The sequence below is a fragment of the Brachyistius frenatus genome, unplaced genomic scaffold (genome assembly GCF_029030835.1).
Source record: "Brachyistius frenatus isolate BFR_SWC_R1_liver_20210118 unplaced genomic scaffold, ASM2903083v1 Contig_61, whole genome shotgun sequence".
NCBI lineage: Eukaryota > Metazoa > Chordata > Actinopteri > Embiotocidae > Brachyistius > Brachyistius frenatus.
Window position 1 is genome coordinate 911,494 of NW_027210660.1, and position 56,610 is coordinate 968,103.

At 41.0% G+C, this 56,610-nt stretch overlaps 2 protein-coding genes across 5 annotated transcripts; one reads left to right on the forward strand and one right to left on the reverse strand.

Annotated features, from left to right (window-relative positions):
* Positions 1 to 14,430: 14,430 nt before the first annotated feature.
* On the reverse strand, positions 14,431 to 16,409 carry LOC138625383 (C-C motif chemokine 19-like). The gene is made up of 4 exons (XM_069706269.1): positions 16,315 to 16,409; positions 16,080 to 16,200; positions 15,107 to 15,184; positions 14,431 to 14,982 (listed from the first exon to the last, which is right to left on the reverse strand). Exons 1-4 carry the CDS (start codon positions 16,394 to 16,396, stop codon positions 14,835 to 14,837), a joined length of 429 nt encoding a protein of 142 aa, XP_069562370.1. The 5' UTR covers positions 16,397 to 16,409; the 3' UTR covers positions 14,431 to 14,834.
* Positions 16,410 to 23,689: 7,280 nt separating this feature from the next.
* LOC138625273 (ephrin type-A receptor 4-A-like) lies at positions 23,690 to 49,312 on the forward strand. Of its 4 annotated transcripts, none has more exons than XM_069706085.1 (20): positions 23,690 to 23,922; positions 24,639 to 24,706; positions 27,076 to 27,273; positions 27,493 to 27,603; positions 29,052 to 29,406; positions 37,393 to 37,548; positions 38,200 to 38,727; positions 40,236 to 40,360; positions 40,500 to 40,659; positions 40,764 to 40,875; positions 41,875 to 41,933; positions 42,128 to 42,241; positions 42,338 to 42,523; positions 42,618 to 42,679; positions 42,860 to 43,069; positions 43,421 to 43,597; positions 45,987 to 46,174; positions 46,381 to 46,566; positions 48,151 to 48,735; positions 48,802 to 49,312. In XM_069706085.1, the coding sequence occupies exons 1-19, from the start codon at positions 23,766 to 23,768 to the stop codon at positions 48,266 to 48,268; spliced, it is 3,270 nt and encodes a 1,089-aa protein (XP_069562186.1). In that variant the 5' UTR covers positions 23,690 to 23,765; the 3' UTR covers positions 48,269 to 48,735; positions 48,802 to 49,312. The 4 variants fall into 4 exon arrangements, with proteins under 4 accessions (XP_069562186.1, XP_069562187.1, XP_069562184.1 ...); XM_069706083.1 differs by having other exon boundaries at positions 23,691 to 23,922; positions 45,987 to 46,183; XM_069706084.1 differs by having other exon boundaries at positions 23,691 to 23,922; positions 45,987 to 46,183; positions 48,151 to 48,711.
* Positions 49,313 to 56,610: the final 7,298 nt, after the last annotated feature.

Sequence of the window (56,610 nt, forward strand, 5' to 3'; positions counted from 1 at the left end):
TAATAAATTTTCACAAATTTCTACATTTCTGTTTTTTTCTGTCAAGATGGGGTGCTGAGTGTACATTAATGAGAAATAAAATGAACTTTTTTGATTTGAGCAAATGGCTGCAATGAAACAAAGAGTGAAAAATTTAAAGAGGTCTGAATACTTTCCGTACCCACTGTACATAAAAGAAGCTTAGTCACCTGGTTTGGATGGAGATCAGCTGTATGAATAAGGGATACTAAACATGAGTAGCTCTCAGACACTTTTATTTTGTCAAAGGGAAAAAAAAGGTTGGAGACCCCTGGTGTAAAGCATTCAAGTGAGGGTAATTTGTGGAAATGAACACTAATTTGTTCAGTAATGTAATTTTGATTGTGATTAAAAGTGAGTACAACGTAAGTAAGTTAAAGGAAGTGAGTTATGTTCACTTCAGTACTGTACTCTGTACTCCTAAGAGAGGCGTTTTGTGGTTAACCCATCAGGAAGAAAGTACGATCTCACACCGCTTGTCTCAGCTCCAATATCAGACTGAATTTAAGTCACTGGGGGACAGGAAGATATTTATTGGCATCTTCCTACCATTTTCTCACACACACACACACACACACACACACACACACACACACACACACACACACACACACACACACACACACACACACACACACACACACACACACACATTACATGTGACAGTTCCCAGCACACAAATCTGATGTGAATGATAATCCATTACTGTTATGATTGCAGCCGCATGTGAAGTACTTGAAGAAACACAACTCAAGGTAGAGCTTCGGAAGACTCACCATACAAAAAGTGCTCATTACAAAAAAATGATTTACATATATCTTCAAAGAGTTTGTCTAAACCTTAAACTATAAGTGATTTAGGGTTTACAGGAGTAAAGATATGCCATAACAAAAGTCTAAGCACCCACAGTTTTATGTTTCTAGGTATAACACCACACTTACAGTATCTTCACTTTTCTGTTTAATAACAGTTTAAGTTGTAATTTATCTTTGCATTGTAACACTTAACAGCTCGGTCATGAAAATGGCAACAATAGTGGGCCACTAATTTAGGCAAGGGGTAGGGAAAACCCATTACAATCTCTCCAGTCTCAGCGCCTCTAACTTCCCCCAGCTACAACACATTGAGACCGAGTGGTACTTTCTCTTTCAACCCACTAAATGAAGGGGTTTTTTTTATATGTATTTTTTTTTTTTTTTTTTTTACCACACTTCCTTGCGTTGCTGCTATCAAACAATGGAAACTGAAAGCCCCTAAAGCTTCCACCTGGTCATCTTGAAGCCCACCATGTCACACTATTACAATGAAAGGAAGGGAAACATGGTGGTCGTTAATGAATAGATGAAAATTATTCAACTCACTTCTCTGCGAATGACACATGGTCACGAGAACAGGCTTAGAGAAGACTTGATTAAAGAAGAGTTTGTGTTGGGGCTGACATTTTATTTAGTGGTTGCAAGTAAATGTCATGAGAGTGGTATGAAAAGGTTGTCATAGGGTTAGAGAGCAGCTCTGAGTGACACTGTGTCTATGTCTATTATTATGAATACACTATATTATATATATTATATTTAAATGTTTAATTTCAAAATATTCCTTATAGAAATATAGAAGGTGATACAGAAAACGGAAGTTTCCATCCATCACCTGTAGACACTGCATGCTATTGGACAAAATCACACACTCACCTTGTAAAAAACGCCCTGTACTCTCAAACATTACAGTAAAGTTGAATAAACACTCATCTCACCACAATTTAACATAATACGGGTTATAAATGAAAACCGCAAATTATGTAAAATAAATATTTAGTAGTATATGCATTCTGAATACAGTATTTTATTCAGTTATGCTGCATATATATTGCCCACCCCTTTATTGTTGTGGGCAGTGGTAAAAAAGAAAAGTACATTTATTCAAATACTGCACTCAACTTTTACTCTACTGCAGTTACAGCCGTAGTTAAAGTTACTTTAAAATGTTACATAAAACAAGTCATTCCTTGACCTGAGTCCTTCGTACGTAAAGAGGTTAAAACTAACTCCAGTTTATCAATGGTAAAATTCTAATTGTTCATGGATGCATGGTCGCTGATGAGCTAATAATTTGATATACAGTTGTATGGAAAAAAGCACTTTTACTTTTCTTACATTATGTAAAAAAAAATTGATCATGCCTACTTTTTAAATTCAGGAATTTTAAGTAGATAGTACTACTTTAATCCTTCAGTCTAGGACTCCTACTTTTCCCCTCAGAATGTCAACCGTCTCTGAGAAGAGCGCTGCTCGTAGATTCATGTTCCAATTTAAGTTTTTGTGTTGTTTTTTTTACAGAGATGCGATAAAGAGATGAGCAGAGGTGCTTCTAGATGCTAAGTTTGTAGCTTCTTCTATACACGCACCGTAGACAGAAATCTATTTTGAAACTTGTAATCACCAAAATAAAGCTTTACATCACCATTTTTATTAGCCATTTTCAATAGTACACAATCAAAGTAACATGTCATTTACAAATTTACATTCATACAAAAGAACAGATAAACTTCATGCAACTGAAACTTATAAATACAATACAGTAGATGTCATCTACTTCATAACAGTAAGGTAGTAGATAAGAAAATATTCAAAGTCTGTATAACTCAAATGGTGGAAGAAAAATAGAAAACTATGGCCTTTTAGTCTTATTTTGTGTGGCGGATTTTGCGTCTGTGGGATGAAATATGCTGTTGTTGCCAATTTTTTCCATCCAGATAGGCCATGCTGGTCTGTGTCCACAGTCTTAAAGGGTCAGAGCAGATTCTTTTGCCTTTCCATGTAGTGAATCTATTGAAAATTACAACAAAGCAACACAGTCAGGAACACACTGCAGCATTTCTCAAAAGAAGATGATTATTAAAAACTTTACAAATTCTGAAATAAGAAAGATAGTACTTAATTCTGAACCACAAGACTTACAAATAAAATATTGGATAGTTTCTCTTCTACTTACACCACTGCAGATAAAGGACATGACGATTCCTTGTAGTAACTCGTCAGCAGTTCGCGATGGATTCGAGTGTCTAAAATCTTGGGACAGCAACTTGAAATCCCACCTTTTAATAAAGACACAATATTCTCAATATTATCCTCATTATCATAAACAGACATGAAATAAAACTTAAATAAACTAAATGCTCATCTATTAAAACATTTATATCCGTCTTACCTTGAGCCGAGGCTGTGGACACCAGCATAGTTACAAGCACAAGCGAGATGAAGGTGAGACTTGTCATTGTGTGTCTGTAGCTAAAACAGATGTGATGTGCAGCCTGCACTGCAATGCCTTTTTAAGACCACCAACACAGTCAACCTTAATTTATGCTCCTTGCAATTTGAACATGCTGCACCCACATATACGCACACAAAGGAAAGTAGAGTATACTTCCTCCCACAGTAACTCACCACTGCGGTCCTCGTCTCTCCACTTACTCATCGATGGTGGTCTGACGGTGTCAATACATTTTCCATTGCAGGAGGATGTGGTGTTTGTATATACAATTATAGCATTTGCAATTCAAACTATTATATGAAAATATGCACTTGTAAAACCACCACATGTAATCTTCATGGTCAGTGAAAGTGATACTATTACGGCTTTACTAAAGGAATCAATGCACATTTGTTGGCAATTTTCTACAAGGTCAGGTTTCTTGGGAGCTTTTAGATTTCTTATTATTATCATAATAATGTGACAAAGCAGCAAATAACATTTCTGAGTTGATGAGTAGAAACTATTTATTCAGGTTTGATACGAGACTAAATGAATCCACTGATAACTTTTAGGCCTCAATACAACCTGGAAAAAGTAATAGATCTTAAAACAAGGCTCACAATAGGAAAACCGTAACTGTCGATGTCATGGTGAATTCCTACGATACACAACTATTGTATGTCTCACTTTCTAACACAGAGGCTTGTAGGTTTTTGAGGTGAACGTTTGCCGATGCTACTGCCGGCTCTGCAACCAGTGTGGTTGCATGCAGAGACCAAACAAATGTCCGTGTGTTGATCTCGTAGCATTTGCAGGTATATGTGAGGTTAAATGCACATGCATACTGTTCTGTTCCACTAAAACTCACTTGGTTTGTAGCCAACTATTCTTTTGTGCAAGTCTAGAAGAGCGTGCAGTGGGGACATTTCAGATTTCAAGTCAGATAAGAGTCATCATGTGGTAAATACATTGCTTGCACCATCTTGAAAATCCCCTTTAGGCCACAACATTGGAAGTGACACCGATCTTCATTACTTTATCATAGAAAAAAGGCTGTAAGGAAGGCCATCATGGTAAACTTCCACAACAACCACTGCTTATACCAAAGTATGAAGATAGACATCATAAAATGTGGGTATGTAAACTCCAAATTTTGTACAAGGATTGGTTCTTTCATGTTTGATTGGTGCAGTTTTCCTGTACGTCCAACAGATGGTGGTAGCATATCCAAATGAAGAAGGAGGAAATGTCAAATGGTGGAAAGGAAATGAGCAGTGGTCAAGGTGGAGGCAAGTTTGCCAACATATTTAAAGTTTTACTCAAAGTTTCCTGGGTTCTATGATTATCTGCTTCATGAGAAGATATTTAGAGGATCGAAATGTGTCACAAAGAATTATATAGTGAGTGTCTTTTCTATGCTAATGTTAGCTTGACAAAATTTTAGCGAGCTCAGTAAAGTTAAGTCTAAAGGCAGGAGCTGAAATATGCCATCTGATGTGACAAAATCTTTTAAATTTTAAAAGATTGAAATGTGATTTTTTTTTTGGCAGAAAATAGTTTTTACTGGCCTGTTAGTTTAATAAAGGCCGCGGTTTACACTGGAGGAGTTGTGCTGCATTTAAACTAGAAATAAAAACAATAGAGCACGTTGCAATTTTGTACACCAAAAGTCAAATTGACGTTGGCTACTGTATATTGTGTAATAAAAAGGCTTATTTTTTTTCATGATCAAACTCTGTTAAAGTCCGACAGATGCCAACTAACACTGCATGATGGAGGAACCGAAGTATCATCCCAGGATTTGAATTTTACAGGTAAGCTTTTAAAAACTGGATGTGGTGCTGAAAATAACCGACAGTTTTATTTATCTTTTTATCTACAAAGCCATTTGCTCAAAGTTGCCATCTTATCATGCTGCTCTGACAGTCTGGCCCGTACTTAACATGCTCCAGTGACTATTTGATGCCTCGGGAACCCCGTGCCAGACCTGAGATAGGAAACAGTCTGCAATGTTGTGGATGTTTTTATTGGACTTTGATAGTTGTAACCCAGACAATCAACAAACGTGTACCTTGGTCCACCAGTATTTCACTACCCACAAACATGTGCCCTTATTTGTGTTGTGTAATGCATATCCACAGAAATACAGTGATTTGCAAATACACATAACTTATTCTGTAAATATTGACATTTGTTGATCCATTAGCACGAGTAAAACAAGTCATGCACATTTGTGGATTGCGTCTTGTCCGTTTGTGGGTCCACTGGACATTTGTGACTTCCCTCCAATTTATTTGGGTAATTTGTTAAATTTGTATCCCAGGCATCTGCAGATTGGGATCCTCAAAGGTGAGATGCAATTATTACCCACACAGGCAGGTTTTGACATATCCTCACACGAGCTGACGGAACCAGTGTGCTAAAAACAGTTGTCATTCTGGATCAGCTTCATCCCTGTCATCATCAGGTGAGTGTGCTGTGCTTGCATATTTGCTGGCATTAACTATAGTTTGCGAACTTTGTGTTATCTGTGGTAGTTGTGGTAGACGTTAGATTGGTTTGTGCAGGTGCAGACAGACTTTGTATGTACTTTCTGTTCCTGCATGAATAGCAGCAGCAGATGCTGACAACTGCACTGTTAATGTTAGCGTGCGCTGGGGGTGAGGGTATGAAGCAATGTGTCCAAATATGAATCGTTATGCTTCGGATATTATTAGGGGTGTCGCAGTTTAATAAAGTTTACTAATATTAACAATAACCGTGATACTTAAAAAATGTAATATTGATGTTGTGTGAATTAATCATTCAATCTGTCACCAGAATATATATCTAATATATCTAATTAACACTCAAGCAGAGAAGTTGGCAGTATTACTTCCTTATGTCGGTTGCCATGCAATGTGGTTCTAACATGGGAGGAGCCTCTATGAAACATAGCCCCCTGCGATCAACGATCCAATTAAATTGAGCTAAATAATCTTTATACAGAGTGTGGACTGGTGCCATGTTCATACCCAGATGAATCAGATGACATCTGCAGAGTTGCTCACGCCTGACATGATTAACATACATATATATCCTTCCTTCCTATCTTGGGCACCTATGTTTTTGTGTCTTAGCTTATTTTATTTATCTTTGTTTACCTTTAGTGAAATGTTCAAAAACTGCATATTTTATTTAAAAAAAATTATTTCTATCCATCACTGACACCTATTGAATGTAGTTGCTTTATCCTCAAAAGTTAAGTAGGAAGAAGGCATTCTAGGAAATTCACAAGGTGGGAAAGTGGTATATGGTTTTAGTAATAACAATCACCAAGAATTTGAATGCAGCCACAGATGGATTTGTTTAGGTTGATGACCTCAGGCTTAAAAATAATCAGGTTGATGACCTCAGGCTTAAAAATAATCATTCACCAGTTGAATATAAAATTTAATTAATCAGTGCAAGTAGTTAATTATTAATAGCAAATCTTAACCACTGCTTTATCATATTGGTCATAGAGTAATTGACTGTTTTGAGAGTCAAGAACAGGTAATGTGTTTTGAGAGAATTCAACAATTTGTTGGTTACATTTTTTTTTGTATTTTCAGTCATTTGTATTTTATTTTTTTTACAGTTTTATTGGCATACCAGAGAAAAAGAAATTATTAAATTAAAATAATTAAGTGCATCTCTAGTTCACATGTACAATAACAGCACATACAGAAAGTTGGTGGTTGACTTTTATACACGACTCAAACTATGGAAATTACTTTGAAACTGTTATATGATATTGCCATAATGCAAGGCAGGAGAAGAATTATTACTCAATAAAAACTAATTCTGGTTAAAATGAGATAAAGTGAGATCAAATATTTCCCCTCAGCTGTAATGTCCCTGTAAAAGTTCTCTTATAGTCAGTAAGGACTGATGAAGATTTCCTTCGGTCGCTTTTAAAATGACAATGTGAGTGGAAATTTTTAGATGGGTCCATTAGTTTTAATTGATTCTATCCTTTTCCCTCCTCACTGACCGTCTGTTACTGCATGACTCAGGAATAATAACTGACATTTTCCTTAGTTGTGCCACAAAGTGCTAAGGTCTGCAGTGCAATGACTCACTTTGAAATTGTTCCAAGTATTGTACTACATTGTCTGATCATTTTGGGGCAAGTTGGAGCCCATAAAGATAATGACACGAGAGAAGCCATGGTACAATGTATAGCTGTCTGGATTGTTGAATTTAATAAATCCTAACACACTTACACCTAGAATCAGGAAATGCTAACTGCAGTCATTTTGTGTGTTAAATTAAGGGACATCAAATAAAAAACTTGTGAATGAGATGCAAAAAAAGGAGAACTTTTCTTTTTTTACTCTCAAATCCGAAAGTGGAAAGCGTGTTTTGCAATAAGATCCTCATTTTAGTGAAGCGAATCACACTGTTCATGCTTCCATCCTTATTCTGAGTCATCATTTCTGCTTTTCTATTACGATTTTACTGTAAGGCTTCATTGAAAAACTCCACTAAATTCGTGTCTGTATAATTCAGTCTCATCAGACACTGCTGTCAACACATGCTGACTAGTTTTTCAGATTAGTAGAACATTGAACATTAGGTCATGAAATATGATGACTTTGTGGAAGCATATTTGTCTTCCTTTCACTGCAGATTTGATTCTGAGTCTGATTGCCTATAATGATCGTCCTTCATATCAGAAAGGACATTTATTGCAAACAAACAGCCTTAAAATAATACTCGTGTGACAATGCAACATCTGAAATGACAGCTTGGTGAGATTTAATAAAGTGCTATGAGGATGTGCAGAGTAGGAGCCGGTCCCAACTTTCTGTATATTTGAGGGGATCAGAGATTGTTGATTTTTTTTTTTGCAGTGACAATGGTTTCCTCAGCATTTGAGATTTATAGATGTAAAACAATTTTGCAGCATAATATATTACTCCCTAATTGTGCTTTTATGTTTCAGCAAATGTTTTCCCTCCACCATACTCATCTTTTCTGCAAAATGAACAAGATACAAATGATTTAACCTTTAGGCCTCATGGTAATGTCTGTTATGTGAGAAAACTAAAACCCTAGTGTACATGCTGAAACTATACACTATGCATATACTGTACAGTTTTTGTGTTCTTATATTTCTTACAATCCCTGCACACAGTGAGATTCTGGGCTGTCTGTGCATTTCATTGTTTTGTTGCATTCACTAAATATAAGAGCAGCACAGATGGATTACGTGACCTAATGGATTGCTTCTGCTCCCTCGCTGTTTCTTTTTACATTGTAATGCTACAATTCTCAAGGCATTCATTGCACAATGTGACATGTCTCGATGTCGTATCAATATTAAAAACAGGAATTTATCAGACCCATCTGGAACATGGTGACATACAGTAAACTCACACAATCAAAGTGCCTTTAGTTATCAGTGGATCGTATCAACCGGATCTTTTTTTTTTTACAGCAGACACTCTTATAACATCTGAAAGCTTCTGCAAAAGAAAGACAAAGACGATAATGCAGCCTTGTCTTTCTCGGGAAATGACACTGGAAATGCAATGACAAGTTCTGCTTTTTTGGTAAGCTATTTTTGAGTTGATTTCTCAGAGACATGATATCGTAACTCAGAAATGCAATCCATGCATTATTAACATTTTTGTGTAATTTATTTTTTGTGAATAAACTCAGTTGTTTCTTCAACATGCAGAAAAATATGACAGAAGCCATCGTCACAGTCTTTTATAATTCACTGAAAATATGAAATTATATGAGTGGAGGCCTGTGATCACTCTTGCATTTCAAATTTGTCTTCCAGTATAGGGGGATATTTGTTTAAATTTCTATTTCCATTTATGACACAACATCAACATGGGTTTATCACTGCAGCTTAACTCTGGTACACAACCAGATATTACCAATTATCATTCCTTGAACATAATGTTTATAATGATTGCATTTGCTTCAAAGTAGATGTATGTGTTAATGTTGCAAATTAAAATCAACACTACAGGCTTTTCAAAAGTCTTGGCCACTATCCCGGTGACTAGCGGATCTAAATGCAAACTCTTCAGTCCAACACCTGCTTAAATTTGCAGGTGTATTTGCAACCTCAAGTGGACCTTGCAGTCCACTTGAAGGCAGCTTGACAACGTCACGGCTTTGGCCATGTGATGACAAAAAACTTGTGCTTCAAGTGGACAAGGGTTAGGGTAAAATGAGCATATGGTCTGTGACTTATGTCTTCCACCACCCCTCCAGCCTCCCTATGAGGACTTGACAGCCTTGTTGCCTCATCTCAGTGGCTCCGTTGAGTGACGTTCCTCACGTTACCTTTTTTGCCGTGATATTGAGTTGGTAATTTTTTTTTTTTTTAGGTGTAAAACCATCCTGCACTGGCAATGGATGCCAGGTTGCGGTGACATTTGGGCTGAAATTGTATGTAGTGTGTGGTTTTTCCGTGTAGTTATTTTTGCATAGATGATCTGGCAACTTGGGTATCGCTAGACAAACATACCAAACTTGTAGATCTGTGTATGACGATTATTCAAAGTGTGAAGGCAATGCAAATTACCCCTGACAGAGACAACCAGCCAGTAGACAGCCTTAAAATTTGGGAGAAAACCCTAATAAAATAGGAGTGTTGACAGATATTCCATACCTCGAGCTTCAGCAATAAGACAGGTCATTTAAAAAAATATAGATCTTTAGTATGTTGCATTAAAGCAAAATACAAACAAAAATAAAAGCTAGGCAGAGCAAATTAATTTCTTCCTACAGCCAACTAATGTCTTGAGGACAAAACTGACAGCAAAGACCAGATTTATGCTTATTTATTAGCAGTTGTGTTGCATTTTTGTAATAAACTGTTAAAATGTAAGTGAAAACTAAACACTGTGCAGTAAATCAGACTCTCATTGAGGGTTATATTCCTACTTCTGTTTTTTTAACCTTTGGTGAAATCGTAAAGGCCTCATTGAACAAGTTAAGACTTGTAACTGCAGTGAAAAAGCATGCAAGGACAATTGACCATATTTGTGTGGAGAATGCTGAGAAATCTGTGGTTTGTGGTGGAAAGCCTTAGAATCTTCTTCCTTCCCCTTTGCCTCTCCTTGTAATGACCATGACCGTCATCACCCGGGAAAGAGGCGGGATAGAGAGTTAGATGACACATTGGGCAGAGTGATCAGCACATGATGTGCATTATTGCTGAAATCAGCAGGATTTATACCTAAATGCAATCACTTAATGTCAAACTATTAGATAGAGATTATATAGCTTGCTAGTCATGTTAAAAAAATTAAAAAAAATTACTGTCACAAGTCGTTCTCTGTTGTTACTTACTCTGTTGGAGGTAATGGAAGGCTGGAGTGTATTCCAGCAGCCACAACATACAGACAGATAAAACATTTACAGTCATTGACACACATAAGACTGCATGTCTTTTAACTACAGGCAAACATCACACTAAATACAATAATATGACTATAAGAATATTACAAATAGGCCACTAACTTGCTTTACTTGACTATCAGTAGATTACAGCAGGTGTGTTAGTTTGTTAGTATGGTTTGCAAGCATGTTTTATGTATTTCTCTTTAACTTTCACGTTACCTGTTATGCGTAATGGTGATAAAATAATGGAAAAAGCAATGAAAGATAGTCCTAAAAAATGAATACACCATGGCACACAGTCTGTGTCAATATCATGATGAAATCAAAAAAGGGAAATGGGAGTCTGCAGAGTTGTCCACCCAAGTGTGTCCTTTCCGCCACCCTGATACACACACTGCAGAAACCCAAAGACATAATTCATCCGGTTAGTTTGGCCTGGTTCCTCTTTTCATGCGATAAAACCTGGAGGTCTGGTCCAAGGAGATCAGTCATCTCCAGTTGCCAGATCCACCGGTCAGCGTCCGCAGAGAACCTCCAGAGCATCTCACGCAGTCACCATGCAGCTGTGCATCAAAAGATTGGCATGCCTGGCCCTCCTCGCCACGGTTCTGGTAACGGCAGCAACGGCCTCTGGTAGGTTTCCAGTCCGAGATTGTTCACTATATTATAGTTCTAACCTGCTGTGTACACATTCAGCTTCATCATTACCTTTATAAATGTACTCTGTCATGGCCATTTGAACTGGTTAAATTCTGAAGAAAATGTAAAGACAAAAAATCCTTGTTTTGTTTCATGTAAAACAGAAACAAAGGTAACCAGGTGCTGCACTGAGATCAGCATCAAAACCATCAATGCAACTATCATTGGCTACAGGATCCAGAGGAAGAACCTGCACTGCGTCCGTGCTGTCATGTAAGAATCATCTCCTCATTTTTTAAAAGACAGTGAAGATTGGGCCTTTTATCTTGTTACAGTTTTAATAGCCTACCATTGAATAATACGGTCTTACATAAAAAATGGATCAAAGATTGTAAGTAACTTTCTTCTCTTCACCCAGATTTGAGACCACAGATGGAGAATTCTGCAGCCACTGGAAACAGGACTGGGTGTTCGAGAAGATCAAAGAGCTGGAGTGAGTAGCATCCTGTCCTCTCAGTCAATCTTTGATATTGTGTATTTATACGAGTTGGTTTCTTTGAAGTCGATTTATCATGTCTGTGTGTTTCGAAAGGGTAGCACAAGCTCATATTTTAACCATTATTTCCATGTCTATGTGTTTTACAGGCAGGTCCGCAGAGCAAAGAAAATTACTCCTGCCACTACAACCTCCAGCCCATAGAAAGCACTCCTGCTCATCATGAATACCTACAGACAAGCGTCTTTAATTAATTTAAAATAACTTAAAAATGCCTTTTAATGTCGTCAGTATTTAATATTTATAACTGGCAGTATTTATTTGTCCGATGTCTTTTTCTTTATATTTTCCTGCTAATGATATTTGTTCAGTTGAAATAAGCCTTAACAGATACACAAGATACAAAATGTAACCATAATGTGCAGCAAAGTTTACTGCAGTTGAGAGTTGTCTGGTGTTTGCTATAAATAAAATATATAGTCTAATCATATATCCACACTTGTTGTTGTTATTGTTATTAGTTGATATTGAAAGGTGTAGTTGATTAATTGATCATAAAATGTGATCCGGTCTTAGCTTACTATCAAGGATATGTGCAAATACCTTAAAAACAATTATAATCTTTCTTGTCTTTATTGAACATACCCATTAAACATTGAAAGTGCTGGTGGAAAAAGGAAGAAGGAATTTCGCATCCTTCTTCCTCACAGAGCAGCTTCAACGCAGCCATATTCTTTGGTTGTGAACAGCTGTCTTGAAGTCACAACGGTAACCTCTTCCACCCTCGAGGTCCCTGCACCGCGTGACGAGGCATATCTGCTATAATCTCGCTATTTTTCAAAAGTTGGCAAGCGTGGCACATTGATAAAGAGTCTGCCCTGTACTACTTTGACTGACATGGATGCAGCAGTTGTTGTTCCTCATTTCTGTCACATCAGATTTGGGAGAGTTGCAGTTGAGAATTTTAAGAACATGTTCAATCACATGAAGGTCACTTACTAATTGTTAAAAGACTTTTATTTACTCTCTGATTCGTAGTTTTGATTAAGTGGTAATAAAAATAAGATTTTTCAGACCTCAACCCAAAACGTATTGTATTTCAAAACTAGGATCTCGTATCCATAAAGCACAAGGTTGTTCATTTTGCCTCACAATTTACAGCTGTTGCTGACTAAATTTGGGACGTTTTTTCAGGTGGAAATAAAAAAAAAATCAGAAAAAATCCCTAGGTCTTACTGAGTTAAGCTCTGAGCTCTGCGCTCAAAAAAAAAAAAAAAAAAAAAAAAATTCAGTTTGAAGTTGTTTTGTGGTAAATTTACTTTTGTGTTTAGGATCATTGTCCTTCTGCATCTCCCAACTTCTACTGAGTTTAAGCCATTTTGAAGATATTTTGATAAACTTGGGAATTCATTTTTCCATCAATAATGGCACGCTGTCAAGGTTCAGAGGCAATGTAGCCCTGCAGCCTGATGCTCCCTCCTTCCTGCTTCACCTGTGGGACATCATTTTTCATGTTTCTATGTGTTCTTCCCACACAAGCCAACCTTACTTTTATAAGTCCACAAAACCAACTTCCCAGTTGTGTTGTGGAGTTTCAAGGTGCTGTTTGGCAAACTTCAGGTGCATATTGATGGTTTTTTTTGGAGAGCTGCTACTTCTGCATGCAGCGTGGTCCCTATGCAATCATGTACCTTGAGTTGTGTCTGCTAGACTCTTGAACACAAAACATGTTCACCAACTTCAAATAAGCCCCGAGTTGTATACCTGTGGACTGATAAGTTTGTAAACTCCTTGAGATTACTTTGTAACCTTTTGCAGCTTTGAGTGATTCAGTAATATTTGATTATAAGTCCTCTGAAAAAAAAAAAAAATCTCTTTTTTGTCGAGGCATGGTTTGCATCTGCAGATACTTTTTTGTGGATAGCAAACTCAAATTGATTGTGTTTTTTCAAAGTCAAGTCAAAACCACGTCTCCTAGATGTAGATAACTCCAAAGTATTTACCTTCTTCTGTTGGCCAGGGAGCCCTTACCCTCAGGATCTCGTGATTTAGCTGACAGTCTGTTTTTTTTTTTTTTTATAGATTCATTCCGCCATCTAGTGGATATTTGAAATGGCTGCAGTACGCTTTCAATGAAAAGAGTGTGCCACTGAGGGAGTCACCTTCCCTGACTGGACCGCCCAAGCCCATGGGGTATTGATCTGAAATAGCTCATGAAACTGCCTCCCTGTCAGTCATGTCAAACATTTGCATGTGATCAGCGGTCAGGACGGCTCATCAGAGAGTTTTCAGACACCTTCCTGCAGATATGCTGGCAGCATCCTTTTCTAAGTACACCAGACACTTATATAATGCCACTAAAATATATATACCATCTGGAGCCTACTAATTTTACACAATTTATGGGCCTTGTCATCTATTGTTTGGAAATATCCTTTAATTATGTATGGGAGTTTCCAATCCAGAATCAGGCTATTATATGTGTCTTGAAAATATATTATGACATTGGTTAGTGTTAATTTCTCTGAAATCACTGTTACAAATTAATTTCAATGAAAGTTACATGTTCAAATTTTAGTGAGGCCGTGTTGTAGTTTAATTTAATAAACGTGGACAACATTGTTGGAGTACTCTGAAATAAATTCATTTATTGATGAGAACTGTGATTGGCATATGTTAGTACATTAGCTTCATTAAGCAGCAGATTCATAGCAGGGAATGAAAAGGCATAATCCCAAAAACATAACAAAAACATACGCAAACATTTTCTAAGTGGCTGAGCAATTAATCTGCAGCACTTGTCTCACAGCTGCTTTCTTTAGGTTGCCCTGAAGCTTTGATACTGGAGTGTTAAGGCTGAGGCTGTGGAAGTACAATGCATAAAATAAAAGCAAAGGTAATCAGTATGTTGTTACTTTTTAAGAGATAATATCTTCAACATAACTGGATCACAGGTGCAGTTTCTCTATTCCTTTAAACTTGTAATTCTGTAACATAAACTCTCCAGCTGCAAATCTCTGAGGCAACCACTTGGGTTTTGCTAATAGAAACTGTCAGTATTGTTTGGGAAGGCCTCTGTTGTTGCAAAGACAGATCTGCTCCCATCACGAACTGAAAGGGTTCCAGGTTTTCTGATTGGAGTCTCACGTGCAGCTGAGGTGCCCTTGGACATCTTCTTCAGCTTTAAACTGGAAAATAAATTGTTATTACTCTGTTCATACATACACATTAGGCTTATTGTGATTTTTTTTTTTTTTTTTTAAGGTCCATATCTAAACTGAACCTATTTTAAAATCAGTCTGCATCTCTTACCTGAGTAATTCCAGAGTTCTCCTCACCCACTTATCCTTCCGAGTCGCGCATACTTCTATGTTCTTAACCGTGTAGAAACTTTAATAGTGAAACACATTAACAGACACATGAACAGCACTTTATAGTATGATAGTTATTGCATGGTTGTGTGGTGCAATCTTTTGATAATACCAGTGTATACCAGAATTTCAAAAACTAATACTAATACAAAGACTTTTATTTTTTATTTATTTTTTTATTTTTTTTATTTTTTGGTAACATACTTTGAGGAACGTAAACATTAAAAAAAAAATAAATAAATAAAATTTAAAAATTTAAAAAAAAATCTATTCATCAAAATAAGTAAAGTTTCTCAAATGCATGTGATTTATTTTGTGGTAACCAAACCCAGCCTTACAGTAATTAAAGATCAAATACATTTGACGACTTAAATCATAAATGTGAATATCTGACTTTTAAAAAGTGAGAAGGGCCAAGACTAAAAAAAAGTAAGAACCTTACTGAGTTCTTCAGAGCAAGGTTTTCTAAAATTGATACTATTTGATATATGGTGCTATGAACACGTTTCAGTCAACACCTGCAACACTATTGAGGTTTGATGCCCAACCTTTTTTGTGTGTGATTGGATTTGTTCAGTTGAGAACAAATATTTGGATTTATTTAGATAATTAGCAGACTAAACAGCTGCCTGTTTAGAATAATGAAAATAAAACTGTTTAAAAAGCTGTTTAAAACTGTAAAAAATATATAAAATTATTTTTATGGTGGCAGATTTTGCAGGAACAACATTAGTTCTGCTTTCCATAATTACCCGTGTCTTTTCAATATTTTGGAATAAATCCAATGCAGCTAGTTAGTCTTTAGCAACACCCTTGTAAGGGTTTAGCATACTATGACCCTCATATTAAAATATCATATTGATAAATTCTGATTGGGCAGACAGAGTTGGATTACATGGAGGAGAGAGTCTTACATGATCGCCTCGATGCGGCAGTTTTCCTTGATGGTTTGTTCTATGTAGCCCATTATGTGCTGGAAGGGCACAGGCCTCCTGCTGTATCTTGAACAACAGTCTCTGCTCACTTGGGAACCCACTGAAGACACAAAGACACCACATCATTAACTGATCAATTCAGCTTTGAGTCCTAATATCAGATCTATTATCTTTGAACCTGGTTGAGCAGTTGAAAGTAATGAAACAAACTTACGGACAGTTGGCGCAGGATTGAGTATGCCCAGTACAAAGAAGAGGAGAATGGTCGTCACGGCGATCAAACCTCTGGAAGTCATGTTGACAATGCAAATAACCAACAGAGAACTTACTGAATGCAAAACCTCTGCATGTGTGTTTATATATGCGTATCCCACTGCCAATGTTTTTTGTAACCTGTGGGTCCTAAATTGAGGACAGGAAGCCCAGTGTTGCACCATGGCAACCGAAGCTGCAAACTTTGCACTTCGATTTCGAATTAAACCTCTATACTGTGCCAGATTTGTGTATGTGGTGATGTGAGAGTTTCACCATGGAACACAACATTTTGCCTTTATCGTGCTTTATGTAGTGTTATAGTGTTGACTAAAATGACTGTGATAACCATTGTCATAATTTGAAAATGTAGCTTCAAGCAGCTGTGAGGATATTCTACAGAATCAGCAGAATCTTGAGATTGTTTTGTGGCGAAAACTGATGGAGTATGAAAGGCTTGTCAACACCCCCCCTTTAACGTGACCTATTTAGACCGCAGAAAGCTGACAACTTGAAATCTAGCTCAGCTGACCCAGATAGGTGCAACATCTTCAAGTTGTAAATGCTGGCTAGCACGCTGTACATATCAAAAACTACAAGCTGTAAGTGACTAATATACAGAATCAGTAAAATGTGAATGAAAACTTCCGCAACATGCATGGATGAATCACCATGAGTTTTTCTTATTTATAGTGCATGCACCAGGTGATTGAGCTTTTTGACTGGGAAATCTTGAATGTGAAGGTCCTCAAAAGATTAGGGCCACTGTGGCTGATAGGGATTCAGTGTCTTGCTCAAGGACACTTTGGATGTGTAGAGACAGCTAAAGACAGGACCGCCAGTTGAATGTGTCTTCAGAGTCTCACTACATAAATTGTAAATTATTCAATTATTAGATATATGCATGCTAGAAGCTGGATTTACATGTCCTGCATCCCAAAACATTCATTGAAATGACTCTACTTCCTTTTTTCCTCCCTTAAATGAATGTTTCTTTGAGTATCCAGGAATCCGCTGACAATAATTAGAGAGGAAATTAACTGAAATGACAATTCACTGCTGCTATTGTGTTTGTAATGAATGTCTCTGCATGTGAATAAGTGTTGCTAGATTCGGCTGATTAGATATTAGATCAGACATCACCTTCTCTGACCCAGCGAGCCTAAATTAGTTTTGACTGTTCGGAGCTGTGTCTTGTTATGACTTGCCCAACTTGTGCCCTCCTTGAAACCTTCTCCTTCCTCCCACTTGGCAGTCAAGCCCACACTTCTCAATTTAGCACATCACACATACTCATGCAACGTTCGACAGCAGTTTTCACCTCTTTCGCCCATAGGGGGGCACTGTTGGCGTTGGCCACTGGTGGATGCGAGACAAGACATAATAAATACAGGTGAAGCAAATCTGGCCATTTTTTTTTTATACCCACATGAGCATGAGTAATTGTCAAAACAACAACAGGAATTACTTTGGATATGTGCAATGCGAATCAGGCTTTTTCATTGCTCAAAAATTGCTGTAGGATAAAAGCCTCCTTTCACGACACCTAGTCATCAGTATCACTCAGCAACAAAAATGCAGAAACTTTAACAGCACAGAAGTGACAGTTTGGGAGTCAGCTAAACATTCGGTCACACAGCAGGTATTAATCATGTCAAGAGACATGAAGGAACACAAGATAAGGGGGACGGCTGTTATTCTGGCTTCTGTTTTATCCTCTGTGTTTATGCAGATGTTTGTGTGCTGATAAAGGCAACGTGATGAACTGGACAATTGTCGGCTTTAACAGCCTAATCCCTATTAATCGTTCCTAAAACATGGCCTCTTATCACATCCTGCCTTCCTCATTGAAGGACACACACACACACACACACACACACACACACACACACACACACACACACACACACACACACACACACACACACACACACACACACACACACACACACACACACACACACACACACACACTAATAACTTTACTACAGTTATTTTTAATTATTTATTTATTTACTATTTGCATTTTAATATATTGATTGGCCATTTTAGAGCTGAAACAAACCTTCAATTAATCAATTAATTATCAATAAAAAATAAATAGGAAATCATTTTTAAACTAATTAACCTATTCATTTTTTTTTATTTGCTTAAAACCAACTCAGTTTTGTATAATCAAACTTGAAGATTCTCTGCCTTTCTCTGTTTTATATCATTGAAATTGTAATATTTCTGGGGCTGTTGGTCAGACCAACAATTTGAAATGTCACCTTGGACTCTCATTTTGTCTCTATGTTCCTACATTTTGTAGACCAAATTATTAACCAATTGATATAGAGAATGCTTGGGGGGGGGGGTTAATCAATGATTAAAGTAAGCAGTTGTTGCAACTTAAATAATTCCACACCACTTAGTAAAGTGATGTCTGGGAATTGCTTTCCTTCTTTCCTTTATTTTGTTATATTCATGTAAAGTTTTGTTCTGGGGACCTGCATTCACTGCTCTTTTAGCTCTGTTCTGCTCTTTACTATCTCTTATTTTCCACCAAATTTTCAGCAGCTACTTTTGGACAGATATGATTCACAGTGGGTTTATGAAACGTTTCTCACTGAAAACAGCTGATTTCTGTGACTGGAAACAAAAGTTGGTGAGAGCAGTAAGAGGTAACAAAAATAGTAACACAATGCTAAAATGATACTAAATGAGTAATTAATTTTATTACACAACAATTGATCCTTATGTAATGTAAAAAAAAAAAAACAATAATGATTAATGCAACTTTAAAAATGATTGCTCTATAAAAAAAAAATTGTTTTGATTAATTCAGTGCCTCTTTACAAGAGTTTCCCTATTTGTCTCTCATCTTCATGATCAAAAAACGTGCATTTACTCTATTAACATTTTATTTTTTTATTTAGCTTTTATTTTTTGGATATTTTGGTGATTATTTGTTTGGCGGTGAGTGGCGTGGACTTTTTCTCTTCCTGGGCCCTTCTTTTTGAACTCCTACTGATGGACAGAGGACAAGAAAGGAGGGAAGGGGAGGGGACTTGAGGGAAGAGGAGGGTGAGGGTAAAGAGAGGGGGTCACCATTGAGTTGTCCACCCACACAAGGCCCCTTATGGTCACCTGCGTGGGTTTGGGGCTGAAAAAAGGCGAGGATGCACACACAACACACACACACACACACACACACATAGGCATACACACAAAAAAAAGAACTAAATGGGAGCTTTCTAACCGCACATGTCAAATGTGGCAAAGTATCTTGGAATAAAAGCATTTTAAATTAGCAAGAAACTTCCTCAAACCCACAGAAAGGGGCATTGTCAGTATCCTTTAAAAGCACTTCACAACAGAGGAGGGTTTAGAAAACCAGAGAGGCTGCGGAGAGATAAAAAAAAAAAAATCTCTCAAAGCACTTGGCTGTGGCATGATCTTCAAAAAATAAAATGCCTATTCTATCATAATTAGCATTGTTCCAGGCTGTCAAAGCTGTGAGGCATGAAAAAACAATGCACTCTTCAATATTTTATTGAGGAGTTATGGTAAATTACTTGATGTATAATTATGTGAGCCGGTCTGATTCTGTCCTCACCGCTTCCTCCTACATGCCATCTGCCCTGTGTGTCCAGACTGTGGGTGACTGAAGTAGCTGTGGGGGGGGTGAGGAATTATTGTGGAAAATTATAAGAAAACTTGTGATGTAACAGTCTGAGCTACACTTTTTGTTGTTCAAACCAACGCTGTAACATCCACGGCCTCCAAACAGAGTGAAAAGCAGAAGATGAAAAGATGGGGAAAATATAGAATTAGAAGACCTCTACGACACCAGGAAGTGCCCAGAGGTATTTTAGTCTGGCAGAGCTAACTCCTGGCCGGGGAGACTCCGGAGGATACAGTGAGCCAGAAAAGGTGAGGAGAACAGAGGGGACGAGAGTGGAGTGGTAGAAAGAGGAGTATTTTTAGGGTGGTCTGTTATCTGCAAAGACGAGGGCGTGCGGTATCACAGCCGGGTCACAGCGCTGAGGGGGGAAACTGCACGAGCTCTCTACCGAGACAGTAGATAAGGAGGAACAGAACAATGAGTTCTCCCTCCGTCTCTCGTACATACAAAGGCACACATACACACCCACAAAACAAAATTTAAAAAAAATCCCCTAACCACATCCACAGGAAGACACGCTTGCAGCTTCTGTCTCCCACAACCTCTCGCAGATACTTAGAAACCCTCAGCTGTGCTAAAAGATCACGTCAGAATGGAGCCTCAGAGCTCCACAGGTGACCTGAGAGTGTGTTATTTCTCTGGTGACTGACAGACAAAAACCAACATTATCGCTGAATCTCCTCACCGCGCTGTTTATGTCCGTCTCTCCTGAGCTCTCTCTGTCTGCCTCTCCTCTGTTATAGCCCTCTTAAGATGTAAATGCCAACAGAACAGATGGATGGAGAGAACATCTCATCACTCCGACACCATGTTTATGCAATCACATGCAAACACGCCACCCAAACACACTCCACGTGCCCACACACACACACATACTGTATATACTCTCCAAAGCAAAGATGGTGGAGGAGATTTCTTCAGTCATCAAAGTGAGCACATGATGCTCGGTACAAACACACACACAAACACACTTTTGGTGTTTTGGTGATTTTGATGAAACCGTCTGTTCGCTTCTTCCTTTGTTTACACTGAACACACGCGGGCATAAACATGGATGCACATCCACACGAAAATGAATTGAGTAATTTGCCAGACTAGCAGCTGTTATGGAGAGAACCAACGAAACGCCTCTGACATGCTAATGACGCTTTGTCGACCCAAGGAGTTCAACCACACACTCATCTCGTACAGATTTAGAAAATGTGACTATTATCTGTCGTATAACCCAGAGAATATCAGTTTAGTTGTATGAATATTAAATGGTTTTAGCTCCCAGCTCAATGTAAGCACTCTGTGTAGGACTGCAAGCCAAATGAAACCCTAACTCCCTCCAGGAATATCTTAGCGAGGCTTTGAGGGAAGATCCTTTTTCAACACCCAAAAACCCCCCTCACACCACTACCACCCACCCAACCAATCAAATCCTCACTGGCAATGCCGTGCTCCTCATCTCTCTTCTCTGCTTCTTTTGTTCATCTCTCTCAGCCGCCCACACACCTACCGTCCCTCGGGCTTTTCTCTTTACACTCTCACACACATGCACAAATTTACATTTGGCGACTTCATATGTACTTTGCTTTATTTCTTCCTGTTCTTTCGCTTCTCTTCTCCACTATTAGAACCTCAGAGATTCTGTATGTGTATGAGAGTTCACATGATCATGTATACTAACAAACAAGCACAGGGCCTATATTTAGTGCTTTACAATACAGATGTGTGGGCAGCAGACCATCTGGGGCCCCAAATGGAACAAAAAGTCTGTGTAGATGTGTGTGTTTCTGTGGCGTAGGGCGAAGGGCCAAACTTAAAGTGGAGTTTCGAGGCAGGGGATCATTGTGGAAACCCCCTCCAGAGAGCTGGGAATCTCAGGGGAGACTGGGAAAACATCCCGACCATCATCAATCAAAACTTTGGTGACACAAATGACCAGAAACAACGGAACGTTCTCCATCCATGTCACTGTGTCCCCTCCGCCCCGAAGCCATGTCCCACCCACCTGCGCTGCTGCCCCATAGGTCCTCACCATACGCCGCCCGATTCGATTGGTCGGTCGGTCCCCGAGCAAAATCGTGTTCCCCTCTCAGCTAATTGGGTCTTTGTGATTGCGCAGTCTATCGTGGCGCTTGAGGAGAATGAAATGTGAAAACCGTATTATGGTGGATGGGGGGGAGAGTGGCAGGTCGATGCGGGGAGATCGGTTTTGCCGTCTCAAAGTGCCAGATGCTCTTCCTGGGTCCATTATAATGCCTTACAGGGCATTGAGATAGTTTCGGCGTAGCAACTGCAAAGACACAAAAGCAAGATGGAGACCGACAGAGATGGAAACACACACAAACACATACTTGCAAATGCAGGAGCACACATGCTTACACGTGCAATCACACGTACAGTCACTTCTGTGAAACACTTTCCCCAAAACCAGCCAAACACCTGCATTTTAGTGCTCCTTGTTGGGGGGGTTTCAACAGAGGTTATCAGAAGTTACTTTGGACATGTCAAACAAGGACTAAACCAAGTGGAGCATGTCTCTGTTTCACCTTGTGTTGTTAAAATGGACACCAGATATGGGAAAACCACACTCGATCAATGTAAATGAAAGTATTTACTTCTTCAAGCTGTGCCTCCATCGAGAGTGATTGTTCATTCGAGTCTTTGAGAGATTGAGAGTGTAGGAGGATGGGTCATGAGCCTGCTCTTTGTTTGCCCCACCATGCTTTTCTACACAACCACAGTCCTGCGCCTTTTTGTTTTCCTGACGGCCTTTTGATTGAAGAATGAATCCGCTCCGATTTCTATGTGATGGCCACATGGGACTTTAAAAATATTGCAAACTGTACCTGACATATGGTTGGGGGGATGATTGAAGCTCCTTGTCCTCATATTATTAGCATTAAAATATTCAGCAGTCTACTTTAAAATGTCCATTGGTTTCTCCTCCTTCACCCAGCCATCATCAACAGGTGGCGCTGTAGTCACACTCTTCAATGTCGGGACAAAGCGCTCACAACTACCTCAACCAAATTCAGACAGTTCCAACCTTTTACCAGGAAACTGTGACACGTTCATGTTTTGAAGTGTAAGTGACAGGCTGTGGGATTATAAAAAAAAGAAAAAAGGCGTGATGTTGTGACGTCTATGACCCTGTGCCTGCTGGCGTCCTCTCGGGTTATCACTATTAAATGCCACTTCTGACGTGTGACAGAGAGCGTCCAGGTTCAGGACTAATGCATTTGTTCACTGTATCCTCTATTATTTACTTCAGATTAGTGGTTTCACAGTATACTCCTAGCTGGCCCTGTGTGGAGTTGTGTCTTTTCGGCAAAATCAAGGACAAACGTCACAATTAGTTATCAATTTAAAGTTTTACACAGTTTAAAGTTAAGGTCTGTTGTATGCAAGAAAGTGTTCCTTTCCTCTTCTACCCCCCCATTTTAAACACCAGAGCCTCCAAAAAGACTCCTAAATTATACCAACTGTTTCCAAAGTCCGTTTCGGTGTGGTTCTTCTTCATTTGCCTTTTTTGACATATATATATATATATATATATATATATATAAATTATATATATAGACTTTTAGAGATGATACACTGATGTGCATGTGGGCTACGGTACTGTATGTCATTTGGCTCGTGTCATTTACCATTAAGGGAAGCATCTGAGTGGGTAAGAGACCGCCCCAGTATTCGCTGCTGCATCCAACTCGCTTTCACACTTGGGTTCATTCACACACGCTTTTCCCACCGGGATGGAGCTGCTTCAGCCAGCGCGCAGAGCCAACGGGGAACGCACTCGCATCCACACGGCACACATGGCTACAAATTTGTGGCGAACATTTTCCACGTCCATCTGGATAATAACACTAGTTTCAAGTTCGAGGACGAGGATTTATTCACCAAACGAAGGTAAGGAATGAGGGAATTGCGACACACTCGGGTTTCCGCTCCTGCACGCTGGGGGAGACGCTGCGTGCGCTCCAGGCGCGTCCTGGGATGGTGAAGAGCGAGGCGAATGTACACGAATCTTTAAACAGTCAAAAAGTTGGATTTTAAGAACATTTCACAGTTGTTGACAGATGTCATGGTTTCTCGTGGAGTTTTGCCCTCAAGGAGATTAGCTGCATGCTTCCTCTTTCCAGTGCTGTCACAAAAACCTTTTGTTGTTTAGATACAGGTCTATCCACTTGATGTGCTCCCGGTAGCGCCTATTGTAGCCTACCGTTTAGTGTAAGACGCTTACGTGTTATTAAGAAACAGTTCAAACGTGAAACTCGTGTGCGTGTTGTTGCCATTTGGCAAAAATAAAGCTTGACGCTCTCAAATCAGTGCTAGAATTTATATGATTATATAATACATATACGTATTCGATTTGATGTATGCTATGTATTTACGCAGAAAGGACAATTGTTAGCTTCTTAAGACTAACTATTGCAAATCAAGTGGGCTAGACATCCTGCTATTCCCATCATTGTCCCAAGCGTTTAGTGGTCACTTATTGAGTGGTGATGTGGTTGGGTGAAGTCTAACTTCATTTTCAATGCTTAAGAACTTTTTTTTTGAATCTCTCCAGGCTGATTGCCCTTAAGCCACCTGCATGTGTGTGTGTATATCTTCATTTTTAGTGACCCTGCTGGATACCAGGACAGTGCCAGGAGAGCTGAAATGGGCAGCCAGTCCTTCAGAGGGAGGGGTGAGTGGGAGCTGCTTTTTTTTTAAAAATTTATTTTATTTTATTTTTTTGTGTGCAGATACACTGTTTACAACCTGTTCTCTCTTTGGGAGACACACTCACTCATACACACACACACACACACACACACACACACACACACACACACACACACACACACACACACACACACACACACACACACTTGGTCTGGAAACTGTAAATAATCATCCCACAGATTTTGAAATGTGCTGTTGTTCACTGAGGCTAAGTGCTAATAAGAGATTGCTGGCGTTGCATTTGGCACAAGTAAAGGCAGAAACCAGCTTGGTGGTGGGTGTCATTTTTTTAGGGAATTTTACTACCATGCAGTTGCCAGAATGATTCCTGGACATATCTGTTTTATATCTTTTTTGTACTTTTTGTTGTTGGGACATTGTGATCTGCCAGCTTTATATCCTCTCTCTTCCTCTTTTGCTCAATGTCTCTCTCGCCTCTTTGTTGGTTTAAGAGTTATTGGTGAACTTGACTCTTATTTCTTCACCACGCTCTCATTCTCTCACATGCTGTTTGATTGACAGGGTCCTGGTCTGCACGCACTGGGCTTTTGATTACAGGCACCCCCCCTACCCTTCCCATCCCTTAGCTACACACACACATACATACAAAACTCCATTTCTGTATGGTTGGGGTAAGTGCAAAGCTTTTTTTTTTTGTACCCCCTGGCAGCTGTGGTTTCTATCTGCTGACAAAAACTCCAAAGGAGACCAGACAAGGAGGCATCATACTCTTGTCAGCTTTTTTTACAACTGTCTTCGTCAGTGCATACTTAACCCGCAAAGACACTACAACAACAACACACAAATAACCACGATGCACAAAGATGTGAGTATGTGCGCATGCTCTTGCTCACGGATACACGCTCTACTACACATACTGTCCACAAAGAAGTGCAGAGTTATCCTAAAAAACAGGCTGATTCTGGATTTTTTTTTTTTTTTAGGCCAAAAGCAGGGCTGGAAAGTTATCATAATAACTGTTAATATATATATGGTTTTTTTTACATGACTCAGAGAGAGTCAATTTCCATTAAACTTTGAATAATAAACTGCCCTTGACATTGGAAATTGCTACAAATTTTTCAACTGTTACAAAAAATATAAAGAAGAGTCTTGAATTATAAGAAATGAAGGTTGAATGAAAACTGTGGAGCATTTACTGCACTGATGTTTCTTTTTTTGCAAATCTACCAACATATACATCAGTATTAATCTATCAATGTACCTGCAATGAGCCTATATCGGACAATAAGACGGACTCTGATAACATATTGATCAGGCTTAAGACATACGCTCACACACAGACACCCCCCTCTCCCCTCAAACACTCAAACACACACACACACACACACACACACACACACATTCTGTCATTCTCCGTCTCTCCCTCTCTTCTTGCCTCCTCGGACACGGTGCATTTAGTGTGTATACAGCTCTCAGTAGTAGGGAGAGAGCAGATTATTATTCAGTGGCAATAAAAAGCCAATTTGGAGTTGGGAGGCTCAGCGGTCATTTGAAGGGTCACAGTACAAGGCAAATAATCGCCTCTATTGAGATGGATGGTGCAGTGAAGGTTGAGCCTGCTTCACTTGTATGGAAATGGGCCTGCAAAAACCTTGGAGTTGCAACAAATCTGAACCACTGTCCACTGCAGAATATTGATGCACCAAAGAATGCTGGCCTGTGAGGCTTCAAATGACAGCAGTGAATTAGAGGGGGCACAGCAGCATCTGAAATGTATTTGGTCTTGTTTTTCCATCTTTATGAGGACAGAAAGTTCCCCAAGTGGACAGAAAAAAGACAAGTTTTCCACAGTGTGCATGTTTCATGGTCATCCCTAGTGTCTCTTTGTGTTAAAGTTTTTGTCTTCTAGTAATGCAGTCAGTTTCAGTTCATGGCAGCACAGTATGGAAACCAACTTACAGACGTTTTAACAGTGCTGTTTTGAAAACCTTTCTTTGTTGGTGCATTCAGGCGCTTTTGGGGAAATGAACATAATCTCATCTGAAACTTGAGTGTCAGCAATTTTCTAAAACACAACGCCTACAATAGTAATTGTTCTCTTAAACCTTAAGTATCAGAGTTTCTGGTGAATTTACTGTCCTCTCAACGGCTCTACCACCTGACAGTTTAATAACGTCAAAATATATTCACCTAATAATGATCACTTTGTTTGAACATCTGCTTCAATGCAGTTTAAATATTTTACAAGTTGAGTTTCATATTATTGGCAAGAACTGAAACCAGCAATTGCCTCAATTGTATTATAAAGCGGTAGCCGGTACTGTAAGTCCAGAGAATTTATCATAATACAAATGTGTGTCTTTGAAGTGGGAAGAGGTGAGCATCATGGATGAGAAGAACATCCCAATCAGAACATACCAGGTGTGCAACGTCCTGGAACCCAATCAAAACAACTGGCTGAGGACAGACTGGATCCCTCGGTCCGGCGCCCAGCGGGTCTACGTCGAAGTAAAGTTCACCCTGAGAGACTGTAACAGCCTGCCAGGGGTCACCGGCACCTGCAAGGTACATGAAAGCATGCTTGATTTAATGTTAACTTTCATGGTGATTACTTCATGGACAACCTGCTGCTAATGGACCTTTATTATATAGTACAGCTGCTGGTTATTTAAGCACAAACCCCACTTTGACTCATTATCATGTTAAGAGAGACGATGAGTGCAGCTGATGATAAATAGAAGCCGCAGTCTCTCTTTTTTTAAATTCACCTTTTTTGTCTTGCAGGAGACATTCAATCTGTACTACCACGAGTCAAACGAAGACAGAGAGAGCTACATCAAAGAGAGCAGCTTCATCAAGGTGGACACTGTGGCAGCGGATGAGAGCTTCACCCAGGTAACACTAAACAACTTTGTCGGGCTTTCAGTTCTTCATCCTCCCTCTTCCACTCTCTTTAATTCCTTTAAAACGAGTTAACTCCTATCAGGAAAATAAAACCTCCTTGCACTTAACTGTAATTTTTATATTTGCTTTACAAGCACTTTTATCTTGGACGTCTTTGTCTCTGTCCCAGGAACGTTGGCAGGGTGCTTTTTATTTGAATGGAAAAACTTGAATAATTGCTTTAAAATGTGAATTTGAATTGCTCAACCTGAACTTTTAATTTTAGTTTGAAACTGATTTTCAATCAAATTGAAACTGAATGTATAATTCTGAATTTTAATTCACCGCATTTAAATGCCGGTGAAAATTCGACTCTCTAAATTCAGTTCTCACGTTTCAAATTCAGTTCATGAAATTCAAGTTCAGTTCGTGTCTCGCACATCCGGGTCTTTGAGGAAGAGCACTCGAGTGCAGACTCGCAGAGCTTCCTTTCAGAGCTGTAGCTATGCTATAAGTTGCTCCTGCTCCCGCTGCGTTCTAACGGAGCACGGCACCGTGACGTGCACGGGCCAGGGGGACGCTACGAGCTTTGTTAGTAAGCTTACCACGTTACGTTGCTTGAAAAAACATCAGCACTTGAGTTACACACGTTTTTGTGACCATAGGTGTGGCGCGATTTAATGAAGCCATGAGCTACCCCCTGCTCCGTGCACATAGCAGTTGTTTTTTTTGTCAATTTGTCTCACATCTTGAGATCATACATCATTATTTTACCAGCAGTGCAGTGACTGACCTTGATAACTGCCGGTTCTGCTTTGTCTTATTAGGAGACATGACTTCCTCGTCTGTTCACCTCCACTGACAGAGGAGCGCCCGACGTGCAACGTTAGCGAGCGAGCGATAACTGTATTTGAATGGAAGCTCTGTGAATCTGCTCTCTATGGCTCTTCCTCAAAGACCCGGATGTGCGAGACAAAAAACTGAATCTGAATTTCTTTAACTGAATTTGAAATGTCAGAATTGAATTTAGGGAGTTGTATTTCCACTGACATTTAAATGTGGTTGAATTCAGTTTCAAGTTTATTGAAATTCAGTTTCAAACCAAAACTTAAATTTCAAGTTGAGCAATTCAAATTCAAATTTTTAAAGCAATTGTTCAAGTTTTGCAATTCAAATTCAGATATAAATGATTCAAATTCAGTTTCTACTGGCACATATTTGTGCCCATAGCTTTTGCCTAGTCCTTACTAACAGGACTTGTGATTTTAGAGTTGCAGGCAGTAAATCTTTTCTTAACTTTGCAGTCAATATAAGTTCATCTGAATGAAAGCCAAATGCTGAAAGTGTCAAGATCAGTTTTGGTTCAATAGAAACTCCCACTCTGGGTTGGACAGGCAAATTGAATTAATAAAGGCTGCCACAGTTTACTGCACATGTCATTAATGTCTCTCTCCATTCAGGTGGATGTTGGAGACCGCATCATGAAACTGAACACTGAGGTGCGAGATGTAAAGGTCACGACCCGGAAGGGCTTCTACCTGGCCTTTCAGGATGTTGGCGCCTGCATCGCTTTGGTCTCTGTCAGAGTTTTCTACAAAACCTGCCCGCTCACCATTCGTAACCTGGCGACTTTTCCCGACACCGTTACTGGGGCCGACACGTCATCCTTAGTGGAGGTCAGAGGGTCCTGCGTCAACCAATCAGAGGAAAGAGAGGAACCTAAAATGTACTGTGGTGCTGATGGAGAGTGGTTGGTTCCTATCGGTGGATGTCTGTGCAGCCCAGGATACGAAGAGAAAGGCGGTGCATGTAAAGGCAAGTGCTGGGTGGGTGGGTGGGTGCAACAGTTACTTTACCATGATATGTTGTTTATTTTTCTGGTGGTGTGACTCATTCACTCTGGACTCCTGAAACAGGCTCCTTTGTGTCGCCACTTCTCATTCTCATGTGTCTATGAATAACAATCATTAGTGCTCAACTTAACAAGCTGCTCAGTAATGATTTAAAATATTGAGATTTGGTTCGTTTAGTAGTTTACACATGCTTGGTTATTCTGTGGACTGTTTTATATTACTTTCAAGCTGGTAATGGCAGAGTTGAAGCTCACAGCAGGTTTAACAACACCTCACCAAATTAATCAATGCCACTGTTTAGGGTTTGGAGAAGCATTTCACACTGCAATACTGCATCGCCAATTTAAAATCTTTTCCACCTGTGGTAAAAAAAAAATATTCTTTTTTTTTAATGGTTTAAAGTAGTAAATAGTATTGAATTTGTTTGGGGTTTTTTTCTTCAGTTTTTCTGTTCAACTGGAACCCCCATTTGGGTTTTTAATGGCAGATATGATTTTTTTTGACAACAACAACCCACACACGTTCAGGGAAGAGTTCAACAGTTTACGAAGTATATTTATTCACTTTCTTGCCAAGTTAAGAACATTGACACCACTCTCACGTCTGTCTGCAACGAGGAGACAATTAGTTAAACTTAGCACAAACATGGGAAGCGGGGGGAAACAGCGAGAATGACTGTCTGAAGGTAACACAATCTTTTTACCAGATATTCTCAGGCTAACCACTCAATGCCTAAAATGGAGTTCCTGCTGGTTACTTGGCAACCTCATGGTGATGAGAGGACTACAGGAAGGTGCTGTGCCCAGTCAAGAAATAATGTGTCATTTACACTTCATTTTCAGTACAAATTTAACAAATGAGGTATAATCAGTGGGCTTTAAAGTGTTTTTTCATTGTGGAGAGCCAGGCTAGTTGTTTCCAGTTTTAAAAAGCTATGGTGAAGAGCTGCTCATATTAACAGACCAACACACGTGCATGGGTTAAATCCATGTATGGGGTATACCTATGTGGATCAAAGTGTTCAAGCCTCCTCGAGACCACGGTTGGACATGAGTTGATCCTATTCAAACTGTAAACAGAGTTTTTAAGTATCAGTAGAAGCTCTCAGGTCTCAGTGTGAGGTGTGCTGACATAACCACAGCCATCTGGACAAAGATGTCTTTCTATCACTTGCAAATTTGGTCTGAACTTTACAGTAACAATTACACAAGCTGTTCACACCTCTCACCAACATACATGTGGCATGGATGACGTGTAATGTTTGGAAGTGACTGTTGTGATAGTGGAGACAACCACTTGTGTGACAAAGTGGGGGTGAAGGGACCGCAGCAGACTTGGAGGAGACACTTTTACAACATGGCTCGACCCTATTCAGTCGCATATGCAAAAGACACTCAACATGTTCACTCAAACACACACACACGCACACACACACACACACACACACACACACACACACACACACACACACACACACACACACACACACACACACACACACACACACACACACACACACACACACACACACAGATGGATAAAGACCAGTGGAGAGACATTGGGAGGACGACTAACTGATCTGCTCTCTCAGTTTTATTTATGAAGCCTATCCCAGCAGGCTAATTGTATAACAAACAGGCCCATAATTCAAAGACAAAAAAGCAGGCACTGATAGAGAGATGGGGAAAGAGACATAAAGAGAGGGATGAATTTGGTGCCAGTTGGCGGTAAAAAGAGAAAAGCAAAACTTGACTTTTTTTTTTCTATGTAATAAGAAGAACGGCAGCCAAAATTGTCAATGAATTCTCTGTGACAAATGTTCCCTAAAACCTTCACACGGCTCACCCCGTTTGCTCCCTCTGAAAAGAGGAGGAGGTTTACGGGGTGGTCCCTGAGGCCTGAAAGATGTTCCTCCTCAACGAGATTTAGGAGAGACCCTTGACTCTGTTGAACCTCCAGCAGATGTGAAGTGCCATCTATCTATCCGCTATTCTCTTCTCCAGCTCCCCGATCTCACTGCCTGTCAGGTTGTTGGCTGGCTGCAGTTACCTCAGTGGAAATCCATCAAAGTCCGGATGAATACCGAATGCTGCTCAGCAAAGTGTCTGACCCTGCAGTATTAGATAAACACCTTAATGCTTCTCCCATTTTAAATTCAAAATTTGCTGAGATAAAGAGACAAGACGTGAGAGGAGATTCAGAGGATCCGTCTCTCCTCTCGTGACAGAGGTCAAAAGGTTTCTGGATCTTCTAGACTCGTGTGCCTTCACTCAGTCAGCATAACAGACTCCACATAATTCATGTATGCATGGAATAGTTTCATGTTCTGGGAAATACACTTATTCACCGCTCCATAGACTTTAGTACAGGTTAAACAAATAAGATATGATATGTTTATTTGGAAGCTGCTTGTCCCTTGTACCTTTGTAAAGTGGTGTTAGGCAGATTCTGTTCCCGTTGAATTAAAAGCTGTTTATCCATTTCCATTCTTTAATGCTGCTTTTCCACTGCTGGTACCGGCTCTACTCCACTCGACTCTACTCGCTTTTGGTACTGGAGATTTTTCTGGATTTCATTTTTTTTTTTTAATTAGACAGCTGTAGTATGGCTATTTAACATTTGTGGTTTTGTGGGGGCTGATTCAAGTGACGAGTATCTCTCTCTGACCAATCAGAAGTCGACAGTGTTTTCACATAGCCTATCGGCTCAGCGCCTTGGAACTTCAACTGAGGTGATACGAAAAAAAAAGTATGAGGTTCCACAACTTTTGCCGAATGGAAAAAGTGAGTAGAGTCAAGTTGAGTCAGTACTACACTGGGAAAAAAGGCATAAAATAACCGTCCTCTGGATCTTGCCTCATTTTAGACAAAAAACAGACGTGAGAGTCGTATCAGTATTAAATCTCCATTGCTAAAATTGTTTGTTTTACGTTAAGATAAAGCGAAGCTCAAAACTAATCAAGACTATGAAGATAAAACACCAGACAAATGCCCTGAGAGAGATCTAATTATAGAGGTTCGGTAGTTTAGGCCTTGTGAGTTGTGCAAACTCTTTAGTTAAAGCAGTAAAATGTGAACAGTTCCTTTTCAGTGTTGGTACGGGAGTAACAAGGATGCAGTGGATGAGAGGAGAAGCTCTGGGGAGGAAGAAGGGATTAGATGTTGAATGGGGGCGAGAAGGGGGTTGAAAGAAGGCCGCTGACAGCAGAAGGCATCAATACAGGGCTGCCCCTCCCCCGCTGGGGATTCGTCATTGGGTGCAAAGGGGACGAAACACAAGAGAGAGGGAACTCCCCCTCTTTTCTAAACCCCTGGTTAAGACCGAGGTCATGACTGAGCCTGATAAAGACCTCAAAAACTCTGACTGACAGCCACACACGCACGCAGGCGTGCACACACACACACACACACACACACACACACACACACACACACACACACACACACACACACACACACATACACACAGAGAGACAGAGAGAGTTTAGCTGCAGAGTGCAGGGTCATGACCGAGGTAAATGAAGACGTCAAAAGTTTGACAGCTGTGATCCGTCTGGGAGAATAGGAAACGAGGGAGGAGAGACAAGAGAAGAGCTGAGGAGAAACAACAGAGAGAATTTGAAATGTGAACGGCTGGAGAGGCGGAATGAAAGAGGAGCCTTCTGCTTTTTGTTTCACTGTCTCTCCACCGGCCTCCTCTCTCGCTGTCTGTCGTCTGATTCCTCTCCATACTGCTCACTGCCTGGGAGGGTTGGAATGTTTCTCTGTGCGAATGACTGAGTTTGCATGTGTGTGTGTTTCTGGTTCCCCTCCGTCCAGAGAGATTTCATGGTCGCACTTCTTTCCAGTGCACCTGCAGTGCACTCATCAACAGCAGAAAGCCTTTGGACAGAATGAGGGAGAGGAGAGAGGCTGAGGGAGAGACAGCCACTCTGAAAGAGAGATGACAGAAAAAAAGAGTAAGCGGATGATAGAATGAGTGTGTAATCGCTGCATTCAGTCCCTCTAATTATTGCATCTTATTTCTGGACTCTGGACATGTTGGACTGCTGATTTATAGTGTGTGTGCACTTCTGAGTGAGTGCATGTGTGTGTACTGTATCTCTGATTTTCAGCCGAATGCAGCCCTCCCTCCAATACACTTACAGTTTTGGAGGAATGCCCAGGAATGCCTAGAGAAGAGTGTGACAGGGCAAACAGAGATGGAGGAGTGTGTGGATGTGTGTGTGTGTGGATGTGCACACGTATGGCAGGTGACAAAGGAAGTGAAGACTTTGGAGTGGCACCAGTGATTGTTTGAAGTGAGCCAAACTCAGGTGGGGGGAATGGTTTGAATTCCATCATCACAATCAAAGTGTGTGTGTGTGTGTGTGTGTGTGTGTGTGTGTGTGTGTGTGTGTGTGTGTGTGTGTGTGTGTGTGTGTGTGTGTGTGTGTGTGTGTGTGTGTGTGTGTGTGTGTGTGTGTGTGTGTGTGTGTGCTATTGTCTCCCTCTCCCAGGTTGTTCTTAATGTAGAGGAGGTTTGCCAGCTCCACCAAGCTGTCTGCAGCTCTCTGGCACTGGGACAAGCTTCGCTCGCCCTCTTTCTCTCTCTCTATCTTGTGCTCATTATCCCTCCTTTCTCTTCTCCAACTCTTCTCCCTGATCCACAGTCAGGGGTGGGGGGTGCTGTTGCTGGTGGCAGGGACTGATGTGTGTCTGATAGGGAAGGGGGTTATTGTTGTAGAGCCCCTTTCACATGCTAATGTTCGCGCTGTTGGCTTTGGGCACACTCACACATCCACACACTTTTCTCATCAAACCACCAGTTTTTGTGAATATGTGAATTTAAACAAGCTTAGAGACAAAGGTTTTAAATTCACCTCTAAAACGCAAACGCCCCTGTAAAATATGAGATCAATCTGGCACCAAACTACAAAGGAATGTTAAGGTGGTTTTGGGCAGTCCTTTCAATGAAGACATACAGTAAGGAAGACATTAGCAACAAATCTTATCTTCAGCATTTCTGCAGGTTTTAATTAAAAGGGGCACGACCTCTGTGATTAATGGTGTCCCTCCTACTCCTGTGACAGTCTATCAATCCGTCAATCCATCCTTCCCTCCATCCATCACACAGACAGGTGTCAGACTGGAGCAGTCAGGGGTACTTCCTCCATCTCCGCCCCTCTGCTTGGAAGGAACAAGGAATGACAGATAGCACGGGGTCAAGGAGAATACGCTGCACACACACCCTCACACATACAGTGCAGTGTGCCGACGAAGCTCTTAGTTGGATTTGCAATGAGCTGCATTTGCATTTTAGGTAGAAAAAGAATGCATATGCAAATGTAGACAATGCTGATAGTAATCAAAGGGCACCTTCCCCTCCGTGTCTCTCCCTCCTTCATCCCCTCCTCCTCCTCCCCTCCCCTCCTCCTCCTCCTCCTCTTCACTTTGTCTTTTTCTCTTCACCTCTTTATCTTTCGCTCCTTGTCAGTCTTTTTTTTTTTTTTAATTTTTTTATCGTGTGCTGTCTCTCCCAGTCAACCTTCGCCATCCTTTACACACTCTGTCACTTTCTCTTGCTTGTTTCAAGCAGCCAAACAGCTGATTACAGGGTGATTATTGTCCTGTCGAACGGGCAGAATATAAATGCGCCCACAGATATACACGCATCTATTCAAGTTATCTTATCAGTAGGTGTGTATGCGTCCATATCCCTCCCAGTGTCTTAGTTGGGTTCAGGTTCACACACAGCCCTCGGTGGCGAAGGGTTAATGTCGGGTTAACGACACCCTCATGAGCTCTTATTCCAGGTCACCAGCGCTCACTCCCCCCCTTCCCCCCCCTGGAAACAGGCACTAAAGATGACACAAAAGGCTACAGAGAACAGAGAGAATAGAGACATGAGAGGTTGCTGAAGGAAGTTTATGGCTTCAACTACTTGCTCCTTTCTTCCTCTTCCTCCTTCATTCTGTCCTCTCTGTTGGAGCGAAGGATAGAGGATTGGATGGGACAAAGACAAAGGCAGTGCTCTACCCCCCTGGAATAGTCTTGTTTAGCCCTGTAATAAGCCTCCAAGTCCTCAGCAGGTCAAATACTTTTTTTCTCCCTCCCATTTACTTACCTACATCAACGACTGAAAAACAAAAGAATGTGCAGAACAGCTGGAGAATGAAAACATTATATTTGATCTTGCATTTGATCATATCAACAGACACAATATGATGAGTCATTCAGCAGATGAAAGCCAGTCTTATCAGCTGTAAATGTTTATGAATTTACAGGTTTCGGCTGCATAGTTTTCCGCCGTGCGTTGTGTTTGTGTGTGGTCTTGTTCGAATTGGTACAGATATAGAGCTATAAAGGATGCGAGCCAGCTTCATCAAAGCTTCCTCGTGGCTTGACACTTGGCGAGGAGAGGGATATATGGGGATAAAAGCAAGAGTGAGAGAGTTATCAGAGACACAAAGACAGATAAGTGGAGGTCGAGGAGGAAGTGCACGGGGAGAGAATGAGGGAGATTTGAAAGGGAGGGCAAATCAGTGTGTGAAAGAGCAAATCTGCGAAGGCTCACACAGATGGAGCAGGATGGTTGGTCCGAGTAGATTACAGAGGAGACTTCCGCCCTCTCATCAGCAGATGAGGGTGTTATAAAGCATACTGACACACTCGAACACACACACACTCACACACACCCACACACACACACACACACACACACACACACACACACACACACACACACACACACACACACACACACACACACACACACACACACACACACACACACACACACACACACACACACACACACACACACATCATTCCCACATTCCTATCCACTCCCACTGGGATGTCTTCATCTCCCTTGTAAATGTGAAAGGGAGAGAACTGGGAAAGACAGTGGGATTGAGGAAGGAGGATGAATAGGGTGTGATGATGAAAAAAAAAAAAAAGGTGTTGAAAAAATTATTGCAGTCGACTTCTGAAATTAAAGATCCGAGAAAAAAAAATGGTCGAACCATCCACGCTTTGCCATCTCTTTTGCTTCACTAGTGGATGTCAAGCAGTATAATTACGCACTCATTTATTGTATTGTTGCTCTGTCAATGCATGAACTCCTTGGTATACAGAGAGAAGATTTCTCTCCCTCCACTCTCCCCCTGTCTCTCTCTCATACCCTCTCTCTTTCTCTGTTTCTCCTCTTTCATATATTTAAATGTCAATTATATTTGTGTGGGCTGCCAGCACTGTGGAGTTTTGATGTATTCACTTCTGGTGTTTCTGGTTTCTGTGTGTGAGTGGGAGCTGATCAGTAAGTGTTCTTTTAGGTGTTTTATTCTCCTCTCATCAAAATCGAAGATAAAAGAAGTCAACGTGCCCCTCCCCCTCGCGCTGGATCTGTTTCTCTCCCCAGATTTTTCTTTGCAGTTACTTGTCTTAACATCCAAATGCATTCCAGAGAAAATGTGTTGATTTATGTGTTGTCCAAGCAGTAAATAAAGTAGAAAACCGAGACTGTTTCCAGGCTTAGGGCCCGGATTACCTCAAGTTAATGTGGACTGCAGTGTAAATTAGATTTAGTTCAATATTGCATTCGATTAAGAAAAACAGAAAAACATTCATTCTATATAATTATTCTGCTGTTGAAACAATTAATTCATCATCAAAATTTTTGCTGAATTATTTTAGGTCAAAGAAGTAATTGTTTTACCTCTCGCAAGCCATATTTTCGTTTCCGTATACATGCAAGTAGAGCACAAACTTCAAGCTAAATGTTGCTCCATAACACTGCTAGTGGTCACTAAAGCCACGCGGTACCTTTAAACAAGTGTTCTAGTTAAGGTAACATGTTGTCACTTAATTTTGGGAACACCCTTTAATGTGTCTTTCCTAAAGTTTGAGTCAGTATGGCCTGTTTTAATCAATATGTTTTGTCTTTTTTGTCTCTTGTCTCTCTGCAGCCTGTGCAGCTGGTTTCTATAAGGCCAAGTCTTCAGATGCAGGGTGCTCTAAGTGTCCTCCACACAGCCACTCGCTCAGAGACGGGGCAACCGTCTGTGAGTGCCACTCTGGATTTTTCCGTGCTGATGCTGACCCTCCCTCCATGGCTTGTACCCGTAAGAACACACGCACAGACACACACAAATAGTTGTATGATAATACAGAAGTGAAAACAGACCATATGGGAACACATTTTTTCCAAATAAAAGGAAAATGCAGAGTCATTGTTTTGCGAACTCTCTGTTGCTACTAAACAGAGCGAGACATAAACGTGTCTGAATGCTCCCCCTGTTTCATGATCCCATTACTTATGACTAAGCCACCATCTACATCCTGACTGGGAGTGATAACTACAGACATTGAGAAGTGAATAAATGTCCTCTCTCTCTCTCTTACACTCTCTGTTTCTCTATCTACGTCTGTGAGTAGGTTCTCTGTCAAGACTCGGAGACCTCGGTCTGTGTGTCTTAAACTTAATTATGCCTATATACGGCACATGGTTTTCTCGGCCTGGGAAAAACACACACATACACATACACATACACATACACGCACAGTCTCTCAGACACACACACAAAATAAATGCCACAAAAGAAAACCTCTAACCCATCAAAAACATTTCAGACCAGTATGATTTTGTGTATCATGCCAGATGTCTACATTTCATCCCCTGCCAAGATCACCCGCATATCCCTGTATACTCCCACTTTTCTCATGTTCAGTATATGGTTGGTTTTTCTCAAGCCCCCCCCCCTCATCTTCTTCAGAGCCACCATCAGCCCCACAGCAGCTCATCTCTGTGGTGAATGAGACTTCAGTGGTCTTGGAGTGGGCGCCCCCTCGCAGGCTCGGAGGAAGAAGCGACACCAGCTACACTATGGAGTGTCTTATCTGTCAAACCGGCAGCCACAGTCAGACTGCCGGTAGATCCCTCCCAAGGAATCACAGCGTCTCTCAGCCCGAAGCTCAACATGGCGGTCTGGGGATGCAGTCAGACCAGGGGATTGTGGGACCGGAAGTCCAGCTTGGCAGAGGCGTCTTCCAGAGCCGGCCTGGAGATTACCCCCGACTCGGATCCGGCTCCAGCTCCAGCTCTCAGCTCTGCTTGCCCTGTGGTTCGGACGTGCTCTTCTCTCCCGGCCAGATTGGCCTGAAGCCCACCAGGGTGGTGGTGAGCGAGCTCAGGGCCCACACACACTACACCTTCATTGTCCACGCGCGCAATGGGGTCTCCCAGGCCAGTGGTGCAGGGGCAGCGCAGAGTGTGTCCGTCAGCGTCACCACCAACCAAGCAGGTGAGAAGGAATAGCTTTCGTGTGTGATAAATATGTGAGATTGCAGCAGTAACACAAAAAAAAATCTGTTTATAGATGATATCCATAAGTGGGTCAGCACAATACAAACTGCTGCTCAGTGCATGGGGCCCACAGGGAAGTAAGGCCCCATGGGTAATGTGTAGAAGTGTAGGAGCCTGTTATGCACAAGCTCTGTAGATATACTGTATAGAGTCTGTGCATGATGACGGTAGTATTCTTAAACACTTTCAACTACTGGCAATTTATTTTTTTCAATAGTAAGTAAATGTATTTGGGATACATATTCTCCTCGCCAAATATGTTTTTAATGCTTAACACTGCTATCTCATGTGCATGTTTACAAAATGAAGTCCAACCAAATAAATCTCTTTTAAGAATTTAAAGGTTTTTAAATACATGTAATGAGGAAAAATGAACCGAATGACATTTGAAAAGCAGTTTTCCATGTTAGTTAATCATTTACTTGTCATGTGCTTTGCTTTTCTAACACATTGTGTGCATCATAATAGAAGAAAATGATTGATAATAATCATATTTATCATTGAATCTGCAACGGCAGTAGTTTAAGTTGTTGGTGGAGAAATACGGCCACAAGACTCTGTCCTTTCTCTTTTTTTTATCTGTGAACTCTTGCTCTACTATCACTGTCATGGTTGCCATAGTTATTACTCTGCCCTCCTACACCTAACAACAGCTGAATTAATTATAGGGGCGTTTTCAATGTATGTCAGAAAGCATTCTGGAAAATGGAAATCACTGACTTAGATACTAATAAACATCGTTGATTGAAGGGAAAGTAGATACAATAAAAAGTAAATCACTGCAGAAACAGCACATTGCTGACACTTGACAGGATTGGTGTATCTAAGGGATTTCCCTCGTCTCAGCCCTTAGCCATGAAAGTCTTTTAAAAATCACCCACATTTTATGAAGTGTTTCATTTTACTTGTGAACGTGTCAGCTGGTGTGTGACGTTCCTCACACATGCTCTCCATTTCTTTTTAGTGTGTCTCCACTCTCTCAACTGTCATTACTTTAAGTCTTTATGGTGGCATTTGGAAAGCAGCACACCTGCTTAGTTCTAGGTGCCCCGGGGAAATAACTTAGCTGCGTGCGCACAGCATGAGAGCTTGCCTGGGATGTGTCAAGTCCAACCTGCACTACCATATGGCCCGATATCATATGAACTGCCACAAAGGAGGACAAACGCAGATAAAAGGAGGGAAAATGGGAGGGATGTAAGCAGAGAGATTGGAGAATGAGGCTTGTCTCTGTGGAGTAGAGAGAAATGAGATGTAGGTCAATTCTCAGGTGCACTGGGTCAATGGGATTGTTGACAAACAGGCACTATGGATGAACTGTGAGCTGCATTCAGGGCTGTAAAACAATGGTAGATGTGATCTCTTAAGCGTCATAGAATATACAGTATGTCATTTTACGTACTTTTGTCACTTTATTATCTCTCATCATGTGTCTCTCCCTTTCAGCTCCCTCTCCAGTGTCGTTCATCCAAGCCACCGATGTCACTCGGCATAGTTTGTCGTTGTCGTGGCAACAGCCGGATCGACCCAACGGGGTCATCCTGGAGTACGAAGTCAAGTTCTATGAAAAGGTGAGTTGCCTGCCGGTTAATGCAGGCGGCTGTCTGGAATGCCAATATGTTGGCGAGCTGTTTGTGTTTCTCTGACGGTGACGATGGATTTGCAGTCAGACACTGAAAAGAGACCGCTCTTTTTGTCCTGTCTAATCAGGATCAGAGGGAGAGGTCCTACCGCATAATGAGGACGTTCTCTTGGAGTGCCGATGTCACGGGTCTCAACCCCCTCACCGTGTACGTGTTTCATGTGCGTGCTCGCACAGCTGCTGGTTATGGAGAGTTCAGCGCTCCGTTTGAATTCTCCACTAATTCAGGTATGCAGACGATAATATTCAGTGGTTTAAAAGATGATGCATTCAAGTTTATCTGAAGAAGTTATCGATCTTTGGTTGCTGACTTCTGTGTCCTTCCTCGCTAGATCCATTCCCTCTGATTGGAGAAGGAGTTAACTCTGCCTTCCTGCTGCTGTCTGTCAGCGGGGTTGGGATTTTACTGCTGATCTCTGCAGCTGTCTTCATCATTACTCGCAGGTACACACACACACACACACACACACACACGCACACGCAAACACACACACACACACACACACACACACACACACACACACACACACACACACACACACACACACACACACACACACACACACACACACACACACACACACACACACACGCAAACACATACACATACAAAAGAGCCCATACAGGCAGGCATGCACACCTATAGACTCATTAGGTTGGCTTGAAGTTTCCCATCAGTGCCTCAACTGACGTCTGTGTGTGCAGCCTCCATCTCAACTATTGTCTTTGACTAAACTGCCACAATGCACACAAACAACACACATTGCACTCCTGCTATTGTGTTTCTGAATAATATGTGTGCGTTACCTGGAGCTTTTAAAGGGGATTAGAGTGGAGACAGTGCTGATGCCTTTGTCCCTGACTTGTTATTACTGTATCTTCAGCGGCACAGCTAGCGTGTCAGCTTGCGCCAGCGTGCACGCTCACAAGCATGCGCAGGTGTCCACAAACACACCCATTCTCACACACACACACACACACACACACACACACACACACACACACACACACACACACACACACACACACACACACACACACACACACCTGCTCCACCACAAAGGTGTTTTTGACAGTTTCTTTGTTTAACGGAAACACCTTTTATCTCGCGCTACCTGAGGCATCGCTCCTCCTCCCTCTCTCCCTTGCAGGCTTTCATCTGGTTCTGTGCTTTCCTGCAGCCCATTGCTCTCTGTTCTCATTGTCATTGATTTCTATTGCGGCAAATCCTTAAACATCCAATGAAGCCACAGCCCTAACAGAAAAGAAAAGAAACACACAAAGTTACCACTAATGTGACACATATGCCCTTTCGTCAGGTTTACTAAACTGTAAAAATCCCAACAAAATGATGAGAAGTGAAAGTAAATGGTTATAGGAACGTTCTCGCTTGTCTTCTCTGTGTGTTAAATGTCCATTATTTTATTTTTTTTATCTCATCAGGAGGAGCAAGTACAGTAAAACAAAGCACGACTCAGAGGAGGAGAAACATCTTAACCCAGGTACTGCACGCGCACACAAAGATAGACAGATGGATGCTCTTTTTCCTTCTCTTCCCTCAGATCCACCTGCACATATCTGAGACACATACTGCCAAAGACATTTACATAACATATGCAGTTATACAACTCATATTTCGCACCCTCCTCTGCATTCATCCTCCTCCTCCTCCTCTCTCACCTCTCCTCCACGGCAGGAGTCAAAATCTACGTGGACCCGTTCACCTACGAGGACCCCGATCAGGCCATCCACGAGTTTGCCAAAGAGATTGATGTTAGCAGTATTCACATCGAGAAGGTTATTGGCATGGGTGAGCCTGGCATTTTTTGTTCACACACGCACACACACAAACCCACACACACATGCTTACTTGGCACTGACGCTGCTGCTTTCTCTGTGTGTGTAGGAGAGTTTGGAGAGGTGTGCAGCGGTCGGCTGCGTGTGCAGGGGAAGAGGGAGATCTACGTGGCCATCAAGAGCCTGAAGGCGGGATACTCCGACAAACAGAGGAGAGACTTCCTGTCCGAGGCCTCCATCATGGGACAGTTTGACCACCCGAACATCATCAGGCTGGAGGGTGTCGTCACGAGATGTGAGTAGCACTAATATCTGAGTTCTATCTGGATGTGCAGGGTGTTCTTTTAGGTCATTTTTTTATTTTTATTTTTTACTTTTTACCTGTTTAGGTAAGCCACTTATGATCATCACAGAGTACATGGAAAATGGATCTCTGGATTCATTTCTTCGGGTAAGTACCTTTTTGTTATTTTCAGTTATGAAACAAACATAAATCAATTTTGAGTCGTACTTTTGTAAAATGTATGTATCAAAGAAAAACTGCAGCCACTCCTGTACGGCTAACCTTTACGGCTAGCTGTGGGTGCCCGTGTTAAACTGCCCTTCCGTCTCTGTCATTTTAACGTTCCAGAAACATGACGGCCAGTTCACAGTGATCCAGCTGGTAGGCATGCTGCGCGGCATCGCCTCAGGTATGAAGTACCTGTCAGACATGAGCTACGTTCACCGAGACCTGGCGGCTCGAAACATCCTGGTCAACAGCAACCTGGTGTGTAAGGTGTCCGACTTTGGCCTGAGCCGAGTTCTGGAGGACGACCCAGAGGCCGCCTACACTTCTAGGGTAAGATACACACAGGAGAACTCATCTATATCTGTTGTTTGTGTGGGAAACCTGGTGGGAAATTCATTATTCTTTATCACTTAGATTAAATATTTACAGGCTATTTATGTGCTATCACATCTTTAGTTCACACATATATTGTTAAATGCTGCCAAAGATCTATGACTAAATGAAAATACATTTATTGTGGAATTTTTTTTTTAAACGCATAGATGTCAGTGATAGATTAAAGCTTTGACCATTTTTGGAAGTGCCCATTTTTTTCTCCAGGAAAAATGAACCAGTGAATCGATAAATGAAATCAGCAAGTTCCATTATTCAATGAAACTGTGAGTTTTCCTGCTGTTTCAGGAGGCCGCTGGGACTTATCTCTCCCCCGGAGGGAAGATCCCCATCAGGTGGACGGCTCCAGAAGCTATAACCTACAGGAAGTTTACCACGGCCAGTGATGTGTGGAGTTATGGTATCGTCATGTGGGAGGTGGTTTCATATGGGGAGCGACCCTACTGGGACATGAACAACCAGGATGTGAGTCATTTTTATAATGTCTAACCACAGAAAAATGAATGAGCTACTTCTTGTAAAACTGAATCATGTTTACAGTGGCAGTAGTGATGAACAACTTCATTTTTTAATTACCAAATGATTTTTTTTGTGTGTGTATATTTTGTGTAATATAGTCAATTTGGGGATTTGCGTAAAATTGATCTGTGTGATTGGACGTGTGGTCAAACCCATTCAATTAATTATGAAGCTAACTGAAGGAAAACACTGTCAATAAATATCTAAATAAGACACAGGTTTAAAAAGACACAATCAACCCATCAAGTTGTATAAAGAACTGTTAAAGGCACTTTCTCTCAACGCATTGACAACAACAAGCAATAACATTCATTTGAATTTCCCCAAAACTTAACTTTTGTGCTGTGACTTTCTGGAGAAGTCAAATTAAACTTTTACTTCTGTACTCTCCACAAATGGGACTTAAATTAATCCCATTTAAATAGAGGAATAAATGAAGCAGCCACTACTTCTTTAGCATATTTTAAGAGACAGCGTCTGGAGGAAAATAAACTGTCCGCTGTGTAATTACTACATTCTGACCCAGCGTCTGTGACCTCTGCACCGTTTGAAAATTTGAACATTTTGCTTTGAAATCATCTACAGTGAGGGGTAGCAAGCCAAGGTTTAGTTCACCAATCACAGGACATTTAAGTGAAGATTAATACTGAGACTTGAGTGAATGTGCTGCTCAGCCAAGCACAAACTTTATTAATTTCAGAGTCTTTTTCTGAAATGTTACCAAGAGCCAAGAGAAAAAAAAAATCCTGTTTCAGAACAAATTTGCTGTATGAGCAATCACTTCGCTATCAGAGTGCGTTCAGTCTGAGTAGGTCAAAGAGCCAAGCTGGTATACGGAGAAGTCTGAACATGATTGATTTCATGTGCAGCAGATAACTTCCCTACTGAGCTTCTTTTTTTTTTTTTTTTTTACTTTTTGTGAATCAATTTGTTTTACTGAAGGAATTTAGTACAGACTTATCTCACAACCAGATAAGTGAAGGACTTGTAAACCTTTTTTTTTTGTAGCTTCTTAGCTGTGATCCAATCATCAGTTCTACAGACGAACACAGGTTTTGTAGTATTTTCATATTGGAAGAGTTTACAACATCTTGTTATATATTATGAGGTCACAATGCAGACAGGAAATAGTGGAGCTGCTCACAGCTGCAAAAAATAAATTAATTATAGTTGGTGGAGAGACAACCCTGGGAAGATCCTGGAAAACAACAAGACAGTAATAAATCTTGGGGAAAAGGTTTGACTTTCTTTTCGTAAAGTTTAACTAGAAGTGACAGTTTGATTGACGTCCTCTGGTGGATCATTTTCATTATTTCCTGCTCAAAACCCCAGAAACCATTGATTTATTCAAATATAAAGTGGTAAAAACAGAATACTGTGAGAATAAGTAATATGCACCACAGCATACCGTGCGTATTTCTCTCTTAGTGAAATGTCTCGACAGCTACATACATTCACGGTTGCCAGATGCTCTGTTTTTTTTACTAGCGGGTCCAAGTTTGTACTTTGTGTTTTATGCTAATTAGCAAATGTTTGCAGGGTATCATCTGAAAACTAAGATGGGGAACATGGTGAAGATTATACCTGCTAAACATCTTTGTTTGGTAGATATTAGCATCAACATGAGCATTTAGCTCAACGCACAACTGTGCCAAAGTGCAGTCTCGAGCATGGCTAGACTCTACTTGTGCTTGGTGCACGGGTCGACCAATTATCGGCCTGGCATTTTTAGCATTTCAACGGTATTTTATCAGTATTAGTATTTGTTTTTTATTCAATCTCCGATAAAATACATTATTTGGAAAATGCTTTGGCTCTCATGCCTGCATTGGTGGCTCCAGCAAGGGGGGGGGGCTTGTTGGGGCTACAGATAATGTTTAAAGGTTCTCTTTTCATTAAACAAATGCTTAAAGTCATTTGAATCAAGTTTTGTTTGGCTTTGTTATTCTGAATTTTGACACAAAGATATTTTTTATTTTACTGCACATGTATTTCGGTTTCAAATATCGGTTTATCGATCTCCTTGATTACCAATAACCTGTATCGGTCGACAACCCAGTTTGGTATGGCGCTAGCATTTTCAGATCTACCTCAGGTTTTACAAAATTTTACCTTTGAATCTAATAATAATAATATGTTGTAATACATTTTATTTATATAGCGCATTTCATGATTCTCCAAGACGATTTACATGTTAAAATGAGCAGAAACAACACAGTACAAGTATAAATCCAACAGCAGTGGAGACGCACAACATTAATCACATATTAAAGGCAGAAAAAAAAGAATCTAGCCTGATTAAAATGTCAAATCTTCACGTGTGTCTTTCCTTCAGGTGATTAAAGCAATAGAAGAGGGCTACCGACTGCCTGCACCCATGGACTGTCCTGTGGTGCTGCACCAGCTCATGTTGGATTGTTGGGAGAGAGAGCGAGCAGAGAGACCCACCTTCAGCCAGATACTCAACATGCTGGACAAACTCATCCGCAACCCTGGCACGCTGCGCCGGACAGGAGGGGACAGGTACTTAATGTACGTGTAAGCACAGTCATAAATCTCAACATGCAAGGGTCAAATACATGCATAACCCTTTAACACTTAAACTGCACTCGCACCGACATTTGTTCATTAGTTGCTGCACAGTTGTCCTTCAATTGTAATTGCACACTCCTATTCCACTACCTCCCCTACCTCCCCACCACCAACCCGCGGTCTCTCTGTGTTCACAGACCCACAGGCACAATGTTGGAGTCGGGGGTGGGTTCGGAGGTGTGTGTGTCGGTCGTACCGGAGGTGTGTGTGCCAGAGTCGTCGGTGTGTGAGTGGCTGCAGTCCATCGGGTTGGAGCGGTACAGAGACACCCTTGCAGCAGCAGGTTACAACAGCATTGACAGCCTCCTGGCTCTCACACACCAGTAAGTGCACCTTTGTGTGAAAATGGATTCAAAAAATGGATTGAAATCAATCTTGCATTTGCTTATGAACTTTTGCAAAAACAGCAGGGGTGACGCGCAGAATTACATATCTGCTTTTAATCAATAATCATGCTTGAGACAAAATTAACAACAAGAGTCCACTCAAAATCTGATTCAGATTGGGAGAAATCTCCCTTATTTTATCTAAATGATACAGAGATTACGTCCTGTTGTCCATGCTGTTTCAACTTTAACCTTTTAACCTTTTTTTTTTAGCAACCTTTACTGTCTAAAAAACCTCAGTGCTGTTCAATCTGTTCTGTCTGTTCTTATAGTTTTCCACTAAAGTGGCTTCAGTCTTTCAAACTTTTGAAGTTTAACCAAAAAAACATTTTGTACATAGTGTTAATTCGAATGAAAAATTACATGATTTAAAAATCTACCACCAGGTCATGTTACTTTAACTTTGGTTTTCTTACATCTGGAACGTAATCTGAAAGGTCTGGTTTTACTCTTGACGACAGTAAAGTTTCTCTCCTGGTATCAATTAAATCCCTAATAACTCATCTCTGTGCATCAAAATTACATATTTTCCACTAATGCCTTAAAGTGATTGATTCAGTATGTGCGGATCTATGAATGTGCAAATATCCCTGTCTCTATCTTCACCCATCCCTTTGCCACTCGCCTGCAGCATGAGCTGGCAGCTTGATAGTATTGAACGGGTGGACGGGATTGGTTCCTTACGTTTGTGACATATCAAACCCTTGTTGTCTAAATCAGTCTTTCAGACAGCTGAATTGATCAGCCATGATATTGACTGCTTATTTCGCTCATGTTGTGTCTTCTAGCAAATAAAAAACACCACATGGACCTGTTAACGAGGTTAAAAACTGTATTTTTATTGGAGGGAGTCTTAACACTCACTGTGTTATGCATTACAGTATCACTAAATATTTTTAACGGGTTAGACTAATGGGGTAAAATATGTTAAGTGTATGGAGTGTGTTTTTGCATTTCTTAGTCAAATAGCATTTTCCCCTCAGTGACTAAAACCCAGAGTAAATTTAGTCAAATAAAGATATCGACTACAGCCATCGCCCAATATTGCTCATTTCCCGCATCCATACAAACACGACCTATTACATAAGTTTAAAACAACTTCACTGCTGCATTTTGAAATCACTGAGCATGGTCAAGGATGTGGTTCCTTGGTTACATCGTTGCTTTGCTCTGTTAGGAGTTTTAGTAGCTCTGAAAGACAGTAGAGGTCTATGATGAAAAGGCATAAAATACATCAGGCAGCACAAATATCTCATCTAAAGATATTAGATGTTATGGCTGTAGATTCATGGGTAAACGGGTTAATCATAATCAGCAGGTGGTTCAGAGGTGTCCTTGAGCAGATACTGAACCTGAAATAGCTCCTAACCTATGTATATGGGGAAATCCACTAGTCAGTTTGCATGAAAGTGCCAATTTTTTTATTAATTTGATGAGAACAAGAAAATACCATCCGCCATTATCCTGTCAATGATCGTCCTTTGTGTGCCTGAACATATGTGTTCGTCTGTGCACCCACAGGGAGATGGACAGACTGGGAATAATCACACCGTCACATCAGGACATACTAATTGCTAGTGTGCAGCAAGAAATGTTGTCTCAAATGCAACACATGCAACACTCGATGGTTCCAGTCTGAGCTGGCGGACGGACACAAACCTGTTTTCAGAAGAATTTCATTTACCTCATCTGTGCACTTTAGAGGGACTTTTCACCAGTGGGAATACAAGGATTGAAGTGAAGTAAAAAAAAATAAAAAAAAAATTACAAAGTGAGAAGAAGCAGAAGAGAGAGACAAGCAGCACTTTTGTGAACTTCCATCCTGAGGAGTTTTCTATAAACCATGATCTGGATGTGGCCACAGACACGGAGAGCTTCGACTGACGCCTCATCCTCCTATCCAGCTCCATTTCTCCACGTTTTCTTATCTGTTTTGTGAAGGCTGACATGTGCATAAGCAGAATGGCTTCCAACTTTCTTTTTTTTCTTTTGCTGCTTTGTGCTTAACTTGATTAAAATGTGTTTTGTGTTTGCTCTTATGGGTGTGTGTGTGTGTGTGTGTGTGTGTGTGTGTGTGTGTGTGTGTGTGTGTGTGTGTGTGTGTGTGTGTGTGTGTGTGTGTGTGTGTGTGTGTGTGTGTGTGTGTGTGTGTGTGTGTGTGTGTGTGAGTAGTGTGAGTGCACCCAATCTCCCTCGTTAAAATGTCAGCTATCTTTGAATAATCTTAATATGCAAAGTTAAAGAGAGAGTGGGAGGAGCCGGACAGAATGTATCATTACAAGCTCTTACTAGTTTCATACTGGAGAATCATGCTAACAAACCGTATGATTGACTTGTGTTTTTTGTTTTTTTTTGTATTATTATTTTGAATTATTGTTTCTTAGACATTTAGATTAGAATGTCGTCCATTACTGTCTGTGTATATGTCTATTGTTTGACGCTAAGAAATAGCTACATGAAGCATTTTGTTTATTTATGGTCCTTTTTTTTTATTTTTATCTAGTTTGTACATTGTAAAATAGAAACACTGAGGAGATATTGTAATGAGTGCCATATTGCATTGCAATAAATGCCAAACCCATCCATGTATGTAGGTTTTAATTTTGTTTGGACAGAAGTTTTGCACTGTAATGTATTTAATGTATACTGTATATTGTAATTAGAATATCACTTCAGGCTTCAAGGGCTTTTATGTTTATCATTTGAGAGTTTGGCAGAAGAAAGTGTCCTCTGTGAAAGTTGAGTCTTTGTCAGAGGTGTCTGTAACAAGGAAAACAACTCCAGAAGAACACCCAGCTAAACTGCTGCTGGTGTAATCACACATTGTTGGGTTTGAGTGTGAATGTGTGTGTGTGCGTGCGTGCGTGCGTGCGTGCGTGCGTGCGTGCGTGCGTGCGTGTGTGTGTGTGTGTGTGTGTGTGAAAGAGAACAGACACAGTGAAAGAGGGAAAAGAAGAAGATGAAGAAGAAGAACAACAAGAAAGAGTTGCGGAAAAAAAGTGAGAGGCAGAAGAGAGCTTGAATTAAAAGGAGAGAAAATTAAGAGTGGGCTGTCACCATAAGCGTCTGTGTGGCATCATGTTTTTTGTCAGCTAAATTGGGCTGAGTTTGCAATGCAAACTTGTCGAATCAGCAAACATCTGTCTCCCGCTGCACAACCACACCACGCACACATCCAGTATATATATATATATATTATACACTCACATAGACTCCAGGGAGTTGATTGGAGGAAGCCTTTGATATACACAGGACTCGAAGATATGATCTGGTTTCTGGCAAAAACGTCAATGTTTTTCCAGCCTAATGAGAACTGCCTATGAAACACACACACACACACACACACACACACACACACACACACACACACACACACACACACACACACACACACACACACACACACATTTATGACCCCCTGCCTCTCTCTCAATACATCCAAACCACACACAGCAAACAAAATGCTGATGGTGGTTAATGAGGCACATGCCTCTGAGTAAGAGACTGAAAGAGGAAGAGAGACAGAGGGACAGAGTCGTCTTGGCTCGGGGCGATGAAACGGGCTGCTTCTGTCAAATAATGAGATGCTGCCACCACATTTAGCAGGTAGTAGCCTTTTGTGATGATGCATCGACATCCCTCTGCTTGAAAAATTATTGAATGGCAGCTGTTCTTGAAGAAAAAGAACTGCATGCAAGTGGCGGATAAACTCAACTGTTTTAGGTAGGTAGGTAGGTATTTACTTTATTAATCCCCGAGGGGACATTTTTTTAGAGACTGATTAGAAAAGCGGCTTTTGACTAAGCTTTCCTGCTGACTTTGTTAATTCTCTGACTTTTCTTCGTTTGTGTATTTTAGAACAACTCGTGGATGAGTTCCCATGTTATTTGGTACAGACTTTCATGTTTCCCAGAAGATGACTCTCAGTAGTTTCTTAATTTAGCTTCCATGCCACCATGATGTTGATATCTTGAAAACTATTGAAGGGATTCATTCATTCATATTTGCCACAGACATTCATGTCCCTCTTAAGATGAATCATAATCACTTTGGTGATTCTTGACTTTTCCATTTTTGCACCATCATCAGGTCAGTTAACTCGTGAATTACTTTGGTTTATTACTTCCAAAACCAACCAACCTCAGCTGTGCTATGTGATGGGGGCTGAGTAGCAGATAATAGCATGCTAACACACTGAACTAGAACACACCCTTGAAACATTGTGTTTTTTTCTGAGATGACTGTAGATGCTTAAAAAAGGTAAATACACACTCAGCTGCAAATATACACTCTAGTGTATAAGAGGAGTGTTTACAAAATATATTCCATGTGCTGCTTTATTATCATTGACTTGTCATATAAACCTTCATTTCGTGTCACAAATTGAGAACCTTTTCCATTTGTATTTAGCACCGCAAAGCATGGCCTGTAGGCTTTCTAAACTGTCATAACAGGGATCGATCATAGGGAATAAAAGAACACAGTTTAGGGTTGAATCCACATTGACCGATGGTAGAGTGAGCAGTAGTAATTTTAACTCTAAAAGACACTCTTGTTATATTGAGGGGGGGAGGGGGGGCAGATCAAATTGAATCTTTCTGTCATGTTTCAGAGGGAGGCAATTGTGGGTTTTTGTCCCCAGATTAGGGCGGGCATAGAACTGGCTAATCCTGCTCGCTCTTCCATGTGGGAGTGGCAGTGGGGTGTCTTTGCTGTGCGGCCAGCCGTAACGTAATGGGTGCAAGATTGGGCTTTATACACGGGCCTGCTCACTCACACCCACACAGCCGGAGACGCACAACACAAAGTCTAGATTTGTCTCAGGATTAAAAGCATCACCTCAATAACTGACATAATACCACAGGAATTCCCACGGTAAGCCTGATGAGGTTGTCTGCGCGTGTGTGTGTGTGTGTGTGTGTGTGTGTGTGTGTGTGTGTGTGTGTGTGTGTGTGTGTGTGTGTGTGTGTGTGTGTGTGTGTGTGTGTGTGTGTGTGTGTGTGCGCGCGCGTGTGTATGTGCGCGTGTGTGTGTGTGTGTGTGTGTGTGTGTGTGTGTGTGTGTGTGTGTGTGTGTGTGTGTGTGTGTGTGTGTGTGTGTGTGTGTGTGTGTGTGTGTGTGTGTGTGTGTGTGTGTGTGTAGCTGCATTTCTAGATGCTGCTGATGAGAAATACTTTGAGAAAAGAAGCAGAAAGAGTACAGGAAAATGAGAAGAGAAAAAAATGTGCACACGGACACACACTCTTACATACACACACACACACACACACACACACACACACACACACACACACACACACACACACACACACACACACACACACACACACACACACACACACACACACACACACACACACACACAAACACCACTCTGTCCCACTAAAGAAGCAGCTGCCTTAGTTGGCAGGCCATGTCCCTCTCATTATGCTGGCCAGTCACTCGTGTCCCGGCTCTCTCTCCCCTGCTGCTGCTGCTGCTTGCTGGACAGGTAGCATCTGACACACATTAGCCTGCTATTAATGACTTCTGTTGCAGCCATTATCACACACACTCAGTGAGAAACCTCCCCAGGGTGCCATTTTTGCAGTTACATGCAATATATATCCAAAACCATTCAATTTTTTTTTTTTTCTAAAGTTCTGCAAGCAGAAAACGTTTTTTGGAAGACAACACTCGGGTTTGTTTCAGTGAAGGCTCTTCTGGGTTGCAGTGCTACGATTCGATGTGCGATGTGTGTGTCTTTTTTAATCATCAGAGTCAGATAGTACCTCTAGTTTAGTCCAGTGTATCTGTGAGTTGCTGTCAGAGGTGACTCCCAAGGAATGTGGGTGAGTGTGGCCCATGGACCTCCCCCATCCGAAAGGGAATACCACTGTGATTAAGATTAATCCCACAAGTCTGTGCGCAAACAACACAAATACCATTTTAGGATCTCCAACATCAACAGCAGGTGTTCCAGACCCTTTCTCTGCTCCTTTCTTGATCTACTGCAGTGTCTGCCACGGCGTCTGTTCAGATTAAGGCTTAAACTGCTCTATGCAATAGCATTTCTTGCAGTTGTACATGGGTTATTGTCATTTGACATTTTGTCCGTGTTTTTATCCTTCTTTCAAATCATTCTTTGATCACAGTTTCAGACGGACAGAAGATCACGTAGGTCAAACATTCATCCTTTATTACCATAAAGAAATTGTGCAAGCATGGAAATCCTTTACTGTATTTCATTTCATACCCAAAGTGGGTTGAACAGGAATTTGACATGAAGAATATTGTTATTTTATTTAGGAGATTGTTCTCGTTAATAATCTGTCTTCATTGGGCACAAATTCGGCACACATACTGTGAAGCGAGTATCTGGTCCTCAGCAGCCATTTAAAGAAACCTATTTAATTAAGAATATTTGCATTCAAAATAGATTGTTTTTTCTCATTAGAGACCAGTATGTTAATATTTTTCTGCTGCTGAAATAGTGAATACGCTCAAATCAGAAAGTGTGTGCTGTCAAGGTGTCATTGAATCCAAACCTGCACATAAGCATGTGAACCTCAGGGGCTGATTTTGATCAAGCGACGAAACTCGGGGTACTTACTCACAAAGGTTATAGCTTGTATGTGCTCTGTGCACGTCACGGTGCTGCGCAGGGTTCTAGTGCAACAGGAGCTGTCTCTGAACTTTTTGGTGTACCTTTGTGCTGCACTACCACTGCCATCGTTAGAATGACTTCAACGTCATCGTACTTTGCCACCCTCACGGTTGCTGATTGGTCCGCCCTTGTTTGCATTAAGTCCCCCCCCCCCCTTCACCCTTAATGCAAACAGGGTTTCCAGACTTAACACAGTGAAAGCTGAAGGCTACTACGTCACCTGAAGAAATGCAAATATTTCTCAACAAACCTAACTTGATTATCACCATGAAGTTGAAATGGAAAACCTGTTCACATACAGTTGCCTATTTACACATCCAGTCACGTGGAGCAGCATTAGCTTTATTTGCAATTGTGTTTCTGACCACTGTGGAAGTCAATCCGGCATCCCAGCTGCTAAATCAAACCAACTCTGCTGCAGAAGACAGAGAAATAGGCCACAGGGAGACAGACACAGACGTGCAAGTACAAGCATGAGGGAATCATCCTCATCTACACAGTTTCAATAATATTTGTTTTGAGATCGGGTGAACGAGGGAATGATTGTTAGGCTCTGTAGGAGCAGGGCAGAAGGGGAATGTGTCATAACGAGAGGATATCAGAAACTCAAGACATGGAACCACACAGACTGACATATAATTGGTGATGTTTGGACAGAAACTCAATCCACTCTCATGCATGTATGTGCTTTTGTGTGCTTAGTGCATTCATCCATGTCATCCAATTTCAATATGTAAGCAAACCCTGACAGCTCTGCAAGCCCAAAGGTTTGATAAACCTCTACAAAAGCACCGGGCTGCATTTGTTTTCTGTTCCACCATAAAGAACGTCAACTTAGTGAAAGGCCCACGAGCGAGAGAGACAGATTGAAAAGAGACAGATTGAGGCGAAACACGGCAGCACGCTGCCAGGGAAAGTTTTGTCCTTCATCAACCCTCCATCCTTCCATCCCTCCATCTCATTAAGGATGGATAGGTGATCAATAGGAGAGAAGTAGTAGAAGGGGATTAGGATTAGAAATCGATGGCTTTGTTTTCTTCAGCCTGCCAAAGATAAACACTGCCTTAAGACACTTACAACGCAGCAGGGAGACTTTTGCGGCTTTTCATCTGTGTGAGAGGGCATGACATTCCCTGTGTGTGGATGGACAGACATCTGTTTGCAGCTTCTCACGCTGAGTTAAAAAGAGATGCTTCGATCCCTTCACGTGACTGGAAAAAGAAGGGGGCACGGGCTCCGAGAATCTTCTACAATGAGATTCAACCAAGACTATCGACATTTTGTGGAGTTTTTGTTCAGCACATTGCATCGCGGCATCGCCATAACCATTGATTCTCGAATGTTCAACTGTGTGGGAGAGAGGTTATGCATCATCGATCTGAGACTGATGACTTGTTCACACCAAGCCACTGTTTCAAGACTCTCTGAGAATAGCTGGAGATGACTGATGAAGAGGTAGTATCATAATATGTTGGCTGCAAAGAAAAGTGATGCTCCTAAAAACCTGAGTGGGCTGGAAGGAGTGAGGCAAGGCATTCTGGGTAGGTGAGGCTACACCACCCACACAGAGATTCAAAAACATACCCCCCATGCTTTGATCACTTTCTGCTTTCTCTATCTAGCTCGTCTTCCCTCTCTCTTCTTTTCACGTGCGCACACACACACACACACACACACACACACACACACACACACACACACTGCACACTCAGCCTGTTTGTTGTGGCTTTCGCCCTTCATTCCTTTGAAAGAACAAAGGCATTTGTTAGTGTTTCCTGCAGATGAAAGCTCAGCTTTGTGATGGCCCATTCACCTCAGGTACAGATGCTGCCGCGCCACAATTTCTCTTTAAATTCATGATTTTTTTTTTCTCAAATGAGAAGTTTATTAATCTGGATTTACAGTCATCATTTGTATTATCCGTTTCTTTCCATAATATTAAGCTGTTTTGTGTCTGCTTTTTATGATAATCATGTAGATATTATTCCTATTCAAAGTGACAGGTGTCTGATGTCTATCAGCCTGTGTGCACGCAGAAAGCGGCGGGAGGAGCAGAAGCAGACTGACAAAGACAGATATTCATACAGTCCTCCAGTCCACCTGACGTGTATGCGATGGGGCAGTGGGACACAACCAAAGCGGCCTCAAGTGGACGCTCCCTCGAGAATGCACCATACAGGTCAGATAACATACTTCTTTCTCAGTTCCTATAGCATATGACATTTCCCTGTAGACTCAGCCCATTTGTAAGTAAGGACATAATTTTTTTTTTTTTTAAATGGTCAGCCATATACTTAAAAAGAGGCTTAAAAGCATGCCTAACAAATTCCTACACAATCTGGGCACTGTAGATTTTAAACATCATTCGGGACAGGGAAATCGTGCTTTTTCGGGGACTATTTTCAGAAGTGGCTTACTACACATTTGCTGCTCCAGTATGCATTTATTTCAGCAGGGCAGTGTAGGCATTGGGGGTGTGGGATCAACACAATGTTCACCATAAAGAAGTAACAAATTAAAAATACGCTGGCTCTCAAACTTTGTCTGCACAGATTCATTTATAGGATTTCTTACAAATATGAACAATTTTAGATCATAACCAGCCTCGTCCTTGAATAATGCTCTACTGTGGTCATGTTGCATTTCTGGGATGGTGCAAGAAACCCCCCTTTGGCTGAAAATCAGGGACAGAGCTTTGAACATCCTGGAGAAGGAGCAAAGGGATTATGTGCACGTGTGTGTGTGTGTGTGTGTGTGTGTGTGTGTGTGTGTGTGTGTGTGTGTGTGTGTGTGTGTGTGTGTGTGTGTGTGCGTGTGTGTGTGTGCGTGTGTGTGTGCGTGCGTGCGTGCGAGCGAGCGAGCGTGTGTTCAATCAGAGGCAGAAGGACAAAAAGAACAGGGGAAAGCGAGGAGAGGGACAATTTCATTCTGGGACAATTGGGAAGGTGGCTGTTGATCCTTGTCCATCTCACATTCCATCTCGACCCGACATGGCTCACTTGTCACCCTGAGTGACATTCACAACCATTAAACATAAAGCACACGCATGCACACACACAGCAATACACGTGTGCTCACACACGCATGTGTACATCCTAGAGGTACACATCTGTTTTACTTATTCTGTACATGAGTGTTTATATACATACGTATTTATATTTATGTACAGAATATCTATAGAGAGACTGTTTACTGTAGATAGAAGGCATTGGCAATTTTGCTTGAAGTCACTTTAAATGTTTTTTTTGTTTTTTTTTAAACATCAGGGGTGAGGTATGATGCTTTAAATATGAACCTCGCTTTTATGGTCCATTGGGAACACAATGAAATGAATG

Coding starts and splice junctions, on each gene's coding strand:
- LOC138625383 (XM_069706269.1), bottom strand. CDS start 16,396: ATGACTTCCAGAGGTTTGATCGCCGTGACGACCATTCTCCTCTTCTTT. Junction 15,185..16,079: donor TGCCGCATCGAGGCGATCAT/GTAAGACTCTCT, acceptor TCACTATTAAAG/TTTCTACACGGTTAAGAACA. Junction 14,983..15,106: donor AGAACTCTGGAATTACTCAG/GTAAGAGATGCA, acceptor TTTATTTTCCAG/TTTAAAGCTGAAGAAGATGT.
- LOC138625273 (XM_069706083.1), top strand. CDS start 23,766: ATGGAGCTGCTTCAGCCAGCGCGCAGAGCCAACGGGGAACGCACTCGC. Junction 41,934..42,127: donor GGAGAAACATCTTAACCCAG/GTACTGCACGCG, acceptor CCTCCACGGCAG/GAGTCAAAATCTACGTGGAC. Junction 43,598..45,986: donor GGGACATGAACAACCAGGAT/GTGAGTCATTTT, acceptor TCTTTCCTTCAG/GTGATTAAAGCAATAGAAGA.